This window comes from Carassius carassius, chromosome 9 (assembly GCF_963082965.1).
Source record: "Carassius carassius chromosome 9, fCarCar2.1, whole genome shotgun sequence".
NCBI classification, from domain to species: Eukaryota; Metazoa; Chordata; class Actinopteri; order Cypriniformes; family Cyprinidae; genus Carassius; species Carassius carassius.
The window spans coordinates 14,628,895-14,689,419 of record NC_081763.1 but is presented as its reverse complement, the minus strand read 5'-3'; the positions used below and the strand labels follow the sequence as shown (position 1 = coordinate 14,689,419).

General features: G+C 37.6%; 1 protein-coding gene and 1 pseudogene across 5 annotated transcripts; both read right to left on the bottom strand.

Moving 5' to 3' along the window:
• Positions 1-416: 416 nt before the first annotated feature.
• On the bottom strand, positions 417-21,708 carry LOC132149039 (caveolae-associated protein 1-like; annotated as a pseudogene).
• An 889-nt stretch (positions 21,709-22,597) lies between these two features.
• On the bottom strand, positions 22,598-54,944 carry LOC132149038 (V-type proton ATPase 116 kDa subunit a 1-like). Of its 5 annotated transcripts, XM_059557931.1 has the most exons (22): positions 54,824-54,944; positions 51,328-51,485; positions 50,246-50,324; positions 49,987-50,084; positions 49,172-49,300; positions 39,226-39,308; positions 37,688-37,814; positions 37,474-37,556; positions 36,958-37,051; positions 32,913-33,125; positions 30,852-31,002; positions 30,510-30,649; positions 28,474-28,634; positions 28,187-28,277; positions 27,982-28,100; positions 27,683-27,899; positions 27,488-27,595; positions 26,499-26,609; positions 24,952-24,969; positions 24,381-24,498; positions 23,958-24,129; positions 22,598-23,624 (listed from the first exon to the last, which is right to left on the bottom strand). In XM_059557931.1, the coding sequence occupies exons 2-22, from the start codon at positions 51,442-51,444 to the stop codon at positions 23,531-23,533; spliced, it is 2,523 nt and encodes an 840-aa protein (XP_059413914.1). In that variant the 5' UTR covers positions 51,445-51,485; positions 54,824-54,944; the 3' UTR covers positions 22,598-23,530. The 5 variants fall into 5 exon arrangements, 4 of the variants coding, with proteins under 4 accessions (XP_059413914.1, XP_059413915.1, XP_059413917.1 ...); XM_059557932.1 differs by lacking the exon at positions 24,952-24,969; XR_009434995.1 differs by lacking the exons at positions 22,598-23,624; positions 23,958-24,129 and adding an exon at positions 25,511-25,842 and having other exon boundaries at positions 24,383-24,498; positions 24,952-25,474.
• Positions 54,945-60,525: the final 5,581 nt, after the last annotated feature.

Sequence of the window (60,525 nt, the reverse complement as noted above, 5' to 3'; positions counted from 1 at the left end):
TTCTTTCCACTTTCACTTTAATTAGAATATTTTTCTATTTACCTTCCCTCACAACAATATTTCCAACAGACAACATACTTTCCAGCACCTTGAAGTTTTCCCTTTCAACGGCTTCCAACAGTTCATTCATGACATTAAAACGAAGCCCAGATGTTCTACAAGATGCATAGAGCCTGCTTTTAATTCATACTGTTGAAATTAGCAGACATCACGTCACATGATAGTACAAAGAACACAAGGTGTTCATGAAATATAGGCACTTTAATATAAATATATATTGGAAATATCTGGCTGCAACCGGGTAGCCTTGATTACAAATGAATAAGTTAAAATTAAATGTCTAATATAGGAACTAATTGCCATGAGAGTGTTTTTGAAAATATTCTTTTTTAAGATGTTAAATGTAGATTAAGTCTTGGGACTTTTTTATTTGACACAAAATTGACCAGTAATCAATGTAAAAATTGACAATTGAACAAAACAAAAATAAAACAAAAAATGCAACCTTGGGGTTGAGAGGATAATAAGAAACAAACAAACAAAATGTTCAGCCAAAGGTCCAGTCGACTCCATTCATTTGCTCTTTATTCCGACCTCAAGCACATCTCGGTTCCCTACATATTGATTTATCTCCAGACCTCCACATTATTTTTCCCAGCGCTCAGCATGTTGGATTTACTGGCCAGCCTTCTCCCATGGCCTCACCGTCTCCTGGAACGCCAGCCGTGATTGATCAGCTGCCTCTAGTAAGGCCTCCATCTCCAGGCTGTCAAGATTGACCAGTACACTTTCCTCCACCCTTGACACTAGTCCTCCTTCCTCCTGGACCTCCTCATTCTGCTCCACCTGCTCCTCCTCTTCCTCTGGTTCTGGTGTGGGTTCGACCTCACCCTCACGGATCTTCTTGACGTGGAAGGTGAAAGGTGGTACACGGTAGGTGGTTGATTTGGAGCGGGCGTAGATGGTGTGATCGGGCGTCAGTGACTTCTTCATCTTCTCTCTGGAGCTGCGGATCTTCTCACGGTGTTCAGTGTTAGGCGTCATCTTTGTTCCTAGCTTACCCATCTTCTTGCCCAAGCTTTTCTTGGTCTTCTCAAGGTTCTCTCGGGTTCTCTGACGTGTCTTTTCCAGGTTCTCTTTAGTTCTCTGTCGGGTTTTTTCCAGATTCTCCTTGGTTTTCTGTCTGGTCTTCTCCATCTGCCCCTTGCTGAAGGCTACCTTCAGCTTGTCCACCTTCTGGAGGCCGCTGCGTTTGATGCGTTCAGCACGAGATTCCTCTATGATCTCCTCAACCTCAACTTCCTCTACAGAGCAATGGTCTTCCTCTGCTCCTTCACTCAGCACCTGCTCTCCTTCCTCTCCTGCAGCCACTAGCTTCTTAGAGACCTTCACAGGTTTTACCTTGTCCTGAGAGAAAAGGGGAGAAAAATTAAGGAACTAAGATTAGATTAGACCAGACAAGATCAGAATATTTTTTAACTTCCAGATCTGAATCTAAGCAGTTGGTATTAAATTAGGCATGAATAGTATCATTTCTTACTACAGAGAATCAGAGAAATTTTCACTTTCATTATTAGACAAAAAGTACTGAATATAAAAAACAAATGTTCAAATACATGTTTCATAAGAGCATACTCAACAGGCCATGTTCCTGTCCATAATACTCAGGGGGATTCATGACTCTTTAAACCAGGGCTCTTCAACTAGTTTTTTTTGAGAGCTGGAAAACAGGGGTGTAAAGGGGGTGAGTCCAATATCTGAGCAATATTTGTCCCTGATTTTTTCATTAAAAAAAATAACATGCTTTCAACAAAACAGACAAACAATTGACTAAGTATTAGTATTACGATAGTATTATTGCAGTGTTCGTTTTGTTTTTTTGACCGATTGCTAACCCTAACAAAATAATAATGAAAGGATATATGGAAATAAAATATGAATTGGGGTTAAAATTATTTTGACTTAACTTTGAACGCTGACTTCATCATGAAACTAATATCGAATAAGAGTTTACAGATTGTTTTCTGGCTTCATAACCAGTTGGTCTTCATTCCTGCACAAGAATTATAATCGCTCTAAATTGTTACCCCAAACTTGTTCTTAACAAGGTGTTTTATATCCCATTGAGTCATTCAGTCCTCATTTGCAGGTGATGCAGTAAACAGAAATTCAGGACATGATATAACTCGTCTCAGCACTGGGAAAGATAATCACCATGAGCACACGGGTGGAGGAACTTTTTAGTAAGATAATAAACTGATGTCTATGCAACTAGAATGAGAAAATGTCAATGTGATTCATTTTAAATATGGGCCGTTACTAAAACCTAATGGACTCCTCAGACGAATATAGCACTCCCTCTAGGGGGCGCTGTAAATGCGATGATTCACATGTATATAAGGAAAAAATTTGAACAACAACTATATATATATATATATATATATATATATATATATATATATATATATATATATATATATATATATATATATATATATACACAGGGGCGTAGCCATCTTTTCAGAAGTGAGGGGGACAGAAATCACAAACACACACACACACACACACACACACACATATATGTCTGTGTGTAATTTCATTAAAATATAACATTTCTATAAACTATATAACCTAATAGTCAACAGTTTTTTAACAGTAAGATTTTTTATGTTTTGAAAGAAGTCTCTTCTGCTCACCAAGTCTGCCTTTATTTGATCCAAAGTACAGCAAAAGCAGTAATATTGTGAAATATTTATACTATTTAAAATAACTGTTTTCTATCTTAGTATATTTTAAATGTAATGTATTCCTGTGATCAAAGGTGAATTTTCAGCATCATTCCTCCAGTCTTCAGTGTCACATTAATCAGAAATCATTCTTAATATGCTGATTTGCTGATTATCAGTATTTAAAACAGATGAGTACATTTTCTTCAGCATTCTTTGATGAATAGAAGGATCCACAGATCAGCATTTATGTGAAATAAAAAGCTTTTGCAACATTATACACTATATCATTCAAAAGCTTAGTCAGTATATATATATATATATATATATATATATACATATACATACATGTATATATATTTTTTTTTGTTAAATAAATTACACAAATTAATACTTTTATTTAGCAAGCATTCTTTAAATTGATCAAAAGTGATGATAAAGACATCATTTTACAAGAGATTTCTATTTCAGATAAATGCTGCTCTTCTGAACTGTCTATTCATCAAAGAAACCTGAAAAAATTCTACTCAGCTGTTTTCAACATTATCTTAATAAGAATTTTTTTTTTTTAGCAACAAATCAGTATATCAGAATTATTTCTGAAGAACCGTGTGACTGGAGCAATGATGCAAAAAAAAAAAAAATCATCTTTGAAATCTCAATACATTACATTTTGAAATATATTCAAATAGAAAACAGCTATTTTAAATAGGCTAGTAAATATATTGCAAAATTTCACTGATTTGCAGTACTTGGATCAAATAAATGCAGGCTTGGAGAACAGAAGAGAATTAAAAAACATTAACAAGCTTACTGTTCAAAAACTTTTGACTGGTAGTGGATACTAAAGGCAACTAATTCTTCTCTAATTTCTAGCTTTTCTTTTCTTTTTTTGTCTTAGAAATCTATAACTGCTGGACAATAACAAATAAAAATGATGTGTTTATATACTACAAACACTATTTATCACATAATAAGGCATGATGCTGTGTCAATTAGCACTGCATTGTTCTTACACTTTATTTATCACCTGCTGGAGATTTTTTTGGACGTGAAAAAAACAAAACCGAAAACAACTGTCTTCATACAGCGATAGCTGGACGCTGTTGCCCATATTAGGAATTTCCCGTTATGACTTTCTGCGCGAGAGCTCCCTCCGGCTTCGAGGATGAATGAAACACACACTGCAGGAGAGTTAGCGCTCCGTGATGTTCATTTCGCCTGCTAGGTCCGAAAAAAACATCAGGTCATGCGCAGGCTATCCTGTCTTTTTTAGTTAAAATCTTTATTTATTCACACTAGCTCTTGAAAACCTCTATATGAACACACATGCCTGAAAAAGTGCGGGTAATCTACGCCCCTGTATATATATTACACCGTTTTACATGTTCAAAACTAGGCTATATCTAGTAGTGTCACAGACAGCACACACACACACACACACACACACACACACTGCTCTGGTGCATTGGTGCATATACAATTTTAGAACTGTTAACAAAATTTGAAAGAGATATAAATTGCATGTTTTATCATTGTGTAGTTTAAATGTTCAATTGTACTTCAGGGTTGAAGTAAACAGCACTGGCTCACCCAGAGAAACAAAGTTTTATGAAAGACTGAAATAATAAAAAGCTCTTATTCAGTCTTTTTTTTGCACACTCAACTAGGGCCGGGTGAGCAATTCAAAGAGATTTATCACAAAAAAAAAGAAAGAAAGAAAAAGAAAGAAAAAAGAAAAGAAAAGCATCAGAGATTTCCCCTGGAGAACTGTTTGCAAATAAATACTCTCAGTCAAGCACAAACACAACAATGCAAAGCCATCTATTTGAGTGAGACATCAGACACCATCTGAGCCACAACAGTTAAAGGAGAATGTCAGCAGATATTCGAACACAATATGTAGGTTAAAAGATACTTGAAAACATCCATGTTAGGCAAAAAAACATAAATAAAAAAGAAAAGACAAACGTGTGCTACCCATAAAACAGACGCTATTTTGAGAAGGAAAAACGTTCCGCTCAGCTTGTAAGTTATCATATTATGTTATTTAATCATAAGCCAATGTAAAGACAGCTGGTTTATTTTTTCTCTTGATCAATGGCTGTATCCAGAAGTACCACAAATGTTCTGGTTGTGAAGGCTGATGATGTATGTATGCATTTATTTTAGGCTGGCATTTCCTCTCTTTGTATTCCATCTGTCTCATTCCCTGAACAGTGCTCATTTATTCACTCCTTAATCACCTATTACTGTATCACTTTTCCATCCTGCACCCTAACCAGTAAACACGGATGCTTTCACCATGGTAACCGCATCCACTGACTGACTCACAGACTGCTCAGAGTCAGGCACTGGACTGAAGACCTGCAGGTACTGTGCTGTGTGTGCTGTGTGTGTGTGTGTGTGTGTGTGTGTGTGTGTGTGTGTGTGTGTGAGAGAGAGAGAGAGAGAGAGAGAGAGAGAGAGAGAGAAAAAAACACAACAGACACCTAATAAACATCCCAGATAATCTGCATTGGGTTAGATATGAGCTTTACTTTATGTCTTGGCTGATTTTAGTGATGCCTCCATTTGAGTTTAGCAGCTACTGTTTTCCATTCATTTGCATAGTCAAAAATGTCCGCATTTTGATCCCAAAAAGTTAGTCCTTATGTGAACCTGGGTTCGATAAACACCCTAAAACTCCAGAACAAGCCAGAACATAGAGGTCCGGAGATGTCTGCGGTGTTACACAATGCTGGAAATGTGCAGTGATCATTGCACATACACTGCAAATACTCAATTCAAACAGCCAAAGCCAACAGAGAGAACTCGGTGTAAACACACACAGAATTACTGAGAATATATGTAAATACTGGGGAGGAAATCACGTTACTGGAAAGAACCTTTTTCCATAACAATTTGCTGGGCCACAACAAATCCCAGTTAACATGTCCTGGTGGATAATATAGATTCAAGGAATACCAAATGTACTGCATTATATTCTGCGGTTGAATCACAGATGTTATGATTAAGATGGCACATTAGCAACTCCTCCTAATTATTTCCATATATGTTCTCCATGTCTTCTGTATTAAAAAGGTCAAGATCCACCAATAAACATAAAAGTAATTTGTGATGTAAATTTACAGGATGTGGTCTTTAACAGCAAAAAAGTCAAAGATTTAGTTTGTCATTAATAATGACAACACTGAAAATCAAAAAATTTGAATTAAAAAGCTGAAATTAGACAGTACTGGTAAAACACGTCATGCTAAATATATTTAAATAAAATAACATTTATAGTATTTGAATTATTTTAATTTACAGTATATTACTAAAGTTAAATAGAATGATCAAATCAGTCTATTTTAGATAGCAGCAATTATTTGAATTTATTAATTATTATTTGAATTACTACATCCATAAACAGAGCCTGTATTAAACAGTGAATCTAAAAAAAATTACAGTGCAGAAAATAAATAATCAGAGACTGATTGAAATGAGGGTTAGCACTGTGAACAAATATCTGCAACTGACATGATTTCTCTTATAAAGCAACAGGCCACTTATAATGTAAACCATAGTCAAAATCATTGAAATCATTACATTTCTTACCAAAGAGAATTAATAAAGATCATACTGTGTATTGTGGCCATTACTGGAACATATAAGCTGATACTAAGGCAAAAAGTGCCAAACCGTATCAATATGCACAGCAAAGTCCAATTTTTTATATAGATTCTTGTAAATATAACAATTTTAATTATTGTAAATGCAACAATTTTAGCAAACCAAATGCCTAGAGTTGAGTCACCGGGTATAAGGTTTAAACCAGAGGCCAAAATTAACACTTACAGAGCACCAAATCCCAGTAAAATCTGGCTTTGGGGAGCAAACAAAATGCTTGCCAGTTGGCTGGTGTCTTAACACATGGTTCAAATGTACCTTTTCCAGGGTGTTTAAACTTTCACTCTGGCTATACTTTTTAGTTGACTAAAGCAAAATTGCAGCAAAATCACAATTGTTTTTTATGTTTTTGGGAAAGATGCAGTGTCTCATATAACACAATGACCTGCACTGTTAACTATTATAACAGAAATCATGGAAAATGCAGTTTCATGGCTGATAAGAAATACTTATGGCCAGTAAATTCTCAGTTCACTCAAAAAGTTCATTTTAGATCCTGGCTGCAATTATGTAGTACGAAAGCAATAGTACAAATACAGTAACCATAAACACCACATTAATGCTGCTGCCAGTGTGTCTGGTGCCGTGTAATACCCTCAAAGTCCTGCTCAAAAGCTCTAGGCTAAAGAGAATGTCATTCCACACTATATATATAGAAGGATCCCCATCTAACCCACTAAAAGAGGCAAACAATTACCCAGATTAACAGCGATCTTTGGAACATGGCACCATGACAACCATTACCAAGACAGCAGTAAAAACATTTGGTGCAGTCGTTCGCATGACATATACAGCTAAACAAAATCAGCTGGTGATGAGTAGATAACAGCTGTTTGTTTGTGTGTGTGTGTGTTAGAGGCATGATGTTGAAAGGCATGTGAAGGTAGAGGCACTGGGCAGCTGTTGACTTCTGCTGGGTTCAGAGAAGCAGCTGTACAACAGAACTCCTAATGAGAAAATAAAAAATAATAACTTTAACCATGACTTTAGTATGGGTTTTGTGACAGGTATTACGAAAATACAATGTCTCTTGCATGAGAGACAAGATCTTTGTCATGCCAGTCAGGACACCAGAACCACAGGTGCACACGCACGTAGTATTTCAAGGTTAAGACGCCATTAATAAAGGAATAAAACAGGCACAACAACACACACCACTGAATCGGTCTCTCACTGGCTAAAGGTTATATTAAACTACTGCGGCTGAAACAGGAGCCATCTGCTGTTTTTATATATCTGACAGCTTCATAATGTCAAAGAGGTACAGCCTTTTCAACCATTAACTTCCTTATAAATAGAGAGAGAGACAGAGAGAGAAAGAGAAAGAGAGATGGGCAGTATTTTATTTAAATGTATTTAAAATGCGTATTTAATTACTTTTGAGTATTTTGTCATTTGTATTTTGCTTGAAAAAAAAATCTAATGTAATTTGTCATTGAATACTTTGAGAGAAAATAATTTGTATTTGAAATGCTTAAAATACTTAGTCAAGGTCATTTTATTCTCAGATAATACAATATCTTTCTTCATCTGTGTTAAAAGTACTGCCAACTATAGCCTATTATCACAGTTTTTCCAGCTTGCCTCGGGGTGTGCGCGGAGAGGTCTCCCCTTCCCTACCGCCACCACCCAAAAAAAAGAAAATCGCAGCGTAAGCAGAGGAAGCAAGGGTCACAATACGTCTCTTCAGTGCTTTCCTTTAGGTGGCCTCCACACCCGACAGGTACCCTACAGGCCCGGTGTCCTGCTGGGACCGTGAGTTCAAAGACCACCAGTCATAGGGAGCGCCCGTCTGTGGTTACAACCCCCCTTTTTTTCACAAACTTTCACAAGATGCGTTGCAAGACCTCAAACTTAAAAAAAAAAAAAAAAAAAAGAGTACATCTCTCAGCGGTGGAATACTCGAAGAAGAACTGATCATCAGCACTTCGAACACACTTTGCTGCCCTGCCCAGCCCAGGGGCAAACCTGTCTGAGGGTTGCTTTCCCATTGATCGGGCCCTCTGAGACCCGCAGCTAGAGGATTGCAGGGGTTTGGGGGTTTCCCCATCCCTCTCTGTCCTCTGAAATGCAGACCGCCTTGGGTCGCATCCCCTTGCCCCCCCAAGTCCTTCTCCAGGGGGAGAAGGCAGCTAGGAGGAGTTCCTTCTCCACAGCTGCCAGTGGGTCTGCCGTCATGGGGGTCAGACCGGGGGATGATAGTGCATTGAGCCCCAGCTGGTGAACCTCTTTTAAGGACAGCCTCCCTGTCTCAACTCCATCTTGCTTACAAATTCAGAATAGATAAGATGACCCGCTGAATTTAAGCATATTACTAAGCGGAGGAAAAGAAACTAAAAAGTATTCCCTCAGTAGCGTTGAGCGATGAGGGAAGAGCCCAGCCACGGGGCAAGGGAAATGTGGCGTACATAAGACCGCTCTCTAGGCTCAGGCCGGGGTCCCAAGTCCTTCTGATGGAGGCTTAGGCCGTGGACGGTGTGAGGCCGCTATCAGTGTCAGGTTGCTTGTGAATGCAGCCCAAAGTGGGTGGTAAACTCCATCCTACGGCTAAATACCAGCATGAGATCAAGTCAACAAGTACCGTGAGGGAAAGTTGAAAAGAACTTTGTAGAGAGAGTTCAAGAGGGGCATGAAATTGTTAAGAGGTAAACAGGTAGGGTCCGCACGGCCTGCCCGGAGGATTCAACATGGCGGATACTGTTGGCCTGGTTGGCGCACATGGATCCCTCCTCCTGTGCACTTCTTCCAAGGTGGTGCACCGCGACTGGCTCCAGTTTGACTTCGAAGGGTCAAACCCCCAATGTTTTTTTTTTTTTTTTTTTTAAGCAAATAAAGCACTCACATCACTTAATAAAACTGAAGTTAAATGACTAGAGTGACATGGAGTCTTTCCAATCGTTCTGGGCTTTGAATGTGTAAGTTGCATTGCTGCCTATGGAGAAACAGAAAGCTCTTGGATTTCATTAAAAAAAATCATCATTTTAGTTTGGAAGATGAACAAAGGTCTTACGGGTGTGAAACATCATGAGGGTGAGTAATAATGAAAGAATTTCCATTTCCCTTTAATTCATACATGATTCCATCTTCTTATTTGGGGGGGGGGGGGTACAATGGAAGAAGATATTTTGGTGCTCAGTGCAAACTGGCTAATTATGCATTAAAATTTATACTATTATTATTGCTCACTGTTACTATTAAGATATTGCTCACTAATTTAATAACAGTGTAATTTGAATAAACTTCATCTGTCGACATGTTGTCGGTGAATCACACTGGCCGTTGCTCGCTTGCATTACTCGACTGTGTGCAAGAGCATGAACAATACGTTTCTGGCCTCAGTTCAGTTAATGGCCATTGGTGTTGCTTGTAACAAGGGTTCCTGAATTCTACACAGGGCCTGTATCAGCTACATATCAGCATTTTTAGGAGTTAATTTTTACTGTTGACAGGACAAGGGGGTACAACAATACAGGTATGCAGGACTGCTTTATTTTTGACATGATAACGAAACAATAAAGGAGCAATAAAGAAACATTAATTAATAAAGCATAGACATTCTTGATAGAATTCAAGCATACACAGTCGGTTGTGTCTTTAGTGAACATAAGAAATTAGAAGATATATGGATCAATATATTGTCTAGTGTTAGGGTTAAAGAAAATGTTGTTTATAAGCTGTCGAAGGAGGGGAAAGGTCTTCTCTTTCTCTTATGTGTTTATCTAACTCCACCATTACTATATGTAATGGCACTGTCTCTTACACTTCAAATTAATGCTTCTGAATATTGATTGTATTTTTGTATTTTCAAATGACAAATTAATTACTTGTATATTAATTATATACATTTCTCACACCAGTATTATGTATTTTAAATAAATATTTGATGAGCAAGTATTTGTAAATTGTAACAACATAATTTTGATGTATTTGTGCCCATCTCTGTATATATATCAAATTCTGTCTATCAAAAACAAGAGTTCAAAATCTGAGAGATGCTGAACTGAAGTGGACATCCAGTATAATTGGAATAGAATGACTCCTAATCCCAGTTTATTATAAGTAAAGATGAATTTTACCTTCAGATGTGTGTTGCTGTGTCTGGCTCTGCACTACCGTATCAAGTGTTTCTCCATATTCGTCTGCAGCCCTGCCCCATGCAATCGATATGAAAGAATGGAGTAATTCCAGGACCCGGACCCAAATGCAGATGTCACTTCCTGTATCTCATATTTGACATATTACGCACCGTTAAAAAATGAGTTAAGTGATCAACTCTTCTGCTTCTGATGGTTTATAAACACATCCACATACAACAAACTGGTGGCAACTCACGCCTCATTTATTCTCAGCCCATTCATCAAACATCGCATTCGGGCCTGGACACACACACTTACACTGAACACACACTGCTGTCTGGATGAATATGACACCCTGAATTCAGCGCAAAAATAGAGCAGAGGCCATCGGTAATGTTGACGATCAAGCAAACCCCCATAAGTCACAGCCACACCTCATCGTCTTCCACCCAGCACACCACTACAGATGATGTGCACACCATTCAGATGATATGCATCCCTAATATAGTACGTTTTTAACATGCAAGTTCCTCACAGGTGCAAAGCTGCAAAAACGAGTCATTTAAACAATGCAATAAAAATGTCTTCAAATTTGGTACCAGTAAAGCAGTTAGAAGTCAGTGGATATTTCAACAAATAAAATAAAAGGAACCTCGTAAGGCTCTGCTTGCGTTTATGCTTACGCTTTATTAACTGCTCTGATACTAACTTTCAATGATACATTCTGAGAATAATGATGTTAATGTCAGTTCTGAATAAATCAATTAAAATGTCCATATATGAAATATTACAGTGTGTACTCTCTCCATCTCTCTCTCACACACACGTCACCTACAGGAGTCCAGTTTTACAGGGGTAATTTATGTAGTCTCAGAGGTCTGTGATTAGATATCTGATAAATGTCAGTAGTGTAACCTGCAGCCTCAGTGGACATTCCACCAGAGAAGACTGAAACTGAGACTTCATGAGCAATTAGATCCACACACACAAATATATATGCACATGCACACACACATAGAAATGATGTACTACAATTACTTACAAATTACTTACAAATACTTACAATTTGAAATAACAGTTTTCTCTTTGAATACACACTGTAAAAAATAATAGTGATTTTAAAAGACACTACAGTAAAAACTGTACTATAAACAGTACTAATGCATATAATAAAATTGTACTATACATTGTGAATAACTAATTAAATTTGCTGTAATTCTACAGTAAAACACTGTAAAAAAAACTGGCAGGTTTTGTGATTTATACTGAAAAACCGAAAATTGACATTCCCAGAATTCCCTGCATGACACTTCACATCAGTTGTGTACATTAGGGTTTTATCTTACATGTAACGTTGTTAAATTTTAGTTTATTGCATTATGTCAGTATCATGCATGTTACCATGATGGTGTTTAGTGTTTGAATCTGTGCACCTTCTATATATTACTGTTCCCATCCTCAGCTTGTGAAAAAGCTAGTTTGTGATGAACTTTGATTCATATTGTGACATTCAGCCCTGTTTTTGGTAGTTATTAGTGTTTTACAATGGTAAAAAAAAATGGTTTCTGAGATTGCTTATTCCCAGGAGAGATACACAGGAAGCTTCCCTTTTCTCTCTGATTATCCCTAACAGACTATAATAAACCCCATTAGGCAACATCTGCCCAGAGAAAGGATAGGGAATAGCTAACAGAACAACATTTCACAAATATACCAATAAATGACCTCACTCACTCCTGTCATCTTCCATCATTCAGCTCCATCATTAGAGGCCAGTCACATCACCACTGGTCTGGTGCCGTGTAATACCCTCAAAGTCCTGCTCAAAAGCTCTAGGCTAAAGAGAATGTCATTCCACACTATATATATAGAAGGATCCCCATCTAACCCACTAAAAGAGGCAAACAATTACCCAGATTAACAGCGATCTTTGGAACATGGCACCATGACAACCATTACCAAGACAGCAGTAAAAACATTTGGTGCAGTCGTTCGCATGACATATACAGCTAAACAAAATCAGCTGGTGATGAGTAGATAACAGCTGTTTGTTTGTGTGTGTGTGTGTTAGAGGCATGATGTTGAAAGGCATGTGAAGGTAGAGGCACTGGGCAGCTGTTGACTTCTGCTGGGTTCAGAGAAGCAGCTGTACAACAGAACTCCTAATGAGAAAATAAAAAATAATAACTTTAACCATGACTTTAGTATGGGTTTTGTGACAGGTATTACGAAAATACAATGTCTCTTGCATGAGAGACAAGATCTTTGTCATGCCAGTCAGGACACCAGAACCACAGGTGCACACGCACGTAGTATTTCAAGGTTAAGACGCCATTAATAAAGGAATAAAACAGGCACAACAACACACACCACTGAATCGGTCTCTCACTGGCTAAAGGTTATATTAAACTACTGCGGCTGAAACAGGAGCCATCTGCTGTTTTTATATATCTGACAGCTTCATAATGTCAAAGAGGTACAGCCTTTTCAACCATTAACTTCCTTATAAATAGAGAGAGAGACAGAGAGAGAAAGAGAAAGAGAGATGGGCAGTATTTTATTTAAATGTATTTAAAATGCGTATTTAATTACTTTTGAGTATTTTGTCATTTGTATTTTGCTTGAAAAAAAAATCTAATGTAATTTGTCATTGAATACTTTGAGAGAAAATAATTTGTATTTGAAATGCTTAAAATACTTAGTCAAGGTCATTTTATTCTCAGATAATACAATATCTTTCTTCATCTGTGTTAAAAGTACTGCCAACTATAGCCTATTATCACAGTTTTTCCAGCTTGCCTCGGGGTGTGCGCGGAGAGGTCTCCCCTTCCCTACCGCCACCACCCAAAAAAAAGAAAATCGCAGCGTAAGCAGAGGAAGCAAGGGTCACAATACGTCTCTTCAGTGCTTTCCTTTAGGTGGCCTCCACACCCGACAGGTACCCTACAGGCCCGGTGTCCTGCTGGGACCGTGAGTTCAAAGACCACCAGTCATAGGGAGCGCCCGTCTGTGGTTACAACCCCCCTTTTTTTCACAAACTTTCACAAGATGCGTTGCAAGACCTCAAACTTAAAAAAAAAAAAAAAAAAAAAGAGTACATCTCTCAGCGGTGGAATACTCGAAGAAGAACTCATGTGAATTGCAGAACACATTGATCATCAGCACTTCGAACACACTTTGCTGCCCTGCCCAGCCCAGGGGCAAACCTGTCTGAGGGTTGCTTTCCCATTGATCGGGCCCTCTGAGACCCGCAGCTAGAGGATTGCAGGGGTTTGGGGGTTTCCCCATCCCTCTCTGTCCTCTGAAATGCAGACCGCCTTGGGTCGCATCCCCTTGCCCCCCCCCCAAGTCCTTCTCCAGGGGGAGAAGGCAGATAGGAGGAGTTCCTTCTCCACAGCTGCAAGTGGGTCTGCCGTCATGGGGGTCAGACCGGGGGATGATAGTGCATTGAGCCCCAGCTGGTGAACCTCTTTTAAGGACAGCCTCCCTGTCTCAACTCCATCTTGCTTACAAATTCAGAATAGATAAGATGACCCGCTGAATTTAAGCATATTACTAAGCGGAGGAAAAGAAACTAAAAAGTATTCCCTCAGTAGCGTCGAGCGATGAGGGAAGAGCCCAGCCACGGGGCAAGGGAAATGTGGTGTACATAAGACCGCTCTCTAGGCTCAGGCCGGGGTCCCAAGTCCTTCTGATGGAGGCTTAGGCCGTGGACGGTGTGAGGCTGCTATCAGTGTCAGGTTGCTTGTGAATGCAGCCCAAAGTGGGTGGTAAACTCCATCCTACGGCTAAATACCAGCATGAGATCAAGTCAACAAGTACCGTGAGGGAAAGTTGAAAAGAACTTTGTAGAGAGAGTTCAAGAGGGGCATGAAATTGTTAAGAGGTAAACAGGTAGGGTCCGCACGGCCTGCCCGGAGGATTCAACATGGCGGATACTGTTGGCCTGGTTGGCGCACATGGATCCCTCCTCCTGTGCACTTCTTCCAAGGTGGTGCACCGCGACTGGCTCCAGTTTGACTTCGAAGGGTCAAACCCCCAATGTTTTTTTTTTTTTTTTTTTTAAGCAAATAAAGCACTCACATCACTTAATAAAACTGAAGTTAAATGACTAGAGTGACATGGAGTCTTTCCAATCGTTCTGGGCTTTGAATGTGTAAGTTGCATTGCTGCCTATGGAGAAACAGAAAGCTCTTGGATTTCATTAAAAAAAATCATCATTTTAGTTTGGAAGATGAACAAAGGTCTTACGGGTGTGAAACATCATGAGGGTGAGTAATAATGAAAGAATTTCCATTTCCCTTTAATTCATACATGATTCCATCTTCTTATTTGGGGGGGGGGGTACAATGGAAGAAGATATTTTGGTGCTCAGTGCAAACTGGCTAATTATGCATTAAAATTTATACTATTATTATTGCTCACTGTTACTATTAAGATATTGCTCACTAATTTAATAACAGTGTAATTTGAATAAACTTCATCTGTCGACATGTTGTCGGTGAATCACACTGGCCGTTGCTCGCTTGCATTACTCGACTGTGTGCAAGAGCATGAACAATACGTTTCTGGCCTCAGTTCAGTTAATGGCCATTGGTGTTGCTTGTAACAAGGGTTCCTGAATTCTACACAGGGCCTGTATCAGCTACATATCAGCATTTTTAGGAGTTAATTTTTACTGTTGACAGGACAAGGGGGTACAACAATACAGGTATGCAGGACTGCTTTATTTTTGACATGATAACGAAACAATAAAGGAGCAATAAAGAAACATTAATTAATAAAGCATAGACATTCTTGATAGAATTCAAGCATACACAGTCGGTTGTGTCTTTAGTGAACATAAGAAATTAGAAGATATATGGATCAATATATTGTCTAGTGTTAGGGTTAAAGAAAATGTTGTTTATAAGCTGTCGAAGGAGGGGAAAGGTCTTCTCTTTCTCTTATGTGTTTATCTAACTCCACCATTACTATATGTAATGGCACTGTCTCTTACACTTCAAATTAATGCTTCTGAATATTGATTGTATTTTTGTATTTTCAAATGACAAATTAATTACTTGTATATTAATTATATACATTTCTCACACCAGTATTATGTATTTTAAATAAATATTTGATGAGCAAGTATTTGTAAATTGTAACAACATAATTTTGATGTATTTGTGCCCATCTCTGTATATATATCAAATTCTGTCTATCAAAAACAAGAGTTCAAAATCTGAGAGATGCTGAACTGAAGTGGACATCCAGTATAATTGGAATAGAATGACTCCTAATCCCAGTTTATTATAAATAAAGATGAATTTTACCTTCAGATGTGTGTTGCTGTGTCTGGCTCTGCACTACCGTATCAAGTGTTTCTCCATATTCGTCTGCAGCCCTGCCCCATGCAATCGATATGAAAGAATGGAGTAATTCCAGGACCCGGACCCAAATGCAGATGTCACTTCCTGTATCTCATATTTGACATATTACGCACCGTTAAAAAATGAGTTAAGTGATCAACTCTTCTGCTTCTGATGGTTTATAAACACATCCACATACAACAAACTGGTGGCAACTCACGCCTCATTTATTCTCAGCCCATTCATCAAACATCGCATTCGGGCCTGGACACACACACTTACACTGAACACACACTGCTGTCTGGATGAATATGACACCCTGAATTCAGCGCAAAAATAGAGCAGAGGCCATCGGTAATGTTGACGATCAAGCAAACCCCCATAAGTCACAGCCACACCTCATCGTCTTCCACCCAGCACACCACTACAGATGATGTGCACACCATTCAGATGATATGCATCCCTAATATAGTACGTTTTTAACATGCAAGTTCCCCACAGGTGCACAGCTGCAAAAACGAGTCATTTAAACAATGCAATAAAAATGTCTTCAAATTTGGTACCAGTAAAGCAGTTAGAAGTCAGTGGATATTTCAACAAATAAAATAAAAGGAACCTCGTAAGGCTCTGCTTGCGTTTATGCTTACGCTTTATTAACTGCTCTGATACTAACTTTCAATGATACATTCTGAGAATAATGATGTTAATGTCAGTTCTGAATAAATCAATTAAAATGTCCATATATGAAATATGTGTACTCTCTCCATCTCTCTCTCACACACACGTCACCTACAGGAGTCCAGTTTTACAGGGGTAATTTATGTAGTCTCAGAGGTCTGTGATTAGATATCTGATAAATGTCAGTAGTGTAACCTGCAGCCTCAGTGGACATTCCACCAGAGAAGACTGAAACTGAGACTTCATGAGCAATTAGATCCACACACACAAATATATATGCACATGCACACACACATAGAAATGATGTACTACAATTACTTACAAATTACTTACAAATACTTACAATTTGAAATAACAGTTTTCTCTTTGAATACACACTGTAAAAAATAATAGTGATTTTAAAAGACACTACAGTAAAAACTGTACTATAAACAGTACTAATGCATATAATAAAATTGTACTATACATTGTGAATAACTAATTAAATTTGCTGTAATTCTACAGTAAAACACTGTAAAAAAAACTGGCAGGTTTTGTGATTTATACTGAAAAACCGAAAATTGACATTCCCAGAATTCCCTGCATGACACTTCACATCAGTTGTGTACATTAGGGTTTTATCTTACATGTAACGTTGTTAAATTTTAGTTTATTGCATTATGTCAGTATCATGCATGTTACCATGATGGTGTTTAGTGTTTGAATCTGTGCACCTTCTATATATTACTGTTCCCATCCTCAGCTTGTGAAAAAGCTAGTTTGTGATGAACTTTGATTCATATTGTGACATTCAGCCCTGTTTTTGGTAGTTATTAGTGTTTTACAATGGTAAAAAAAAATGGTTTCTGAGATTGCTTATTCCCAGGAGAGATACACAGGAAGCTTCCCTTTTCTCTCTGATTATCCCTAACAGACTATAATAAACCCCATTAGGCAACATCTGCCCAGAGAAAGGATAGGGAATAGCTAACAGAACAACATTTCACAAATATACCAATAAATGACCTCACTCACTCCTGTCATCTTCCATCATTCAGCTCCATCATTAGAGGCCAGTCACATCACCACTGTTTTCCCGCCTGCAGCCTCTCAGAGCAGCGCTGGAAGGAAATGAGTTGTTAGTGGGGCTAAATGCAGTAAGGCTGGTAGGGTAAACAACAGCAAAGTGCTGGAACACAATGAACCTCAGCCTGTCTACATATTACATGCAGATTAGATGCTACTGCTGCAGCGCAATAATGTCACCGATAGAAAGGAATAATAAAAAAATATAACAACATAAAAGAGTCTTTAAACACAATTATATAATGGAAAACAATTAATGTACCATCCACTATACTGTCAATCACTATAACGATATCAATATAGATGACAATGGCAGTTATCGTGCAAGGTCATTTATTGTATTTAATGCTGTAAAATGTAATTTATTGTAATATTAAAATGCATCTTAGTATGTATTCAATAATACTGTCAGACTCTGTCCCATGTTTTGTGTGTTAATTTGTCCCAGATGTTTCCTATGTTGTTTCTTTAGTCACAGGTGTTCCTCGTCTTCCCCTCATCAAGTCCTGTATATTTAGTCCCATTCTTAGTTTCTGTCAGCTGTTAAATGTCTTGTGTTCCTGAGATTTCCCCTTATGAATTAAAGTCCATGTTTGAAGGAATCTCCAGCATCTCTTTGCTCCTCGTTCCTCATTCCCTCCTCAGGCCCCAGAGTTTGCTCCAGTGTTGGCCTAGACCACACCTTTTCCCCCTGATCCAGAAGAGGAAACTAGGGGTGAGAAAAAGAGTGTTGGCCCAGGCCCCAGAGTTCACTCCAGTGTCGGCCCAGCTCCAGAGCATAGCCCAGGAAAGGCTCCTGATCCCCAGTCAAGACCAGGAAAGGCTCCAGATCCCCCGTTCCGCCCTGGAAGGGCTCCAGGTCCCTAGTACAGCCCTTTAAATTTCCCTAAGTGTTTTTTTTTTGGGCGGGGGTTGAGGGGGCAGTGCGTTGAGGGCTAGGGCTCAAAGATCAATAGTGGGGGGCGTTATGTCAGACTCTGTTCTGTGTTTTGTGTGTGTTAATTTGTCCCAGGTGTTTCCTATGTTGTTTCTTTAGTCCCAGGTGTTCCTCTTCTTCCCCTCATCAAGTCCTGTATATTTAGTAAGTCCCATTCTTAGTTTAGCTGTCTGCTGTTAATGTCCATGTTTGAAGGAATCTCCAGCGCCTCCTTGCTACTCGTTCCTCATTCATTCCCCACTCCCGAGGGAAGCGTGACAAATATAAAGTAATTATGTAAGTTGTGTATATAAAATAATGTAATTAATACAAAAATATTTATTTTTAAATATATTCTTGTTAATTGTCACTGTCAGTCACACTGCTATAAAGATATTACCATATAGAAGACGATGGTAATGATATAAGTTAATTTACTATATTTAATGCTGTAAAATAAATTTTTTGTATTTAATACTAAATTATATTTTTAGTATTAATTTAATAATAACAGCATGTAATCTATTACATTATAATTATTTTATAATATTTTTATTTTATATTTATGTAAATTGTCACACTTTATAATCATATTACCATAAAGATCTCAAAGGCAGATTTAGGTAATTTTATGTATTTAATGCTGTAAAATGTAATTAATTTATTGTATTTACCACAAAAAGGTATTTTTACTATGCATTTAATTTTATGCATGTAATAATAACAACATGGAATTAATATCAAATTATATTTATTTTATTTACAATATAATATAACATATTTTTTATAGTGAACTGTGAGAAATGGTAGGACAAAGTTCAATGCAAATGTCAGGCAGTACTTCTAAAACTGAAGGATTTTCTTTCCCTCTGGGCTGACGGTAGTGTCATTATGGTAGCCTTGTAGACATTACCACATTCTTCACTATAATTAGACTGTAAGAGAGAGTTTGGGGGGGGGGGGGGGGGTCTCAGAGTGAGTCTCCAACCATTCACACTGCAATCCAGCACGCTTTAATCAAACTTAATCTGACTCCCAACACAGCGAATTCATCTACCCTTCACACTGATCTAGCATTTCAGCAAAACATCACCAAAGAAAGAAAACACTTTCTACATATGAAGTGTGGTATTATTTTTCAAGAGTTTGCACCGTTGCACTTTATGTCAGCACAAAAACGTTTTGTGAAACATCACTGAACTGACACTGGCATGAGCATTTAAATCACATCATGATCATTCTTTCAGCTCAGACACACCTATATGTATGTTACTGAATAATGATAAAAAAAAGTGATACATTCTTTGCATCAGCCTGGTGGAGAACTGCTTCATGCTAATTGCATATTAATATTCTATTAAAGTACAGTAAGTTTAGCTATGATAAAGAGTGTGAGTAAACTATACACTCTCAGAAAGGTTCACTTGGGAGGGACCAAAAGATACAAAAGCCAAAAGGTACATCTTTGTGCCTTATCTATAGCTGAATAATACATATTATTATGTAGTACTGTAGTATGTAGTTTGCATATTAGTACCTTCTGAAAGGGTACCGCCCCAGTGACAGATTTGTATCCTTTTTTCATTTATGCAAAATATAGGTATAAATCTTAATGTCTTCATCCTATACCCAACGCCAGAAAACTATCTGCCACAGCCAACTGTCTCACACCCCAAAGCGAGAGAGAGAGAGAGAGAGAGAGACATTAAGGAAAACATATAGGCCTTCTCTTTGTCAATGCAGTGTACAATTACCTTATTTCCCAGAAAGCACATGTATGTTGCTAAGATATCTGTGAAAGAGTGCATCATATACAGTACAAAGCATTGCAATTAATTTTAAGAATTTGAGAACAAATATAATAGAGAACAGAATGAAAAAACACATGAAACTATGAAATACCTCACACCACCTGGACTCAAGCTTTTAAAACCAATCAGAATTAGCTCAAGTTCCACAATCAGAAGGTGTTCTAGCCCATTGGTTAGAGCTGGGAATGGTAACCAAACTACTGTAGGTTCAAACCCTGCAAGAACTGAGCCATGCAGTGGAGTAAATGTTGCTTGAGGGTTCCTTTAAGTTGCTTTTGAATGAAGTACAAGCTAAAAGACTTATTAGCATCCATTAGTTAAGACAAATGAAAAGAGATGGAATGCCAGGCTCAGATATCAAAAACTTTGCAATCATACGTTCTGCAAAGCACCCATTACTCACCTGGAAGATGAGCACTTTGAAGTTCTTCCTCTTGAGGAGCTCATGTTCATTGTTCTCCAGTTTTTTGATCCGTTCCACTTGCTTCTCCAGATCTGTGCGCACACTCTTCACGTTGACGTTCACCTTCCGCACCTTGTCCAGGAGCTTGTTGACCATCCCAGCCGTTCCAACATGACTCTTCGCCAGCCTGGCCAGCTCCGTCTGTATGCTGCTCATATTCTTCTCCATGGTCTCCTGCTTGGCCTCGAGGCCTGTCTGAGTCTGCTGGATCTGGTCCACCACACCTATGATCTTGTCTAGGAGTGCCAGGACCTTCATGCCGGTTGCCTCGGCCTCAGATTTCTGGGCCTCACCACTGCCACCTCCATCGAGTCCTGGCCCCAACACCAGGTCATCATCGTCATCATCATCATCATCATCATCACCTCGTTTTGATTTGAACATCTTGAAGGTGGTGGCAGCAGGCACCAAGGCGACCTCCTCATCCTCATCAGAGACTTCGGGCGAAGACGGCACGCTCCAGTTTGAAGTCTGTGTCGGCCATGGCTTGGTTTCAAGTAGACTCAGATGAAACACACACAATCTTACTTGCAGACAGCAGGCAGAATCATGCACACTTGTGGCACGGTGTGCAAGAAAGCTGTCCTAGGGTAAAAATAAAGCACTAAAAAAAGATTTGAATGACAGTAGACACCTAGCAATCGGAGCGGAATGACTCCAACTTGCAAGCAACAAGCTTCGGCAACTCTTTCAAACTCTTCTTAGCTACTTCTTACCAATCTTTCTTTCAAGTCACATGTACTACCTATGCACTACTCTCTAGGTTTGCTATAATGCCTCAAACTTTCCCTCCCTTTCTCTTTTCGTCAAGTGTACTCTAGGACTACGGCCAGTTGGTGGAAGCAGACTCTCTCTCCAAGGTTTGTGGGAGTGTGTGTGAACACAGCTCCCTGTGAAGCCCGTCTGTCAGGTCTTCCCTTTACCTCCATAGTCCAGCCCTCTACAGTGATCACTTACTGTAAGGTCACACCCACACTGATCCTTTAAGGGGAGTCTCCACTCTCCCCAGAGCCTGGCAAGGGATACAAGAATACATACCCACCACCCATTTATTTATGCATATGCAAGTGTATGAGACAAACAACTCAAATCAATTTCTGACTCATTAAAGCATAAATCTGATCTTGAAATTTACTATCAGAAACATGTTGCGGTACTGGAAACACAATAAATGAGTCTAGATAAATGTACACTTGTATAACAATAACATTTGAAACTTAGTTTCAAGTGCGTTAATATTTTGTTCAACAGGACTAAGACGTTTCTGTGAGTATGAATCTGATGGAGTTTGCAAAGTTTCAGACCAGAGTAAGAGAGTGGTGTGGAGTGGAAGCAGAGTTGTGTGATTTTGATGAGTGAGGAGCTGTTTTAATTTATTTATATTTAATGTTCGCTTATCACTGCAGCATCACTGGAATGAGAGTTTCCTCTCTAGCAAGTGTGAGCGATTAAAGGACTCTTTAAGATGGGAGAGGGGAAACTGTAAAGCTTGGTACTGTTTGTTTGTGTAGAAAAATACAAACTGGTCAAATTTGGCCTGAAATAAAATTAAGCAATATCACAAGAATATGAGTGCTGTCTTTCTAAATATAAGCTTGGCTAAACTGAAACCACAGCAATAACACTTTGTAAAAAAAAAAAAAAATGATATATATATATATATATATATATTATGTAGTGTTTATTAACATTTACATTTTAGGTATCATATAATTATACTATAAATGATTAATAATGATTATTAAATTAATTGTATCATACACATATAGACCCGATTCATGATTAACATTATTTTCTCACATGTATGCAAAAAAGAATAAAAAACTAAACAAGTTCAGATCCACTCTATCTCATTTATTGGCATACAAAACAGACATAAACACTCAGCTTCATTCACTGCTTTTACTTGGAATAGTTAATTTTTCCAAAACTCCCTCTGACATCTATCAAACCAACACATTGGCCAATGCATGCGAATGTGAACTCATTTTTAAACAATTATCAAAAAACTCAGAACTGGAAACTGCAGCAGACTCATGAGATAGACATTATTTAGATGTGCATTTGCATTTACTCCTAATAGCAACATAATAATAATAATATAAGGAATGCAAAGATCTGCAATAAATCTGGGGGATTATCTGCATCTGTTATTCAGATATGCTTGATGAGGATATCATCCTCTTAGCAGAAGCTGGTGAAATACCACAAAGTGAAGCATTCGTTGCTTTATTTGAAATGAGGTCCCTTTGAATGAGATCTATTATATAAATGTGTCAACTTAAAGGATAAAAGATACATAAAAAACAAACTAATACTTTAAACTAATAATTTAAGAGACTTGGAAAATATCAGAAATAGACAAAAATCTCCACCTACACTATAATGGGAGTGTAACTGTAATGATATTTTGCCTTGATCGAAGGCAAATTTATGATTTAAAAAAAACATGCTGTTTGTAATCTTGTGTGCTGTATGTATGTATGGCAAAACCAATTGAGCTTGTATTATTACATACCAATACATATTGATGCAAGAATTGAAGAGTTATGGGATCATTGTGAATATTGTTATGCAGAGCTCAGATTATTTTTAGCTTCAACTAATTACATCTAGTTTACCTGATTACCTGAATTATTCAATTTCTCTCCTGATGTAGATCACCTGAGAGATTTAGAGCCTTACAAAGTCACAGTGTTCACACAAATCATGAAATCTCACAAGCAATCTGATGGTTTCCTGTAGTTTGGAGGGAGAGAATGAGGGTGTGGTTTAGTCTTCAAACTTGCCCTCCAGAATGCTGTCAAATGTAAAAGGCATGAACTTGAAGCCCTGTCCAGTGTAGAATTTATTCTGGAACTCCACCCTACAGAAAATAAGTGGGGAAACAAGGTCAGTGGATTACAGGGCATTAAAAAAAAAAAAAAAAAAAAAAGTGATTATTTTTTTTTTACATAGATTAGATAAAAATCGTGGTAGCATCTTTTCAGGAAGTGAGTTTGCTTTTAGAATGCAGTTCTCAGACATGTAAACAACAAAAATTTGTGTGTAAATAACAACGCAATCAGAAGTCAATACAACTGCATTTTGCTAGGCTAGCAGTGTGTATGTAGCCATAGAAAGGGGAGACAGAGTCATCTGCTCTTTAAACTTTAAATGCTTTAGTTTATAAAGGCAAGCATTGTGCGTGTGCACTTACCAATGCAATCTGAGAGCATGAAGGAAGGCAGACAGTCCTTCCATGATCAACAGAATAAACACTGTCAGTGTAGCAAAGAAGGCAAAGATGATTGACAGCACAAAGAATCCAACAAAATTTCTAGAAGCGAGACCCATGTGCATCACCATTGACCACAAGACCTCAGAGAGCTCTGTAAGAAAACAGAAACACTTTTTAAGAAACACCTTGTAAACAATTAATTTATTTCTCCACACTGCATATTGAGAGGAAAAACATACTGACATTTGTACAGGGTTGCAATTCATGAACATAAACAAAGTTCTGTGTATTTCACAGGCCTGGAAAATTAGTTCCTAAATCTTTTTCATGATCATGAGAAATCTGTTCATAATTTCTTTGGGTGGAATCAGTACAATAACTTTACATAATATTATCACTTACGCGCATGGGCCAGACTCAGTGCCCAAAGCCGAAGATAAGAGGCAGTATTTGAGATGCAGCCTAAGCAGTATTCTATGGTGTGAATGGCTTGATGCACTGCGACATCTGCAAAATTAAACTAAAGAGAGAGAGAAAGAGCAATAAGACCAGTTCAGACTAATGAAAATACAAAAATCTAATGCCACTCCCAGCTCAATCACAGCATGATTAGCAGCTCTGAATCTCACGGGCATGAGAACAAAATCACAGCGCAGGGCCTTTCAGATCATCAGCATCATTTGGTGTGATTTATATATCGTAATCACACTCCCAACACGGCTCTTTGAATCATTCCTATGTAATGATGGTGGATAAAAAAAAAGAAAAGAAAATTAATGTCTAGAAAATTGTACTGGAAAAGAACCGAACACCAACTACACGAGACTACCCAAGACTGAAGCCTGCAGGAACACACACAAGCCACCAAGCATGAGGATTGCACGGGTGATGGTGTACATACACACACAAACACAAACGTGAAAAATGCCAACAAACATCTACACAGAGAGTTAAGAAGGCTGTCTGCTCTTACCACTTCCTCCTCTGACAGCTTGGAAGGTAATCAGACACATGCACAGACAGACACACAGGGTTAAAATAAGGTTAATGACAGTTAGAATCTAATGAAGAGATAGTGCAAGCAAAAATACACTTAGATTTACAGAAAATGCAAAGATCTATTGACCAACACATTTATTGTCGGTCACAGCAAAATGCAGTTGCCCCAAAAAGCATTAAGACACTTGTAGTCACACCTACTGTACAAATCAATGACCGTGCTTTGAAAATAAAATATAATAAAGCAAGTGGCACTTATTTTAAAGTAACACTAAGTAAAACACATCATAAAAATATTTTTTAGGTTCGAAAGAGACATGATTTGGACAATATTTGGGACATTTTTTGTTTGTCAAAAGAGGAATGCGATGTGATGAACTACACCTGCTAGGACATCTTTTCGAAACTGAGGGGGACTGATTTATATGTCCACTAAAAATCGGTTGAGAAATGTAATCTATTTACAAGGTCTAGAGCATGGGTGTCAAACTCAGTTCCTGGAGGGCTGGAGCCCTGCAGAGTTTAGCTTAAACCCTAATTAAACACAGCTGATCCAATTACTCAAGTACTTCAGGCTTATTTGATAACTATATGGTGTGTGTGCTAGAGCAGGGTTGGAACAAAACTCTGCAGGTCTCCGGCTCTCCATGAACTGAGTCTGACACCCCTGGTCTAGCGTCATTTGTTTGCACTTGGTGCCACTTGGTTTTGGTAAATTAATTTTTTTTTTAACTGCGGCTTCAGTGACCAATGACTTTATAGGGTCACTGAAAATGCCAAAATGAGAGAGATAAACAATCCCGGGGATTTGACTTCAGTCTCCAGTAAACTGACTTTAATGGCTGACTGTGGTTAACTGGCAGGCCTGTTTGGAACAGAACAGAGGAATATTATTTGGCACTAAATCAATGAAATCAAATCTCAAAATAATGCAGGTTATCTGTCTCCATTTTATTTCCAGAGAAAAGAAACCCAATTATCCAGGAGGGTGTTTGTTTAGTGTTTTGAGGCTGGTGGCCATGGGATACAGTGGTTGGGGGGAGAGAGAGTGCTTTTTAAAGGGGCTTCCCTAGTTTAGACCAGCACTGGTATGCAGATCACAGATCCAGTGAGTCACAGAAAGGAATGCCCACTGCAGGCGAGTGACCCCACTGACAACTGCGGCAGATTTTGGTACCTGGGTGTGATCACTGTGTGGGTGGAAACAAGTTTCACATGGATTACTATGAAGAAATTCACTTTACTTATTCTTATGATAAAGCGTTAAGTTATTCTCAGGATCAACAGATGTCATCACATGTGAGACAGAAAAACCTGACCCAAACAAATACCCAGATAAATGGGTTGGCAGAACATATGTCATTCTCTGGCTAAAGAAAGACTATTGTTAGATTTAACAAACTAAAGCATCTTTAAAGGATGGGTAAACTATTTAATGAGTCAAAATAAATGTTTTGTTATTATATAGGCTAGTAAAGAGAAAGACAGAATCAGATTGCAAAAAAGTGACTGTTCCCTCACCTCAGGCAATTCTTCTTCTAAGGTTTGGGAAAGCTGGTCATGTTGGATGATCTCAGCTTCATCCTCGTTGGGGCCGTTACCCACACGGATTCCCCCAAAGTTTTGCATTCCCTGCAGCAAAAGTCACATTAGGTCATGGTTGTAAGTAGAAGTAATGTAGGGGTGGTGCTAGCGCAGTGGATAAGACACATGTCTTTGGTGTGAGAGACCCGGGTTCGAATCCACTGTGAGACACCAATGTGTCCCTGAGCAAGACACTTAACCCCTAGTTGCTCCAGAGGTGTGCGACCTCTGACATATGTGGCAATTGTAAGTCGCTTTGGATAAAAGCGTCAGCTAAGTGAATAAATGTAAATGTATAGGTCTTAGCTGAGCCATTATATAATATGCCCATGCTTTCAAACCAATAAAAATACCATATTAGAATGATTTCTGAAGGATCTTGTGACACTAAAGGCTGGTGAATAAATAACATTTGAAAACATATCAAAATAGAAAGCTGTTATTTTAAATTATAATATACGTAATATTATAATAATATTATTGTTATATAAAGATATATTGCATTAACATAATATTATTTTAAAATGTTTCTGTTCTGCTGTAGTTTTATCAAATAAATGCAGCCTTCATAAGCATAAGAGACTAATTTCTAAAATATTTAAATATCCTACTGTAACTGAAACTATATTAACAATAAAAAATTACATGAACTTTCAAAGATTGTATTAACTTCCATTACTTTTCCAGGGCTGAGAATTATACTTATGAGACATCCATGTGGACATTAATTAATATTCTGAAGAATTTCATTACTGATATAGCAATGATTGTTCATGTTTAGAATCTAAACACTCCACATCACACATACACCTTATTCTGGATACGGAATTCACAAGATGAAAACAAAAAAACACTGTCTCTATATAAAAAGCTTTAAAACTGGGTGTGTAGGAATCTCGAATGTGGTGTGTCAAACAGGTCCTTACCAGATGTCTTCTCCTGAGGTATTGCCTGCGCATTACTAGGGTCTTTACTACAAGCATACACGGTACACAGGCGATAGCTATAATAACTAGCAGACACTGAATTGCAATCTACAGAAACAGAGAAAAAGAGAGAAACATTTGTTTTAAATGTCAAGTTGTCTCATTTACCACATATACTGATGAATTTGTCTGTACCTGTCCCGAGTAAAATGGTTTGTTGGTGGGATCATTGTAGGTGAATAGGCACATGTTGATGAAGGTTATTAGAAGGCTTGGGGCTTCTTTTGAGCTCTTGGCATCATATGCCAACCACTTGTAAAAAATGAGCAGCACCAGGTAGCCAAAAAGACTGACCATGAAGATGATCTCAGGAATAAAACCCAGGAAGATATTCAGAGTTTTTTTGAAGTACCTTTAAACGCAGACAAACAGACTTAAATTAGCATTAAATGTTAATACAGATCTATTGAGAGTAACAATGGACAAGTGCGTACAGGTGATTGAAAAGACTGAGAGTAACTCCAAACATCATGTGGATGACTCCCAGAATTATCGACATCTTCATCTTGAAGGAGTTCAGAAACGTCAGCTTATTGGTGGCAATGTTCCAGATCTGTAAGACAAGAAAGGAAACGGCTCTTAAAAGGGCTGAGGTTAGACTATCTTTACCACAGAAATGTTCAGAAACTAGATGCTTACTGGGTCAATGCCAACTGGATAGGGTCCATTGAATACTTTTGGCACTGCAGGGTCCAGCTGTAATACGCGGTTATCCACCAGTGTCTTAGACCTGAAAGAATCAATGGAAAATCAGTGTTAAAAATAATCATGACTTACTAGCCATTCATGAAGATTTAATCTGAATGATCAATTTAAACTCAAACAAGCGGCTGATTTTGATAAACTTATGTAAAATGAGGGCCTCAAAAAAAAACAAAAAAAACAACAACAATAACAATGAACCCCCCTTGATAAGAACAACTCACGTCCAGTTGCCCCCAACTCCAAACATGGGTCTGACACTCCAGCCCGAGCCAAACACATCGAGAGATTTGGAGAAACAGTCATTGTAAATAATCCCAGTATACACTGAAAATATTCCCATCAGGAGAATAATGTAACGGCCCGCAAAAACCATGTTAAACATCTAGAGAGAGAGAGAGAGAGAGAGAGAGAGAGAGAGAGAGAGAGAAAGAGAGAGAACACTGTGATTTCAGATCGGTATGGCCGATATAAATCCAGTTCCTTTAATTTTTTCCTTTTCCTAAGTAAAAACCATAATTTATGAGTACACTGTACATTTTCGGACCATGTTTTTTATTAACAGAAAATTATCAATCTTATAACTTTTAAAACTAAACTTAAACAATCATCACACAAATCCATTCTAATAAATCTCACACTTAACTGAAGTGTGAAGTAAACTAGTGATACACTGATCATCGGTCAGATGAGAGCGATCCAAATACGATATTGTGCGAATACTATTCTTTTTTTTTAAGCCCCACGAAAGGTGAATATTTAAAGGGTTAGTTCACCCAAAAATTCTGTCATTAATAAACTCACAGTGATGTCATATGGATTATTTTACAGATCTCTTTGCTGCGTTTCTGGACTTGGGGACATTTCAGTTGCGTTGCTGTCTATGGAGGGTCAGACAGCTCTCAGATTCCATCAAAAATATCTTAATTTGTGTTCCAAAGATGAACGAAGGTCTTACGGGTTTGAAATGACATGAGGGGGAGTAATTAATGAAAGAATTTTCATTTTTGGGTGAACTAACCCTTTAAGTTGTTAAATTCAAGTTCATGTAAACTCTCCACTGCGGCCGTCAGTCATCCTCGATTCAGCATTCAGATTGTGTGCGACGTTCAGTTACGACAGTCATGATGACGGAACACCCTCAAGATGATTCAATAATCCTATTACTACACTTGACCTATAGATAAAGATCAGTGGTTTTGCATAAAAGGACTTGATCTTGCTGGAGTTTAGTGCTGTTTCTAAATCATGTTACTTTCTACCGGGTGTCTGTTAGAGATCACTACACTGGAGTAGAGAGCACTATGAATTATTCTTAACACAATACACTACGCATCAATATCTCTTCTCTTTGTGCTTTTAACTTTCCTATGCTGCACGCTGTGTCTCCGAGCTGCTTCAACTGCATCATTCTGCACACGGGGTGCGCGCAAGCACTTTGTGCCTCTCTGTATTGGAGCCTTTCATATTATTATTTCATACACTTTTGCGCAATGAAAGATTGTTAATAGCCTTTCTTGTTCTGTCCTATCTATCATATGTTGCTGCCTCATGACTGTGCTATACATTTAAAAAGTATATATATTTTCATATTTTAGTATATATTTATATATATTTGTATTGCACTGTATGTATTTTACAACAGTACAAAGAGCAATGTGTAACATTTTACCAGATTTAGTCCTACACTTATTCACTCTTATTTGCTTCCCACTAAATTTTTTCAATAAATGTTTAGATTTTATCAAATTATTTTGCACTCTTCATTTTTCTAGAGTAACTTTTGCTGCTGAATTATCCACTAACCAAGTTTATAATAGTATTTCTGTCATAGATTATGATTGTCCTTTTTTTCATTTGTTATTTTTCTGTATAACGAAGTATAATTGCTGTATAATTTAGTAGATTGTGTTTAACACACAAAACAGTGATGATCAGGTCAACACATAGAGGTATAGAAATTCTACAGTAAAAAAAAGTGTGATAGTATCGGATCTGTATCGGCCAATACTCCGATTTTTTGGTATTGGATTGAATTAGTTATGAAAAAATGGCATTGGTGAATAACTAATGTAACAGAATAAAAATTTTATTATTCATTTTGAAAAATGTTCATGCTAAATAACTATAAATAAATATTTTCTGTTTTTAAGATCTATACTTAAATAAAGGCTATATGACATGAATAATATTTGATTTGAACAAGATGATCAAACAATAATTATGTGATCGGTGGATAAATGGATGGGAGGACTGATACCTCATTGTCGTATTTCTGGGCAATTAATCGGCTCTCCCGCAGTACCAAATAAAGTGCAGCGCAGGTCATGAGTACACCGTGACCCAGATCACCAAACATGACCGCAAACAGGAAGGGGAAGGTGATGATGGTGTATGGAGCTGAACACAGGCACAAACATTGATACAAACAATATGTTTAAATTACACTCACAAAAAAGGTAAATAAAAATAAAATAAAACATTAATTAATTAATTGTAACAAATGCATCACAACAGGATCTGATGATCTGCAGCTCATTTTAATCACAACAGAGGACTTTGTGACTTGCTCTGTGACAAAAATATTAAAGGTCAGGGTTACCTGGGTTGATTTCCCGGTAGTTGCTGATGCCGTAGGCATCAACGATGCTCTGAAAGCCAGAGGTAAACTTATTGGTTTTGTTGTAGGTGGGTGGAGTCTGTTTGGTCTGCATTCTGTTCAGGATAGAGGGAACAGTGGATCCACTTTTCTCCTGCATGAAATAGAGTGAAATTTACACAGTCATGCATGAAAACAAATGTTCCAGTTTGCTTCCCAGTTTTATTCATGCCTGTGCCCACATGTATAGATGTTTCTTTGTAACTCTACATTGCATTTGGGTAAATGTTAATTTATCTATGGAAACTTGTTTGCTTGAATTTTAAATATATGCTGCTTATTGTGAACTGAACTTGAGTACTGAGTCTTCAGCATGGAGGCAATGTGCAAGACAGCTGATATTAATAGCTGCTAGTTAAATAAGGCATGAGGAAGAATGCCATGTGTAAGGACAGCCTTTGAACTAGCACGCAAGCACAATCCCTTACATTTCAACACACTGCCTACACTGACTTAACACCATTACACGTCTAGTTTAAATTCAGAAAGAAGCTGCTTTTTTGTTACCAAACAATGCCTTACATGGATTTACAAATTGGCTGTAAGAATCCATCTGTAAGTTGTTTGCTGTAAGTCCAGCATTACATAAACTATGTACAGCCTGTCTTAAACCCAATTTATAGTTCTGCGTTGAACCTACGCCGTAGCTACACTGTAGGCTATGTGTAGTATGCCATAGCCTGACGTGCACCTCTCCAAAAATCTAACAGCACGTCAATTCAATGCAGACTGCAAGCGCTGTGATTGGTCTGCTAGAACCCTTCGCTCTGTATGTACTTGAGTTTTGTGTGTGTTTATGTGCACTTTAATATATTTTAATGTTACACCTTCTAATATAAAATAAAACAAAGCAAAGAACAATTTTATTCTTATTTAAGTCTTATTTATTATACTACACAGAATTATACATCACTAGTTGTCTGTGACCAACAATGTTGATCTGCCGTGGAACAAGTCCGCTTCTTCGGCTTCTGTCATGGTACTGCGGGTTACACAAGCAACACACACCCGTGGACACTGCAGACTAGTGGTTTGCATGTGTACTGCACGTTGACGCGGACAACAAATGTAGCACTGCCAGTTGTCGTTGGAGATTCTTAGTCTTCCTTTCCATTCTTTCAATCACTTTATGTTTACATAGACATTCCATGTCTATTATTGTGAAACCCATGAGACACAACAAAAATACACCTCTGATCACAGCGTCCTCCATCCTCCTGTTGTTAACGTTGTTCTTCTTTGTTAACATTGTTGAATGCCGCATACAAATGACATTGCTGTTGACTGGCTTAGATCACGTCCTAGTACACACTGTCGGTGTGAATGCAACCCTTTAAATGGTACTTTTAAAAAAATCGTCGCAATACTTCACTACTGTACATTTAGTTCTGAAACTAAAGCGGTGCGAAAGGCCCTCATTATTCAAGGGATCTTCAGCATGCTAAATATAGTATACAAATATCAGGAAATAAATACTTTGCTATCTCTCTCTAATATCTATCATAACATAGCAGAGAACATACTATAAAAGTTTGGTTCATGTTTTTAGTTAAAGTTGAGATTGCTGTGCCAAAGAGTTGACAAACAATCATTCTTACTCAATGGCTATTAAATATCTATAAACTACAACAGCTCTAATAAGCCTACATTATTTCTCAAATTATCCTAAATACACCTTTAGTACATCCCTTAATAAATTCAAATGATTAAGTTCAAATGACAATGACACGGGCCAATTGTAACATTTAATATGCTGATTTGAATGTTTCCCTATTGCAATGGAAATGCAATTCATTCATCAGGTCCCTTTATAAGTGATGTGCTCACTAGAGAGTAAATGTAATTATAAAGAGGGAAAGTTATGTTGTGATTTTTATTTGCTTGATTCATTTCTACTAGGTAGCAGCCTAAAGAATGAGACACTGTACCAACCTAAGATCTAAGATCTAAGTAGGTAAACAGAAACATCATACAATATATGTGTATACATGAGTGTGTCCTCACCGTGCCCCGACGCAGGGCAAACTGAATGGAGTCTAGATCCGACACGGGGCACCAGATCTCAGCGATCAGACACTTCTGAGTGACATCGATGTTGCAGAGGTTCAGAGTGTGATAAATGGCTTTCATTTTCCGGACCTTGATGAACCATACTCTGACAGTCTTGGAAGCCGCCTGCAAAACACGCTGCCTGTGATCCTCTGTCTGACTCAACACCTGGAAAACACAGCAGAGAGGAAGAGGAGGGATCAGAACAGGAAATATGAGGTAACAGAACAAGTAAGGCGATATACACAACCTGAGAGACCTGAATCTTAGCAGACTGCAGTTTAGTGTAAAATCTGACACAGAAACATGATAAAAGTTAGTATCTTATAAATGTTTTTCAGAAAAAGAATTAAAACTGTTGAGAACTAAACTAAACTGACTTAAAACTGTTAAGTCAGGCGAAGTACATACTGTAATGGTTCTCCGTTTAGTCACTGGCTCAGTTAATCTGATTCAAACTGTTCATTCGCTCATGAGCTTGTGAATCTTTTTGAGGAGCCATCAAGAGAGTCATTTGTTTTTGCATGGAACAAGAAAGTATTTTGGCAATACCACCCTACTTTTGTTGCAATAGTTGCAGGGGTTATTCAGAGCTATTGCAAGAACAGCAACAAACAGGCGCTCAACTTCGGTTATTTGTTCATTGAAAAAGTATACAAGCAGCTTCTGTCTGCTCTTGTATGAACAGGATAATTCAAGAGCCACACCTGTTAGGGTGTAAATATGTTTGTGAATCCTAAACATGAGTTGTGTGAACATAGCCAGTAAGGCTTCTATTTAAGCAAGGTGGATTTCTCAAACATTCAGGAGTGGCCAGGGAAGTGTGTGCTAGTATCTGGTTGGCATGTTAGTGGCTACATTAACGTCCAAATGTGCATTCTAGCTCACACGGGTGGGACATACACAGCCACCCACTCTGAAATCAGACACACTCGCCCACGCTAGAATATCCCACATGCTCACCCAAGCTGGAAACATACAGAGACTCTCCCACACTGACAAATCAGGCAAACTTGCCCACTCTGGGATTTATGTAATCGTTAATCATGTTTCCCGTTTTGCTCAAACCGCAACAGAAACACCAACAACAAGGCATATGTATCATACTAAAGGATAGCAAATTCTCTCTAAATCTGTGAGATGAGGATGAGCACAGGGACATTAACAATTCCTGCCTGACAGACAAACACACACACATATGTGCATAGTGACCATTCTCTCTCACCTCAGGGATAAACAGACCCACTAATAACTCGAAGTGAGTCAGTGACATGGAACTTAAGCGTGCACTCTGTCCCGCCCCTGTCAGCACTCTTGTGCTTGGATACGTTCCTTCATTCTTTTGAATAGTCAGAAAGCAAAGGAATATGTATGTGGCTTTTCAGAGGGTGTGGGATAAAAGAGAATCAGTGAATAAGTGTGGCCAATATGAAGAACAAACTCCCTTAGTATGGATATGCATAGACAAGAACTCTCACTATGAGACAGTCGCTGTGAAAAGCACCTTACAGTTGTAACCAGATGTGATGCAATGACAACAAGACTTTTTTTACCAAATCAGATTTTTGTTGATTTCTGTTGGCAAGATTTGAGGTTAGCCCTGCCAACAAAATCTCGCTCCACATAGCATTCTATAGACTATAATCAGGTACTTTGAATTTAACACAGATAGAAACAAGGCTGTGAAGGACAGAATTACAGTCTTCACAATGGCACACACTGTAAAAGTCCTAGATCACATCATTCCCCCATAAGGGGAAGTCATGGCCTAATGGTTAGAGAGTCGGACTCCCAATCGAAGGGTTGTGAGTTCGAGTCTCGGGCCGGCAGGAATTATAGGTGGGGGGAGTGCATGTACAGGGCTCTCTCCACCCTCAATACCACGACTTAGGTGCCCAAATGGCTGCCCACTGCTCCGGGTGTGTGTTCACAGTGTGTGTGTGTGTGTGTGTGTTCACTGCTCTGTGTGTGTGCACTTTGGATGGGTTAAATGCAGAGCACAAATTCTGAATATGGGTCAACATACTTGGCTAAATTTCACGAGAGTTACTGAGAGTTCATTTAAGACTACTGAGAGTTCATTTAAAAAAAAAGTCTCATAAGCTGAACATCGGTATGGTGTTAATAACAGTACAATCCATTGAATTTACTGTCCTTCGAACTCTTTACAACCTTTTTTTCATTCCTGTCAAAAATTAAACATGGCACAACCCTGAGTAAGGTTTATTAAGGTTCAAATTCTGATTGGCCAATTTTTGTGTTTAACACAGCTTATCACTATCAGCAAATGTAGAAAAATGGCATGATGCAGAAATTTGTACGTGCCACTGTGCAGACACTGAATAAATCTAACGTGAGAACCAAGCAGCAGATAATGCAATGTGCAGAAGGTCTAAACTGTGTGGGTATCTGTGTGGTTGGGAAGGTATGGGTACTATGTAAATGTGAGGACACACTCACCCAAATTTTTCCTTCCCAAATAAGGCATTGTGAGAGATTCTCTAAAAGACCCAGAGCTGTAACATCATCCAAGCAATCCCCACTTACGCCTACTAGTAGCCCCTAATGACTCACCGAGGGAGATTCCCACAGCCATGCAAACCGCCAGATACTGACTGTGTACTGACATAGCAAGTGAATAATTCAGTCAAATCAACCTGCAATTTACCGTAAATCTGTTACTTTAATCTCAGCTTAAGATAGAGAATAAAAAAAGAAAAGCAGAAAACGATATAAGAATAAAGACAAACACACACACAGCTGTGGTGAGTTTTTAGACCTAAAGTCTAATCCAGAGGTTTTGGAAGGGACACACACCCGCAGGGGGCGCCACAGTATATCAGGGAAGTCAAAAACAAAAAAATTCAAACAAATTAATTAAATAATAATAATAATTTTAATCATAATAATAATACATTTAAATAAATAGACATACACTCTCATACTGTAGTGATCTGCACTAACTGTGATTAATATATAAGGAACATGCAAAATAATGTTATTGACATAAGAACAAAAATGTGAGGGTATTCAAAATGGGCAACAGGAATTATTTAGGATATGTTTTAAGTTAAGTCGCTATGGATAAAAGCATCGCCACATGCATATGTAATTTATATGACACAGTCAGAGCACAGTGTTTTTTTACTTTTGTGTGAAATCCGCCCTGGTCTAATCTAATCTGTTTAGTACAGCACTAAACTTCAAATCACACTCTCATGTCGTGTAATTTCATTACGCCTCTCAGCTGCAGTTTATGAAGCAAATGACATCAATTGATGTACTGTCAAATCATATTCAATCATATCACTTTTTAAAACCAGCATGCATTCATGAGTTTGTTGGCTCTCCTGTTTGAATCTTTTGAGCACTCTGTAAACAACTAAGCTTTGTTATTCTACATTATTTTAAGATCGTCATTTTATAATCCCTGATGTATGAACCTCTGATCAGACTGAATAGTGCAGGAACAGAAGGAAATCATTTTAAAGTCATGGATGTTGCAACCATCATATACCCATTTGTTTTCATCAGGGCACAAGATCAGGTTAAGACTGTTCGTTCACATGCTGCTCAGATAGAAACAGATGACACACAGATAAAGACATATGGACTTTGTTCAGACTACAAAAAGGTGGTCTTGCTATTGTGCCGGTGCTTACGTTACTATAGCAGCTGATGCAGATGCACAGAGATATTGGCGATGCCGTCTGAATAAACAGATCAGATTTTATCATTTGTAAAATAACTGTGCAAACAGTGTGGCAGCCAGGATTTGAAAACTAATTCAGATTTGGGGGCAGAGTGAACAAAGCAACAGAGAAAACAATCCTAACAGAACTAGATCCAGCATCCATAAGATTTAACTCACCTCATACAAGAAAAAAAAAGACTTGTGTCTACATTCGCTTATTGTGGCCAAAGAAATAAAAGAGTCCTTTGCTCATAAGCAGTATAAAGTCTTTGTGAGAGAACGTGAGTGTGTGCACATATGTCTTACCATCTGGAGATCATCAATTCGAGTGTTGACACCAGCTGCCATTTCCTTCCTCTCTTGAGAGGTCTCAGGACAGGGGTACAGAGATGCACGAAACCTAACATAAAAATATTGGTCAAATATATGAATATCAAAAATTTGTTACAAAAGATTTTCATTTCAAATAAATACTCTTCTTTTGAATCCTGAAAAATGTATCACTGTATTCACAAAAATAGGCACAACTATTTCGAACATTGATAAGAAATGTAGAAATTTCAGCCTTTTAAAAATATATTTCAATAGAAAACAGTTATTTTAAATTGCAATAATTTTTCACAAGAGTACGGTCTTGTATTTTGATCAAATAAATGCAGCCTTGCTGAGCGCTCAGTAAGGAACTTCTTTCAAAAACAACATTTTTACCAACCCAAGGTCTACAGAGAACAATGTCATGTTTTCAACCTCGATCTCATGTAAACATGATTTTCTTTTGTGCTGGTAACTCTGTATTGAGACTGGCCAGTAATATTCTCATACCCTTCACAAATCTTCTTGACTCTGTTTTTCAGCTGGTCTCCCTGGAAGAAAATGATGAACACTGACTTGTGTACATGGTCTCCCTGGGGGAAAAAAACACATAAGAGCAAGTTCCTATTAAATATACAGTTAATAATCCAAAATGAAAATTATATCTTGAAAAGTTATCCAGAAGTTATTTATTTATATTTTTCACAGGAAAAAAAAAACTGACTGTGGCAGGGTCCTCAAGTGGTTCCTCGATGTCTGCCTGTCGCAGGAAGACATTTCCACGACAAACTCTCCACAGCATCCTCTCGAAGGTGGGAATCCTTTCTCTGCATATAACTCCTGCAACAAACCTGCAACCAGCGTCAAAGGTGAGTGAGGTATCAGTATCTTCCAACAGCAGACATCTGAAAAATGAAACTGATATCCAGAAACACCAAACCTTTGAGGTACTTCAAAAGTACTTCAGGTTTTAATAAAAACATGAAAACATATTTTTTTTTAATTTAGGTGGGATTCCCCAGTAAAGACTGATCTTAAATCTGAATTAAATCAAGTTTTATTTCAGAATTCTGCCACAGATTTATGCGTCGTGGTACTCTCGTTAACACGTCGATTGACACGGAAGAGAAAAAATTATTTAATAAAGTTATTTTTGTTTTCTTTGCGCACAAAAATGATTCTTGTTGCTTCATAACACAACGGTTTAATCACTGATGTCACATGGACTTTTAATGATGTCCTTACTACCTTTCTAGGCCATAAAACGTTTTAGTTGCTTTGCTGTCTTTTGAGGGGTCAGATGATGCACAAAGGTCTTACGGGTTTGAAACGTGGCGAGTAATTAATGACAGAATTTTCATTTTTGGGTTTAGTTTATTGTTACTGTAACTCTGGTTTAACGTAAATCCTGTTCCTCCATAACTTTAAACTCAGACTGAAATCTCAGGTAGAGATTACATTTAAACTTGCAGATGAGGTTGTGTAAATTCACAATAAATCAAACTGTAGTATTATTTCTATTGTGTGGTGAAAGACAAACACAGTGGTTTCATTGTCAGGCCTCTCAAACACATTGTGTGAAAATCTGCACATCTATTACTTTACCATCTAGCCATAATGTCATGTTTCAGCCCCCATCTAAATGATCTGCATGCTATATTGCAAAAACTGTATTATATTAAGATACACTCTCATTCCTCTTTATATTCATCTCTTAACTCTTCTGATGGTGCTTTCGTTTCATCCAGTGCTCTGAATGTAAAAAGTGTTTAATGCTAAGTATAGCCTACCAGAATTATCAATCACAGATCAATAACAAACCCGCTTGCATTGGGAGCAGTTACATAGGCATGTGAGTTAAATCCCTCTTTATTACTTAAATTTTACTAACATAAACCTATTAAAATGATACCACTCCCTTTGTACTATGATTTTTATAACTTAATACAGAGCAATAAGACCATAACATTTGATGCATTTACGATCCACATATAACCTAAGAGCCATTTAAAAGACCTGTTCGGCATTCTTCTAGAGCTGAGGCGAAGGAAAAAATAGACAGGCAGATCAGAAAGCGTGGTAGTATCTAGTGTCCATGTAGGCCCGTGTCAGTGATGGTGAACTGTATCTTTACACACAGTTTGTAAGGTAAAATGATGTGGAAATACACAAAGCATTTCAGAAGAAGGAGTACAGGCTGCACTGAAACATGTTTTAGCTGTCCATTTAAGACAGCTTAATAGGACAGAGATCAAAACTCACCCAACCCTGAGAGGAGTGCTACGTCTGACCTCACTTGGATCCAGTATAGCTGATGAATCTTCCAAAAGTGCAGGATCTTCCATCTAACAAAAAGGAAAAGAGAACAACAATTTATTTATCTCTTCCTGTAGAAATGATTCGATTTTGAATCAAAGTACACTGTAGTGTTGATAATATTGTTTCAGAAAATTGCTTTCTAAAAAAAATAAAGGGTCATTTACATACAAAAGGGCAAAGGTAAATTCAGGAGATATCAAGCTGTTGTAGTAAACTTCATATTGGTAGATGCTGTAATAGTTCAGAGCTCTACATTTTGATGTAAAGTACTTCTTTCATATTATATAAACCCTAAAAATTCTGCTACCCTTATGTCATCTTAATTTTTCAACGCATTACCATCAATCTTGAGATTTAATAACACTCAATCAGCTGACAACTTTTACCGAAAGAAACATACAATACAAGCATTACAGGCAAAACCAGGGTGACACAGAGTCACCAAAACTCTAAGACACAGAGATTGTAGCACAGAGATTAGACCATGTAAAGTTTTAAACAGCTGTTTTTTTTAAAAACACTTGAGACGCACCGCCCATCACCAGTCTATGTGAGAGCCCAAGTTAGTGTAAGTGTAAAGTGAATGATTACAAAACGTCTAACAACTTAAGTGCTTTCTCTCAAATGACATTTTATAACTTGTAAAAGAAATGTATCACAATAAAATGTTAAAGTTCAAATCTACGTTGCCCGTAAGGTGACTTGTTCAGTTTACTTAGTTTTGTCGTGGCCACGACATAATAACTTGTGGGAAAGTGATAATATGTCGTGGCCACGAGATATTAATTTGTGGGAACGTCATATTATGTCGTGGCCATGAGATCATTTTGTCGAGGTAACGACATCCTCATGTCGTGGCCTCGAGATGCTACGTTGAGGGAACAACATCCATTTCTCGTGGCCACGACTTCTTATGTTGAGGGAACGACATGTTTTTCTCGTGGCCACGAGTTTAATGTTTAATGTAAACCATAGCAACCCGGGATTATCAGAGATGGATTCATTCATATTTTATCTTGAATTAAGTAATTTGTTTGTTTGTTTGTATACTTTATTGTCCTTTTTAAGGAAATTTGTCTTGGACTCAAGCTGCATTGATTCACAACATATACATACATACACATATACACACACAACCAATAAAAAGCTAAAATATTAACAGCAGCAACAGTCACCTCTTTCCACCATATAGGCAATAAAAAATAAAAATAAAAAATGGATCCGATTCAACATTACTACATTACTACATCTTATCATTTAACATATTAATTGATACAGGAATAAATGACTTTTTGTAACGGTTGCTCTTACACAATGGGACTCTATACCGTCTCCCTGATGGCAGAAGCTGATACATTGGGAATAAAACATGGCTTGAATCACTCACTATTGTCTGTGCATTTTTAAAAATCAACGATTTCGTAAAATTGATTGAAGTGATGAGTACTCTCTTATATGGAAGTAAAATAATGACTTATGTCTTTGAAACAAAAAAGCATGCTGAATAGCACTATCTGAAAAAATAATGCATTGAATTAACAGTACTTGCATTTTAATGCCTTGTATTTCCAGGGCTTGCATCTTTAGGTCCTGAAATTTAATATAGTTGTTCGTTTAAGCTGTGAATATTTCAATTAAAAATATTTCACACACTTTTTCATAATTAAAAAAATCAATAATTCATATTCACGTTCCTGAATTCACTTCCAAAATATTAAATCGGTTAAAAAATACGATATAATATTCGACAGACAAATTTCGGTCCATTTTATTTCACTTTCCAAATTCGCTTCCACAAATTCAGTGGTTAAAATTCGGCAGATAATTCGCCCTTTCACATCCGGGAGCTGCAGGAATAGCAGTAGAGCACAGAGGCATGATCTCCAACTGCTGTCAGTCGCTCACCAGCAGGTGGTGCAAGCGGCTGTTAAATAAGGCCAAAGCAACAGGTGGATTAAGTAATACAGTTACAAAAACTGATCTGCAGAAATTAAGCAAGCGCTAGGTAGAAGTTTTGATTATCGGGGCATGTGGAAAAGCTGATTGTGCGTATGTTTATTTCAACCTCTTTGCTGTTACCAAGTAAGCAGCATTCAAAGGAGATTATAATGGTGTTTTACCCAACTCTGAATTACAGAACTAACATTACATCTAAGGAAGACACATATTGCTTTCGGTTGTTTAGTTTCCGTAACTTTGTGTCATGGCTTTTGCGTGCTGAGCTGTAATACTGGGGATCCCCTCACGTCACACTCCAGGATTCCCCAGTGACGAGTAACGCTTCTCAATCAATTAATACTGTGATATAAGACCTCAGATCTCAGAATACATTTTATTGATGATTATGCAAACTATATAGACAGTTAAGCAGATGTAAAATATGAACGAACGCTCAAGGTTTCACGCGGTTTCCCTCAGAAATCTGTTAAAGAAAAGAAAACACATTACGTGGCTCAGCGCACTAACAGCTTAAGTGCTTTCTCTCAAATGACATTTTATAACTTGTAAAAGAAATGTATCACAATAAAATGTTAAAGTTCAAATCTACGTTGCCCGTAAGGTGACTTGTTCAGTTTACTTAGTTTTGTCGTGGCCACGACATAATAACTTGTGGGAAAGTGATAATATGTCGTGGCCACGAGATATTAATTTGTGGGAACGTCATATTATGTCGTGGCCATGAGATCATTTTGTCGAGGTAACGACATCCTCATGTCGTGGCCTCGAGATGCTACGTTGAGGGAACAACATCCATTTCTCGTGGCCACGACTTCTTATGTTGAGGGAACGACATGTTTTTCTCGTGGCCACGAGTTTAATGTTTAATGTAAACCATAGCAACCCGGGATTATCAGAGATGGATTCATTCATATTTTATCTTGAATTAAGTAATTTGTTTGTTTGTTTGTATACTTTATTGTCCTTTTTAAGGAAATTTGTCTTGGACTCAAGCTGCATTGATTCACAACATATACATACATACACATATACACACACAACCAATAAAAAGCTAAAATATTAACAGCAGCAACAGTCACCTCTTTCCACCATATAGGCAATAAAAAATAAAAATAAAAAATGGATCCGATTCAACATTACTACATTACTACATCTTATCATTTAACATATTAATTGATACAGGAATAAATGACTTTTTGTAACGGTTGCTCTTACACAATGGGACTCTATACCGTCTCCCTGATGGCAGAAGCTGATACATTGGGAATAAAACATGGCTTGAATCACTCACTATTGTCTGTGCATTTTTAAAAATCAACGATTTCGTAAAATTGATTGAAGTGATGAGTACTCTCTTATATGGAAGTAAAATAATGACTTATGTCTTTGAAACAAAAAAGCATGCTGAATAGCACTATCTGAAAAAATAATGCATTGAATTAACAGTACTTGCATTTTAATGCCTTGTATTTCCAGGGCTTGCATCTTTAGGTCCTGAAATTTAATATAGTTGTTCGTTTAAGCTGTGAATATTTCAATTAAAAATATTTCACACACTTTTTCATAATTAAAAAAATCAATAATTCATATTCACGTTCCTGAATTCACTTCCAAAATATTAAATCGGTTAAAAAATACGATATAATATTCGACAGACAAATTTCGGTCCATTTTATTTCACTTTCCAAATTCGCTTCCACAAATTCAGTGGTTAAAATTCGGCAGATAATTCGCCCTTTCACATCCGGGAGCTGCAGGAATAGCAGTAGAGCACAGAGGCATGATCTCCAACTGCTGTCAGTCGCTCACCAGCAGGTGGTGCAAGCGGCTGTTAAATAAGGCCAAAGCAACAGGTGGATTAAGTAATACAGTTACAAAAACTGATCTGCAGAAATTAAGCAAGCGCTAGGTAGAAGTTTTGATTATCGGGGCATGTGGAAAAGCTGATTGTGCGTATGTTTATTTCAACCTCTTTGCTGTTACCAAGTAAGCAGCATTCAAAGGAGATTATAATGGTGTTTTACCCAACTCTGAATTACAGAACTAACATTACATCTAAGGAAGACACATATTGCTTTCGGTTGTTTAGTTTCCGTAACTTTGTGTCATGGCTTTTGCGTGCTGAGCTGTAATACTGGGGATCCCCTCACGTCACACTCCAGGATTCCCCAGTGACGAGTAACGCTTCTCAATCAATTAATACTGTGATATAAGACCTCAGATCTCAGAATACATTTTATTGATGATTATGCAAACTATATAGACAGTTAAGCAGATGTAAAATATGAACGAACGCTCAAGGTTTCACGCGGTTTCCCTCAGAAATCTGTTAAAGAAAAGAAAACACATTACGTGGCTCAGCGCACTAACAGTGACAGCGATTAAAAAACAAAACTTACATCTGACTGATGATGCAAACTATATACAGACAGATGAGGATATGAACGCAAGTTACGGAACAAGAAAAAGTGCATGTTATATATATAAAATAATTTATTTAATTTATTAAAAAAATAATTAATGAATGAATAAGGGGCCATTCACATATCGCGCCTAATAACGCGTGGAAAAGGCTATGTGCGCCGCTTTCTCCTTTTTTCCAAAGCGCTCGGGCAGAAGCGCTCCTGAGGCTAAGCAACAATGACGCGCTCTCTCCGTGAAGACGCGGAAATTTCAGCAAAGGATAAATGGATTTGCAGCACAAAAAAAATCGGTTTCAGTAGCTCTGATACTAAGTTTATTTCAAAGTGGCAATCCATATACAGCTATGATCAGCTGGTCCTTCATCTTGGCTGAGCTTTCAACGTTCAGGGAAAGGATGAAGCTGAATGTTTAGTTCTTGTCACATGACCTGCGGTGCACTTGTGGCATTCTGAAAGTTGAGATGTTTTTAACTCGATGCAGTGCGGATGCGCCTGGAAAAAACGGGCGCGTCGCACCGCGTGCGCATCGCGACCGCGTCGCTTCCATTATGAGCGCGCATACCGCGTGCCTACCTTGAAAATAACGAAATTGAGCATGCAAAAGACGCGATATGTGAACGCCCCCTAAGAACTGCGGTCTTCTACTTCAAATATGCCGTGGAGAATCACAGAAAGTGACCGAATTCAAGAACATTGTTGCGGCATCTCTCAAGCAACGAATAAACACCGCTAACTCGGAGAATGCAGTGAAAACTCCTCTTCTCGTGTCTGCCCTAGACCCTCGGCACAAACATCTCAGGTTTCTCGATGAAAACATGAGAGAAGTAAGAAAAAAAACTTTTTTTGAACATTATCAGAACATTTTCCTTGATGCGAGTGGTGCGGATGCAGTCGCCACGAAGAAGATGCAATGCCCACTCGTTGGAAAAGGCTGAGCCAGTTCTTCAGCGATGATTACAGAGAGTCCAGTCGAGACGAGTGGGAGCAGTTCTTGCTGGAGCCATGTATTCCACCAGATGAGGATCCCATTCAGTGGTGAAACGAAAACACGAAGCGCTTCACAAAACGTATTCGCTTAGCACACCGTTATTTGTGAGTCCCAACAACGTCTGTGCCGTCAGAGCGCGTTTTCTCCACGGCCGGCCTTATTGTTAACAGACTCAGGAGCCGACTTTCCCCCGATCATGTTTACATGCCCGTGTTTCTTAACAAGAACATGTAAAACAATAAAAAAAGCAAAAAAGATTTGCTGACAGTTTAAAAGTTAGGTGTACAATATAATTGCTGCAGGCTGCTTTACCCTGTACTTTTATTTGTTTGCACGCATTGTTAAAGGTTTTCAGCTACAAAACACAATGTGTAATGTTTGTTTTAAAATGTGTAATGTTTTAAAAGCTTATTGTGTGTAAGCTTGTTCAAAATGACGAAAACAAATGTTGCTGAAAAATAATGTCTGACTCATTAAACTTAATTTAAATAAACAAATATTCGAATATTCTTTTTTTGTGAGCTCAAATATTCGAATGTGATATTTGTGGAAAACGCCCATCCCTAGTAAGTCAGTCTTGTATCTAGCAATGTACTACAACTGTTGGAACATGAAAACCCTTTCCAGGGATCTTTAATATGTAAATAATTGTATACTGTAAATATATGAAGGGAGGTATTGGCAAAATCTCACCTGTAGAAAATCACTATGAGAAATACAAGATTAAGAATTTGACTGTGTTATTTAAAATTTTAATTAAAACACATTGGACCTTTTAACCCAGTCAGTGGAATTGTCAGACGGTCCCTTGGGTGCGGCAGCACGTCAATAATTTCTTCAGTTTAAATTTTCAGAATATACCTAGATTGTTTTTAACTCATTTTTTTTATGTTAATATAAATTGGTTGCATATTGTTAAAACTAATCGTGGTATTGATATCTTTGTGTGACTGTCGACTTTATAGATCAGCGGTAATGGAAATCAATTATAAAGAAAATGCAGCGCATTGGATTCTTTTTCGACCCCATTTGCTTGCCTGTATATAGTTTGCATAATCATCAATAAAATGTATTCTGAGATCTGAGTTCTTATATCACAGTATTAATTGATTGAGAAGCGTTACTCCTCACTGGGGAATCCTGGAGTGTGACGTGAGGGGATCCCCAGTATTACAGCTCAGCACGCAAAAGCCATGACACAAAGTTACGGAAACTAAACAACCGAAAGCAATATGTGTCTTCCTTAGATGTAATGTTAGTTCTGTAATTCAGCGTTGGGTAAAACACCATTATAATCTCCTTTGAATGCTGCTTACTTGGTAACAGCAAAGAGGTTGAAATAAACATACGCACAATCAGCTTTTCCACATGCCCCAATAATCAAAACTTCTACCTAGCGCTTGCTTAATTTCTGCAGATCAGTTTTTGTAACTGTATTACTTAATCCACCTGTTGCTTTGGCCTTATTTAACAGCCGCTTGCACCACCTGCTGGTGAGCGACTGACAGCAGTTGGAGATCATGCCTCTGTGCTCTACTGCTATTCCTGCAGCTCCCGGATGTGAAAGGGCGAATTATCTGCCGAATTTTAACCACTGAATTTGTGGAAGCGAATTTGGAAAGTGAAATAAAATGGACCGAAATTTGCCTGTCGAATATTATACATCGTATTTTTTTAACCGATTTAATATTTTGGAAGTGAATTCTGGAACGTGAATATGAAGATTGATTTTTTAATTATGAAAAGGTGTGTGAAATATTTTCAATTGAAATATTCACAGCTTAAATGAACAACTATATAAAATTTCAGGACCTAACAATGCAAGCCCTGGAAATACAAGGCATTAAAATGCAAGTACTGTTAATGCAATGCATTATTTTTCAGTTAGTGCTATTCAGCATGCTTTTTTGTTTCAAAGACATAAGTCATTATTTTACTTCCATACTCTTACACCCATAACTTTCATTGCAATTTTTACAAGACGAGCAAGCTGTGATTTTAATTGGACCGAAAGATTGCCATACCAAGTTTGCATCCCATAATTCAAAAGACTACCTAAGACAGCGTAATAGAATAATTGCATAATTCTCTGATTTACACCAAACAGCCTAAGTCGTCTCAAAAAATATAAGCGTTGTTGAAATTTTGAACAAATGTACTCAATGTGGGCTCTCCAAGTAAATGAACGATCAATGACCACACCTAGATACTTATAGGTATCCACCTGCTCAATGATGTTGTCATAGATGATAACTGGGCTATAATCACCTAATCTTTTTGGGTCTATTATCATTTCCTTCGTTTTTGATACATTTACGATAAGATGATTTACATTACACCACCACACAAAATTCTCAATTTCAGACTGATACGCTAATATATCATGATCTTTGTCTAAGAGACTCAATATCACTGTGTCGTCAGAGTATTTGATAATATAATTATTCTTATTTATACTAAGACAGTCATTTGTATAAAGAGTAAACAAAAAAGGAGAGCATACGCAACCTTGAGGCGCACCAATACTAATAGATTTAACATCAGAAAGTGTATTATTTACTTTTACATATTGAGTACGATTGGTTAAAAAAGAAAAGAACCACTTAATGATAAAAGGGTTGACATTACTTTTTACAAGCTTACCGAGGAGTAACTGCGGCTGAAGCGTATTAAAAGCGGAGCTGAAATCTACAAAGAGCAGTCGTGCATAAGCATTAGAAATTTCTAGATGTCGAAGAGTCTATAAAAGAGAGATATTAAAGAGATATAAAAACTTTTTTTATCCATCCTACAGTCTTGTAAGTCCATTAACTGATAGTCTTTCCCTGTAATATGTGTACATTATTATTATTATTATTATTAGCCTATTATTATTGGGTTTTTTTTATTTCGTTTATATTATTATTTTTTGCCTCAATTTCGATCTCTTTACTTAACATTCTTAATACTTTTATAAATAATAGCGTACTGTAAATGCTCGACATTAACATAAAATGTCAATGTAAATGGATTCATTTTATATGTATAAATAATATAATAATTTCTTAATTCAAAATAAAATATGAATGAATCTATCTCTGATAATCCTGGGTTGCTATGGTCAAGCAGGTTTGTTTACGCATTAAACTCGTGGCCACGAGAAAAACATGTCGTTCCCTCAACATAAGAAGTCGTGGCCACGAGAAATGTTTGTTGTTCCCTCAACATAGCATCTCGAGGCCACGACATAATGATGTCGTTACATTGATAAAATTATCTTGAGGCCACGACGAGTTATGATGTCGTGGCCACGACAAAACTAAGTAAACCGAACAAGTCACCTTATGGGCACCGTACAAATCAGTGTTCGGGAAGCACAGAAATGTTTGGTCAAAGATCTCCAACAGGCTCAAAGACAGAAAAGAAACATCCTGGTAGTAGTTAATTAATACTACTATTAATAGAAATTAATCATAATATCTGCACTGTTTGTACTCTATCTGCCATGTGCCTTGTGCTGCTTTATTTATCCTTTTTTTTATATATATATGTCCTTATTTGTGTATTTGTATAGTTGTATTTTATATATATATTTAATCTGTATTTTTACGTTCTACTGCTAGTGTTATCTGTATGCACCAGGGTCTGAGGGTAACGCAGTTTCAATTCTCTGTACGTATGTACATGTAAAGAATTGACAAAGCTGACTTTGACTTGAATTATCACGGGTACAAAAAGCTGTTCTATTTTTTTACAGTTTCAAGAAATATGTGAATACACCTTGCAGAACTGGTATTGGGAAGGGCATTTTGAGGGCGGCTGAGATGAGACCAGGAATTTAGAGAATGGCATTTCAATCTATTACACATGCATCTGACTTTGTCAGCTTGAACATCATCACAGACATGGGGAACAATATGGTTCCTCTGTATGTTACAGTGTTTGTTCATTTGACTATTAAATAGTGTTAATTATTCTGATCTGATCATTTCTATTCAAATACCACCACTGTATGACATTTCTGAGTAAGGGCCATTTTACACAGTAAAGGGGAACAGTGAGTTTCCAGTTTTAGGTTAAATGGAAGAGAAGTGGAACATGGCAGAATGAAAGATGACACAAAAAGTGGCACCAAAACAGAGGTTCTGCTACCTTTCTTACATGTTACATAAAATTGACAAATCCAAGGTGATTTTATAACTTAAATAGTATTCAGCTTTTATTTGTTCATAGAATAATGTGGAAGAGAGGTTTATTGTAGTATTTTATGGCTTCATTAGACATCATTTACATGAAACAGACTACAATATTAGTACATATGAGCAATCGCCTCAGATGCAACATATTTTTGCACAAGCTGAAGTAGCAGCGGATATTGTTGTGGTTGCACAGGCACGTTTCACACCGCCTCTCAAGAGACAACAAAGACTGCAAGACCACGAGCAAAGCTTGCCGCCTTTCATGTACTGTGTAAAATACCTCTAAGGCCACAGCAAACTCTAAAAGCTAAAGGTTTTGTAAGAGATGAGGTATTACAGACCTCATTAAAGAACTGCTGTGTTCGTCTGAGAATGTGCTTAAGCTCAGTCAGCTCCAGGAAGTTCTTCTTTAAGGCTTCCTGGTTGGTGTTTATCTCTTTCAGCTCATTCTCCAGCTTTTCAAAGGTGGCCTACAAAAAGTGAATAAAGGTCACATCACATTTAGTGCATTAAAAAGTGTTCACAGCTTAAGTACTGTCAAATTCAAACATATTATGTCCGTTCCAAAACCTAATTTTCAGCATCATTACTCCAGTCTTCACTGTCACATGATCCTTCAGAAATCATTCTTATAAAATGCTGATTTGCTGCACAAAATTATTATTATTTTAAATTTTGAAAACAGTTGCGCTGCTTAATATTTTTTTGTAACTTTTTACATTTTTTTCAGTATGCTTTGAAGAACACAATGTTCAAAATATATATTACTATATATAAGATATATATAATTCAGTAAGTTAATCCATAATGAACTACTCTAATCAAAACATTTCAGTATTAAATGGCACAAGGATATTTGTAATCCATCTCTCTCCTCATCTGCCATCACTGTGCTCTTCACAATGTATTACCGGATTGCCTTCTCAGGGAAGGATACATAATACCATCTTAAAATTTTGGCCAAAATAATATATTTTAGGAGGCGGCATAATAATGTTGAACCATTTAGGAATAACCTTTACATAATCTCTTAAAAGATATTGCCTCTGTAGGCAGCGCACAATGTTTTGAAATGGAGCGACTTTAAATATGGGTTATTTTTATTTCTAATTAAAATTTTCACCCTCATTTTGAGCTGTGCATGAAGTTTTTATACCTCCAAATCAATCATGTCTCGTGGAAGAGGGACCTCTGGGTTCTCCCCTGTGTCTAAAACAGGTATGTTAGCCTTTTTGATTTCCTTCTCAACAAATCCTTGAAAAGAAAAAAAAAACATGATCAAGCAGCAGAAACAGAAAAGGAGAGAAACAAAATGTTTTTGAACAGCTTTCCACTGAGTTTAACCAGAACACATGATGCTTTGTCAGAAATAATTTTCAGCTCACTATGTCAGCAATGCTCACTTAATAACTCACTTAGTTTGCGGTCCATCTCCTCACACCGACGGACTTCATTCACAAACTTCCTCTGGAAAATGTTCACATCGGGGTTCAACTGCAATTCAAAGAAAGTGAAAAGGTCAATGATCTATAAATACACAATTAACATTCTCTCAAAGACAAGGAAGCCACATTCACACCCTGAGGTTTAGGAAAAAGCTGCAAAGTAGTCATATTTACAGCTGGACAATGAATCCACATAAAATGAAAACAACACTGCTGGCTGATAAATGACTAGATTAGGGTTCAAGGATGAGTGAGCACTCTCTAAGGCCACTTTGAGCATTGCTTCACAAACACTTCCTGTGTAAGGTCATAACGTGTGTGTATCTGTGTGTTTATAACCAAGACCTGTCAAAACAAATCGAGTAGTGCAAACTCTTTGATTGTAGCTAAAATATAACAAATACAAAATGAAAATAAATAATGTACTGTTGATACCGGATCTTTAAATAAGGCAGCAACAAAAGTTTACCTGAAGTGACTTGTACCATTTTCTTGTAGCATCTATTCAAAGTCTATGAATGTGAGTTTTGATGCTTATTTCATCAGGGGAAAAATCTGGAATATTTGACCTCTCCCATTATTGCTATCACATAATCGCTTCATCGTTAATTCAGTAGTTAACACTGCAAGCGTGTAAATTTTGTAGCTTCATTCATTACAATGGGACAATTATAACTTTAGAGGCCATAAAGAAATATTCTGACTAGACAATTAGACTCTACCTATCAAGCTAACAATTAGTTTGCAAAATTCAATTTCCCTAAAGGAGAAAAATGTGTGCTACATACAGTATCCTACAACAGTTAGTATTGCACTTTTTATGGTCATTGCTTTTCACGGTTTAAGCCTACGTGTCCATTCATCAAACGCTTTAAATATTCCTTAATTCGGGCATCCAGGACACATTAAGCCACCAAATGACTTGATCCACATTTTTATGCTGACATTTGACAAGGATGACTTCATTGTTACTGCCATGAGTCACTATGAATTAAGCACCACCCTCTGTGGTTTTAAATGGGTTTCACAATAAACAGGTGGTCTATACTTACATCTCTGAATTGCACCATGCCAATCTCCCCCAACTCACTGACACAGCAGAAGGCGGACTCAGACTGGAGGAAAAGCTGGGCCAGGGTCATCTCTTCACTGCGGAACAGTTCCCCCATTATGCACTGCTGTCTACCCAGTGCACTAAAGTGGAGAATATCTGGATGAAAAACACAAATGCTAATAATGTAAATACTAAAAGTTTCACATAAACAGAGTGATATATCTGTTTGACACTAAGCACAGTGGTAAAGTCACACTGATTGAGCGAATACAGTTTTACTTTAAGCAAAAGGAAGGAAGACTGCCCTGAAAACAGCAAGTCAGCATTTTAACCTCAAAATATGCAAAGAATTCTGATGTTTACTGCTTTTGTGGAAATTCAGTTATGCTCACAGCCCTGTAAAATAATACTGCTACAACTGAATGGTGTGAGCCGAGTTTCATTGGACACGGCCAATAGTTTACAAAGTCATGAGAATCATGTGAATGTTTTATTTTCAAGGCATTAAACATTTAATGGTTATCTGACAAGAAGTTTGCTTATTAGGGATGCATCAGCATAAAAGTTAATGATGCTATGCATCAATTAAATAAAGTGTGCATTGTTGGCATTTGTATTGTGATGCATCATTTGTAACATATTTGCATTACTAATTTTTTTTTAATGTATATATAATTATTAGTACATACTAAACTGTTTCTCAAGAGTTCTTTCATCACCACTGTTGCTACGCAGCTGCTGTAGCTGCTGCAATAGTAAGGCCTGTTTGTGAAAGGGCCATGCGTTAGAAGTCAGAAGGCACATAAATTAGGCTAATTTATGATTTGCTGTCTGTCTGAACCAAATACATAAATAGGGCTGTGCCGATCGTTATGCGCATCTCGTCAGTAAAGCCGGTTCTCTAATCAGTGGTAAATTCCATCAGGTGCCTGATTTCACATAGAGCAGCTGTTACTACACAGAGCCGTTGTTAACTGAGAAGATGCGCAAATCCACGTTCATTTTCAGCGTTTATTTGTGCATCTTCTCAGTTAACAACGGCTCTGTGTAGAAACAGCTGCTCGATGTGAAATCACGCACCTGATGGAATTTAAGGCTGATTAGAGAACCGGCTTTACTGACGAGATGCGCATTAACGATCGGCCGATCGTGATCGGCACAGCCCTAATATTGAACTATCTGTCCATATTGAATAAAATAGCATCATATTTTTTTCCATTGCATCGTATTGCATTGAATCGCATCGTGTTGGATTTAATCGAATCGTAATCAGATCGCACTGCATCGTAATGGGGTGAATCGTATTGCATTGGTAGCTTCTATATAATATGCATCTTTGGTGTATCGTAGGCTATACATTGAGATGCATATCACATCGGCCTCAGTTATGGAGATGCACTTCCATATATATGTGTGTGTGTGTGTGTGTGTGTGTGTGTGTGTGTGTGTGTGTGTGTGTGTGAAAACAGAGAAAGAAATATATAGATATACAGACAGATAGAGAAAAGTATGAGTCTAAAATAAGACAAAGTATGTTACACAATCACTCGCACCACCTACTAAACATTGAGGGTGGAGCCAAATCAAACTGCTGTAAAGGAAAGGAAATAACAAAAATGGAACTTGGTACAATAATAATAATTATATCCCCATTGTCTTGTTTTCTTAATCGCTAAAATCATAATTGAACTGATTTTGATTAATCGACCAGTCCCTACTACTAAAGGCAAAGCTTCTGCCTCCTTTCATAATACCAAGAGCATTATGCATTTCCATCTAGACTATACTGAACTAATAACTTCTCAGAAACAATAAGACAATCCAGTAAAAATCTTTAGGAAAGATTCCACAGTCTTGTGCCCAGAGGACATGCAAAGAATGTTATGCTTCTGTGCCGTTTCATCATTCTCATCGCATGTGATGCTACAAAAAGCTGAGAAAAACACACAGGAGCATTCAGTCATTACACAGAATAACCCAATGAACTTAACTTTCCCTGGACCTACCGCTACAACTGCATGAAATGTGCTGTCCTAGGACAAATCCTGATCTTCCCAGTCAAATGCGTGTGGTCCAATCAAAGTAGTGAATTGTAAATTGTAGCCCATTCTTCAAAGCAGCCCCTCACTCTGCATGAAAGAAGCTTACTATTCATTAAGAATAATTGTACGATGGGCTCCTCACAGGGAGCAGATTATGGATTAAGCTGCGCCATGTGACTCTCCATACTAAACATTACCAACACAGAGGCACTTTTTGGCAGGTTAAGACACAAAGAAAATCGATAGAGGAGAAAAAGCAATTAAATGTTTTTATAACGTCTATTTTACAACTTTAAGTGGTATAAATGAGACATAAGTAGTCTTTGTTTCATAGGCAATTCCACATGTGCTGAATAATGCAGCACCTTGTGTAATTATCAAGATGCAGATACTCTTTCAGTTGAATCCTGACATTTTCTCCATTCTCCTATCCACCTTATTCTTAAATGCATAAGTAAGCCGTTTTATGTGAATGTGCGAGACATAGGGTTCATTAGCCACTGTAGGGAAATAATGAGAAGAATAACAATGCGCAGTAAACAACAAAACTGTTTGCACTACAAAGCAGTGTGTCCATAATTAACACAATACATTAATTTAATATGAGAAGACTGAGAAGAGTTTGCAATAACTGTTTGTTTTGTATTATTTGGAAAATGTTTAGTTTCTATTACACTACATTATTAAGTTGTTGTTGTTTTTTGTCTCCTACTCACTTCACTGTAATGACGTTACAGCTCTGTTTTAGATGTATTATTTATTTAATAAAATGGTTTAGTTATTTGAGTAATTTATTTAATTTATTTTTTACATGTTACACTGTTTACATGTACATAACGTAACACAACATAACGTCATACAAAGACATTCACACATAGAGATTATATTATCAGTAACGTTATATTAGTTGCTTTGCTAAATGGTGAGCAGTCAAGAGTTTTCTGAACCCCTTTTTTCAGTTCTTGTATACTAAATACCAAGCGGAAATCACTTCCGCAATGATAAAATAACTCGTATTTTATCGTTGAACTGCAAGAAGGGGTAAACACAGGCATCGGTTTATTAACTAGTCTGACAGAGGAAATTCATGTACGTTAGCTGTCAACCCAAGCTTATGTGTCAACAAGTAACTTAGCAGGGAAACGTAAAGTGGCACTTTATTTACTTCAGTTTTCTATTGTTACTAATGGAAGGGTATTCCTATAAGGTTCAAACTTAAACTTGAATAAAACATTAAAAAATGACAACAACTAAGCAGCAATACCAGAGTTAAAACGCTAATGCTAATTATCCCGGACAGGTTGTTACCTCAGATAACGTAAACAATCAACAACACGTGCATTCCAAAAAGCTGAAAGAAAACACGCTCTTCTCTTCTAAATACATCTTACTGGACGTTTCAATATAGTTAACAAGTGAGAATAAAGTTATTTTTAGCAAGAACAACGTAACTTACTGAAACAGTTGAAACGGGTTGCTGGTCTGAAGCTTCTGACTCGCGAACGTCAGCTGACCAGAACGAGACGAAAGTGACGTCACGAACGGCCCGGTCCTGGTCACGTGATCGAAGTTACCTGGGGCAAGTTCAAACTCAAACCGGTGTTCATTCAACGTTTTGCTGCGGTTTCCGGTTCGAACGACATGTTTCCTGAAAAAGGTGTGCAACGGGGTTTGAGATACGTTTTCTCTTGTTCGGTGGGTGTGTCAAAAATGTAAACACGATCAGCAGCAGCATGTATATATAAGCCACTGGAATTAAAGAGACAGCTTGCACAATGTAATTAACGTCTAAATAATTTCACAAGAGCAAGTATATTGTTTGCACGTTTATTTACATTAAAGACAAAATAATTGAAATAATAAGAGCACAAGTAAAGATCTGGAACTTCCTTAAGTCTGTCTAAATATTATTTAGTAACTACAATGTCTTTTGGCCCATATCCTTTCCTTGAGAAGATGTGTAGACACTGATTAATGTAACATAAAAATACTATACATATTTATACTAGGGATGCACCGAATATTCGGCCACCGAAAATTTTCGGCCGAAAATGGCCAAAAAGTGCATTTTCGGTTTTCGGCCGAAACACTTTTATTACCGAAACAACACGGCCGAAATGTTATGATGACGCAAACAGAAACCGCGACCTGCACATGCACCTGCATAGCGCAGACCACGAGCTCCCCGCGTCATTCACTTCACACCAGTGGGTCTTAATAGAGAACATTCTCTCTATTCTTATTCCTTTATTCGCAGCACTAAAGCGTCTCCTAACAAAGAGATTGAGACGGACCACGAAGTGAAAACAAAGAAAAGTACAGTCTTATAGAGTCTGTTAGCACACGTCTCACTGAGATCTTTTCGGATCCTCCGCACTTCATCGCGAATGTGCTTGATCCGCGTTATAAAGACCATTACTTGGACGCGGAAATATGGCAGAGCACACGAGAAATGCTCCAGGCCGCGCTGGATGCGGAGAACCCGCGTGGAGACGGAGAAGCGCCAAGCGCAGGAGACTGAGATCAGAGCGCAAAAAAAAAAAAAGACTCGTCTCTGCATATATAATACACACACATATACATATACATGCATAATATCAGATTGTAGCCATATTTCTGCTAGATTTTTTGCTAGATTTCTGCTTTAATTTGATAAAAATGTTTATTTATGCCCTGGCCCTATTTAAATACACTCTCTCAAATATTTCTCAAATGTCAGGCAGATGACAAGCTCAACTGCTCAACAGCTAGATGGTTATCTGTCTGAAGTCCCCATCCCCAGAAGTGATAACAGTCTTGCCTACTGGAGAAGTAATGCACTTTCTAGTACTACAGAGAAAAATTTCAAATGCTCTTCACCTAAATGCACTTTTTATGAGAGAACAGTTAATTTTAAAACCTTTCTGCAGGCCAGTAGGTCTGTACATTATTATTTAATATACAGATGAGTGGGATTAAATTTTAGTTTGAATTTTATTTTATACTGTGCATTGTTGCAATGTGCTTAATAAATATTTGCATAATTTGTAATTATGCATTTTTATGTTTTTTTATAATTTATGTAATTGTAATTATCTTTGAAACTTTAATATTAATTTATGCAATTGCAATGTTTTAATTTTAGTAAAGTTAGTACACGGTCATAGCAATGGTACTAATAATTGGGATAATTTCTTTCGGTGTTTCGGTTTCGGTTTTCGGCCTTGGTTTTCTCTTTTTCGGTTTTCGGTTTCGGCCAAGAATTTTCATTTCGGTGCATCCCTAATTTATACATTTTGCTATTGTATTGTGGAGTGACACTTTCATAAGCTTTTCTATACGTCTCTGATTATATAATGGTAAATATTACAATATCATAGCACAACAATCAGCAATAATGATAAGCCTAATACTCAAAATAATAAGGTCATATAGATCAGAACACAGTCTTGGATGGATGGAAAGTGGATCCTTCACCTGAAATGTGTGTCTTTTCATCCTGAAATGCGAGACAAATGTTGGATCACAATAATTAATAAGTACAGTTTCCACAAATCCCTTCACTCGATTGGGATGTTCTCTTTTATTCTGGACGGCAAGGGCAGTTACTGTAACATCGAGAGGATTTTGCAGTATTAAACACGTATTTATACCGATTTCATCAGAACACAAAGATTGGCCTTCTCAGCTGCCATAGCTGCAACTCTTGTGTCATCAGAACAGTGTTCAACGCAGCACCGTTTCCTGGGCAGGGTGGTTCTGACAGCACTGCTAGAGTAAGACCTTCCCAATGTTTAAAAAGGTCATTTTTCCCTCACTATTTTCACTGTTCCTCATTGGTTTGCTTTTTGCATGATGGTGGTTACCTTGGTATAAGACCACTTTCTGTTGTCTCACTGTCCTACACATTTATTTATTTATTTTTTACTTCTTAGCCTAACCCAGATTAAATAATGCTTGATGTAACCATCTTCTACCTCATACAGCCTGGTGCCTTTTTCCCTTTTTGATACAAAAGTGACCAATATACATTTTTCAACAGCAGAGAATCACAAACAGTGGCTTGAAACTGAGAGCTCAAATGCCAAGAGGTCACTGTCTATAGAATATGTCACTGTCTCTCTAATGAGGGAAGAGCTACACAGAGGAGGATGGGTGAATCAGCACTAGTGTGTAAATTTAGAATCACAAGATTAACTGGACTTGTCCAAAGTGCTGAGTCAACAGATCACAGATCAGACAGCTCAGAGCATTCAACCCAGTAAATGACCCGTGACAAACATGGCCCATGGAGGCTAACTAATTAAGGAATGTTATCGACTTTAAACAAGGTTAACTCAGGTAATGTAAATGGGAAAAAAGTGTCCCAATTTACCAGGATTCACCCTAAGTGAATAACAATTATATTAACTGACAGAAAAGATGTACTGTTTTTCTGAATATATCATTAAAGTATAAGCGTAAATCCCAGAGGGGATGGAGGGACAGCACCCCCCATCTGAGGGTTGTCAAGTTTAGAAAGATTTTGAGTCTCCCCTCCCTTGCCTCACAGTGCTTTGGTCCAAATGCCTGCTTTGTTTTTTTACATCACCTACACACGCACAAGTCCTGTGAGAGAGATGTCAATTACCCCCCCCCCCCACTGTTAGACGAAATTTATAACCCTGCATTAAAGTAGTAATGATGTGAATAAAATAAATAACACGTGTCATCATTTACTTGCTATCATGTCATTTCAAACCTTTAAGTTCTTTCATGCTTTATATATGTATATATATGTATATATACAACCCGAATTCCGGAAAAGTTGGGACGTTTTTTAAATTTTAATAAAATGAAAACTAAAAGACTTTCAAATCACATGAGCCAATATTTTATTCACAATAGAACATAGATAACGTAGCAAATGTTTAAACTGAGAAATTGTACACTTTTATCCACTTAATTAGCTCATTTAAAATTTAATGCCTGCTACAGGTCTCAAAAAAGTTGGCACGGGGGCAACAAATGGCTAAAAAAGCAAGCAGTTTTGAAAAGATTCAGCTGGGAGAACATCTAGTTAATTGATATCAGGTCTGTAACATGATTAGCTATAAAAGCTTTGTCTTAGAGAAGCAGAGTCTCTCAGAAGTAAAGATGGGCAGAGGCTCTCCAATCTGTGAAAGACTGCGTAAAAAAATTGTGGAAAACTTTAAAAACAATGTTCCTCAACGTCAAATTGCAAAGGCTTTGCAAATCTCATCATCTACAGTGCATAACATCATCAAAAGATTCAGAGAAACTGGAGAAATCTCTGTGCGTAAGGGACAAGGCCGGAGACCTTTATTGGATGCCCGTGGTCTTCGGGCTCTCAGACGACACTGCATCACTCATCGGCATGATTGTGTCAATGACATAACTAAATGGGCCCAGGAATACTTTCAGAAACCACTGTCGGTAAACACAATCCGCCGTGCCATCAGCAGATGCCAACTAAAGCTCTATCATGCAAAAAGGAAGCCATATGTGAACATGGTCCAGAAGCGCCGTCGTGTCCTGTGGGCCAAGGCTCATTTAAAATGGACTATTTCAAAGTGGAATAGTGTTTTATGGTCAGACGAGTCCAAATTTGACATTCTTGTTGGAAATCACGGACGCCGTGTCCTCCGGGCTAAAGAGCAGGGAGACCTTCCAGCATGTTATCAGCGTTCAGTTCAAAAGCCAGCATCTCTGATGGTATGGGGGTGCATAAGTGCATACGGTATGGGCAGCTTGCATGTTTTGGAAGGCTCTGTGAATGCTGAAAGGTATATAAAGGTTTTAGAGCAACATATGCTTCCCTCCAAACAACGTCTATTTCAGGGAAGGCCTTGTTTATTTCAGCAGGACAATACAAAACCACATACTGCAGCTATAACAACAGCATGGCTTCGTCGTAGAAGAGTCCGGGTGCTAACCTGGCCTGCCTGCAGTCCAGATCTTTCACCTATAGAGAACATTTGGCGCATCATTAAACGAAAAATACGTCAAAGACGACCACGAACTCTTCAGCAGCTGGAAATCTATATAAGGCAAGAATGGGACCAAATTCCAACAGCAAAACTCCAGCAACTCATAGCCTCAATGCCCAGACGTCTTCAAACTGTTTTGAAAAGAAAAGGAGATGCTACACCATGGTAAACATGCCCCGTCCCAACTATTTTGAGACCTGTAGCAGAAATCAAAATTGAAATGAGCTCATTTTGTGCATAAAATTGTAAACTTTCTCAGTTTAAACATTTGCTATGTTATCCATGTTCTATTGTGAATAAAATATTGGCTCATGTGATTTGAAAGTCTTTTAGTTTTCATTTTATTAAAATTTAAAAAACGTCCCAACTTTTCCGGAATACGGGTTGTATATATATATATATATATAAAATCTGTTTAACTGGGGTGGGGGGGGGGGGCATGATACATGAATATTGTGAATTTGGAATGATATGGTTTTCAACCTCATTTCATTGATTCTATCACAAGGCTTATCAGCCTAAATTTCTGTCTGTTTCTCATCCAAAGCAAGCATATGGCCTCAGAACACATATGCATGCAGTAAATAGATGTAAAGCTCACAAGTAGCGTAGAAATTTTTTACAAATACTTTAATGGTGCTTTTGTGACCTTTTTAAAGTTTGAAAGCTTCTGCCCTCATCAATTGTAAATTCTAAGAGCAACAAGTTCATCCTTCAAAATGTTTTTCTATAAATTATAAAAGGGCATCATACAACTGCACATATATAGGGGTTACAGCTGATTTCATAATAGTCATGATTCTCCTCAACATGTCACTTGAGGCCTCAAATGTGTTTGTTAGTGCGGGGCAGGCTATGAATAGTGACATCTGTTAGTTGCAAAAATTACTCTCAGTCTCAAATCAAAAAAGAATATCATTCATCTAAATGGAAGACTGATTTTGGTTTCTATTTAGAGCATTGAGGGCCTATGGGAGAGCTATAGGGAAATTGCTCTTTTTTTTACTTACAAGTGTCAGTATATGTGCAACATGTCTATGTATTCTTAGGACATGCATTGGTGTGGATGAACATGATTTGTGTGTTTATGGCATATTATAGCCTTTTTATGTAGGCTGGTAACATCAACAGGCTGCAACTTATTTAATGGTTCGAGTGCGCAATACGCATGCCATGTGTGCCTCT

Coding starts and splice junctions, on each gene's coding strand:
- LOC132149038 (XM_059557931.1), bottom strand. CDS start 51,444: ATGGGGGAACTGTTCCGCAGTGAAGAGATGACCCTGGCCCAGCTTTTC. Junction 28,278..28,473: donor GGAGTTGGGGGCAACTGGAC/GTGAGTTGTTCT, acceptor TGATTCTTTCAG/GTCTAAGACACTGGTGGATA. Junction 24,130..24,380: donor ACTGAGTCTGGCCCATGCGC/GTAAGTGATAAT, acceptor GTTTTCTTACAG/AGCTCTCTGAGGTCTTGTGG.